Source organism: Lytechinus pictus, chromosome 11, assembly GCF_037042905.1.
Source record: "Lytechinus pictus isolate F3 Inbred chromosome 11, Lp3.0, whole genome shotgun sequence".
Classification (NCBI taxonomy): Eukaryota; Metazoa; Echinodermata; class Echinoidea; order Temnopleuroida; family Toxopneustidae; genus Lytechinus; species Lytechinus pictus.
The window spans coordinates 25,108,580-25,180,668 of NC_087255.1; the positions used below are offsets into that span (position 1 = coordinate 25,108,580).

Sequence of the window (72,089 nt, forward strand, 5' to 3'; positions counted from 1 at the left end):
GTCGGTATGTAAATGAGGAGACTGATGACGCGTCCTGACATCATCCACTCACTATTTCCTCTTTTTGTATTTTATTACGGTACACATGAAATATTCGAATTTTCTCCTCATTGTCAAGTGAAACATTTATTAATTCCTCCCTAAAAATGTAGAATTATCATTTTTCAATACTCTATGGTTCAGTCAAGTTGGTCCTCATTGTAAAACCTGAACAAAATGAAATATTGTATAATTCAAACAACAAAAGAAATAGTGCCGAGTGAGGGATCGGCATCGTCTGTCTCATTTGGATGTGTGCATATCACTGTTTTGTGAAAAAAAATAAGCGAAACTTTAAAATGTCATAATTTTCTTATTTTACATCCGATTTTTATGAAATTTTAAGGTTTATGCTAGTTTGATTTTTCTCTTTTTTCAAATAAGCATTTTTCTGGGGTGGACTTGACCTTTATATCGCTTTAAATACATAGTTGACTGCGCGTAAATCCTCATTACTGTAAAAACACTGTTTAATAAAATTTTAAGCACGCGTATATAAGCACGTCACTCTAACATGTCTTTTTACTTTTAGAGAATTCAGAACTCAACAAGTTGAGTGGCTGGCTTTGAAACGTACTTACAATACTTTAAACAGAATTAATTTTTGCAATGCAAAAATCTGTCCCTCAAAACTTTTGCTTGGTTGAGCCCGGGGTTAATTGCGCCACTGAATCATTTTTCGACTAAGAAAAGGAAGAGATCATGCATGGCATTGTTGTGTAACTTGTAGTACCTCTGTGTATCAGTGGTGTAGCTAGGATTTTTTTTCCTGGGGGGCATGGGGGGTCCTTGCTTTTTCAGGGGGCACTTTTTTCTGTGTGTGTGTGTGTGTGTGTGTATGTGTCACATGGGCGGATCCGACTTTCGCCAATATAGGGGATAGGGCCCAAAATTATCTTCACCTATATTTTTCCCGATGAATCACTTCTTAGCTTTATTCTTATAAAACAACATAAATATGAAATAATCTCATAAGCCCAATATAAAATAAAGTGCGAGCGCGAAGCGCAAGCGATTTTTTTTTTATGTTTCATGTATTTTGTCCTGAAAATTTAACAGTCTGGGCAATGTTTGTGACCCTGAACAAGATGCGTATGTAACTAGATAATAACTGCGAACGCCAAGCGCGAGCAGAAATTTTTAATAAATGTTCTAGCATGATCGGAAAGGGACCTGTTAAGGACTGTTTACAGCTACCCACAAATACGGTACATATTTCAATAATGGGAGCGCGAAGCGCGAGCTAAAACTTGTTGACATTCCAACCTAAAAAATTGACATTCTAAGCACTTTTTGTAATCATAAATTGGATAGGTATGTAACTAAACAATTGATGCGAGCGCGAAGCGCGAGCGGAAGAAAATTGAGATATTAGACCTAAAAGCGGTTTACTCTATTCATATTTTGTAAATCATGAATAGGATATGGTTAATTGGGTATCATTAATAATGCGAGCGTGAAGCGCGAGCAGACAATTATTGATATTCTGATCTCAAACTGGATAATTTAAGCATATATTAAATAAAGAACATGCAGGCTGTCTCAATAAACATGCGTGCGCGCGTTTTAGTTTTAGAGTTAGACCTAGAATCTGGGCATTCTGAATACATTTTCTTAGTAGTATAGTAGTAGTGGTATAGTATTAGTATTTATTTTTCCGATCCAGAATACATTAAAAAAAGACAAATACATACATATATAAGAGTGAGAGAAACAACAAAATGGAATCGGCTGGATAACCCATATTCAGCTGTGCCAGGCACGACACTGCTGGTCTTCCATGGGGTCCAGAAAAGAAACTAATTAGAACTGTTATATTTACAAGCAAACAAAAAAATAATAAATAAAAGGATATGAGAGTACACGAGTAATCTATATAATCTAAACATGAAAATCTTAATCATGAAGATCAATAATGCAAGCGCGAGCTGAAAACATTTGATATTACAATCTGAAAAAGGTCAATTTAAACACTATTTCAAGTACTGTGTAGGAAAATTGAGAAGTGGATGTGGATCACACTTAATGAATGATGCGAGCGCGAAGCGCAAGCTGATATTTTTTGTTATTGTTTTAACAAAGGACCGGGACATTCTAAGGACATTTTGTCATATGAAAATGATGACTATCTTCCTATTATTCCTAAGCTTGTGGATATTTCACTCTGAAAAGACCCAAATTAGTTAATAGGAATTCATGAAAATTATATTTCTTATTTGTTAATCTTATATGCGTAGTGACAGTGTAGAAGTTGATGGTTTTAAGGCTTGAAAACTAGAAATTTTAAACATTTTTAAATTATGAATATGCATTACAATGGTTAATACAGTTTTAACAATTAATGCGAGCGCAAATCGCAAACTGAATTTTTATAAATAAAATGTAATGAAAAGGCCTGGTTTTTTTTCGCTCATATAGAATTGATATAGAGTACTCACCAATCAAAATGCGAGCGCGCAGCGCTAAATAGGCCTACGTTTTGACAGTCACATCTGAAAATTGATATTTTGAGAACTTTATGAAATACACAAAGACAATAGGAACTTGTGGAAAAAATATAATGAAAGCTCGATGTCCGAGCTGAAATATGTTTTGTACATTGACTTCAAAACTTGATATTTTTAAGCTCCATATCAGCTTATTGAGCACGATATGAATCTTATCGAGCGCGAAGCGCGAGAGAAAAGGTTTATATAGTAACATGAAAGATTTTTTTTTACAAGTCTTCCCCAAAAATTATTTAATTCATTCGTCTTCCTCCTCTTATTTTCCTCTTCTTTTTTCCTACTGTCTTTCCCCTTCTTTTTCTTTTCTTCTTTCTCCCTTTTTTTGGCTCTGCCAATTTTTTTCTGGGGGGCACCTGGGGGGGGGGGCACATCAAATCTCAGGGGGGCACATGCCCCCATGCCCCCCGTAGCTACGCCACTGCTGTGTATAGGCCCTCATTAGTCGACTTTTTAAAAAGTCAGATGTTTTTTTTTTGTGACAAACGTGTCTGTTTTCGAACATAAATACACGTTCTATGACCATTATAAGGTGAGATATATAAGTTTCCCAAAATAAATTCCATACTGTTGGTGTCAGCTGAACTCTAGAGCGGAATTATGCCATGATATATATATATACATATATATATATTCCTACATTCATAAAAAAAATACACAATGAGAACAAATTATACATAAAGAAAATATACAAAGCAAAGGTATCAACAGAACACAACTGAAACAAATAATGGTAATGATAAAATAATGGTTGGCACATAGTTATGAAAATATAAATGAACAAAATAAATGGGGCTTCCACAAAAAGCCATTAAAAGGCTTGTTAAAACGCACATACCTAAGATTATCGTTAAAATAAAATTCAGCGTATGGTATGGATACGACAAGTAACAAATAATAAATAAAGCTAAGTATAATCATTTCTTTAAAACCAAAAAAACTAAATCAAACAAACAAAGTTCAAGGTAAAACAAAACAGAACAAAGATAATAAACAAAACCAAACAAAAATATAAACAAACAGGTGAACAATCAATTAAGCAAATAGTACAAAACCACATTAAGAGAAATGAATAATTGCTCAGTAATTTATTTTTATATTGTCTTTTAAAAGTATCATCAAATTGTATATTTTTTTTTACAGGTCTAAACTATAGTGTGGGGCCAGTGTGTCGTATTGAATATTTAGATCTTTCATTTGAAAAAGGTTCATCTGGTAAATATCTTCATCTTTGGTATATATATATATATACATATATATTTACATCAATTAATGGAATTGGATAAAATTTTCACACTATTATCAATCTGGTGTGAGATTATTAATAGTTTTAAAGATATACCCGGATTTCTGCAATATTACGTTCATGAAAACCACCGTTCCCTGTGTTGAAGCTGTGTGTGTGTGGACTTTCGGACACTCAAATGCACGTGACTAACCATTATGCTATTCGGGGAGCTCCCCGAATTCTCCCGAATAAATTCGGACCGATTTTGCCCGAATACGGCCTGATTCGGATGGTTTCGGGGGATTTGAATGTTCCCGAATCCCTTCCGAATTTTCTCACATTCGGGGAGGGAGAACAGAATACTCCCGAAAAGACCCGAATACGTGTATTCGACGGATGGATTCGCAGTTGAGTCGGTTCCGGTGTAACCCAGGCTTGAAGCTCTGGTTACATCAAAACCAAATTCTTCGGAGTAAAGTCTGCCGAATATGGCCTGATTCGGATGGGTTCTGTGATTTCGGACCCTATTCATCTCATTCGGGGAGCTCCACGAATAGAGACAAATGGGTCCTGAAAAGGTCCCGAATCAGCGCAGAATCGCCAGAATTTACCCGAATCAATTTTGGCCATCCCGAATAGCCGAATGTCACCCAAATTGTGGCAAGAATCAAGCCAAAGGTGCCCAGAATCGAGCGAATGTGACCCAATTGCTCCGATTAGAGCCGAATGATGACCCGAACAGGTCCGAATCTGCCCAGAATACTCCGAATGGCCACCCCTAATCTAACCAAAGTTTTGGGGTAATTTCGGATGATCTGTAAAAATAAATATAAAAAAACCTCCCAAAGGCCACTCTGACATGTACCCCAGCCCCGTTAGGTCTACACCGGCCCGTCCAGAAATATATATCCTGTTCAAATAGATTCTTGCAGGCTTCGAAATTGTCATATTTTACTAAATAAGCATGCATAATAAAGTGATCGAAGTTTAAGGCTGATCTACGCATTCGCATTATTTGTTTTAAAAGGGATATATCTGTTCATAATATCATGTCCGTTTCGTTTTGATGTCAGGAGTGTAGAGCAAAGTTCCACCTGGCACTTCGCGCTCACATTATTGTTTGGTTTAATATGAGTACAATCTTGGTTTTTAAAATAAAGTTAAAAAGAACTTAAGCTTCAGATATTAAGAGTTACCCCATTCTGTAACCCCTAGTTTAAATTTTGAGCTATTCGAGCAGCCGATTGGAGAAAATGTGGATCTAAATCACCCCCCCCCCCACATTGTATTTCAATGTCTACGATCTGACTTTTAGCATTGTTATTTCTTATTGAAAAACGTAACGTAGAGTGCAAATATTACTTTTTTCCGTTGCTAGCTCGATCGAGCCTTTTCATGCCTTTTTTCACTTGGTTCGTATACGCCCACCCCCACAAAAACACATCCTCCTGTGGAACGGTTTTCAAAGTGGGGGAGCTGACCATGCAAAAAATCACAATCGTATTTTAATTTTTACGTTTTTGTGCATGGTTTTGGAAAAAAAGTGGGGGCTGAAGCACCCCCCCCCCACACCTTGGCCCTGGAGCGTTCATTGTAAATAACTCGCAGTGCATCGACGAGCCGTGCGTGCGAAATTTAAAAAGAAACATGTCGTGCCACCTTCGCACGCAACGACCGATCGAGTACTGTTCATTCGCTTGAGACGATTAAAAAGAGGATTATACAGAATTCACGATTCGATATTTTTGTCCCGTTCAGATGATATGCCCTCGCGGAGCCTTGACTCCACACATCTCTCAGTCCTAGCATGGACCTATACTCATATTCTAGTTATATGCTTTCACATGCGACGGTGGTGTATGTAGCTCATGCTCACTGATGAACATCGCCAATTTGCAATGGTATCGGGGATTTCTACTTCCTGGTTATCGTGTACTCTTGAACAGTCACCACGGAGGACAAAGTTATCATGGACGACGACGCAAAGGCAGCGGTCTCCGTAGGGCGACCTCGATCTCGAAAAGCGAATTCCTGTTGCGGTGGATGCTCCAGCTGTAGCTCGTCGTGGTTGCTCGTCGTGTACGGTTTCTTCGCCATCGCTTTCACCAATGGATGTTTTCGGGCAATCACTATCTTCATGCCCGAGTTCATTGTGGAGTTCGAAAGCAGTGCTACCCTAATGGGCTGGATATTTTCCATCGACCCTTTCATGCTTGGCGTCATGAGTAATGATTCATTGTTATTTATTTATATTTTTCACAATTATTAAAGGACAAGTCCACCCCAACAAAAACTTGATTCGAATAAAAAGAGAAAAATTCAACAAGCATAACACTGAAAAATTCATCAAAATCGGATGTAAAATAAGAAAGTTATGACATTTTAAAGTTTCGCTTCATTTCACAAAACAGTTATATGCACATATCGGTCAGTATGCAAATGAGGGAACTGAGGACATCACTCACTCACTATTTCTTTTGTATTTTATTATATGAAATATGAAATATTTTGATTTTCTCGTCATTGTCATGTGAAATGAAGTTTTCATTCCCCGAACACGTGGAATTCCATTATTTTAACATTTTGTGGTTCAGGCAAGGAGGTCCTAATTGTCAAAATCGTAAAAATTGAAATATTGTGTAATTCAAACAATAAAAAACAAAAGAAATAGTGAGTGAGTGACATCATCGACTCTCTCATTTGGATGTAACTGGCTCGTTCATATAACTATTTTGTTAAAAATAAGCGAAACTTTGAGATGTCATAACTTTCTTATTTTACATCCGATTTTGATGAAATTTTCAGCATTGTGCTTGTCTGATTTTTCTCTATTGATTAAAATCAACATTTTTCTGAGGTGGACTTGACCTTTAAATAACCACAATCTATAGCACTTATAGCTATATAGGACGATCAACCATTGCTCGATCATATATCATTTCCTTCGCCTATGCCTATAAATAGGCCTACTTGTATACGCCTTTAAGTTCACAAGCTTTAATAAATTATTATAAAACAGGATGATTTTCTGGCATAATGATAACGTATGTGCATATTGTCAGCATAATTATTTGAAGGACATGCACTCTCTGTAATTCTTTAATGACAATTAATGAGGTAGTAGAGTATGATACACGAGGTGTATAATGTATGATATCCACAGCTGTTATGATTGTATTCGTAGTGCCGTGCATACTGTCTCGTTCGATACCTTGAAATATGAATATCATATTTCCTCGTTTATTGTTATTGTGGCGATGCATATGAGACAGCCACACACAATACTGTACGTGGGGGAGAGTAGGCATGAATTCACTTCTGTTCGACTCAAGCTCTCCCCATTGATTTCCTGTTATTTCGATCAAGCTCGAGAACTAAGGTGGATATGATGCTTCTCTTATCTTCTCTTCATGTCTTGCGCTTCCCTTGTCGATTGTGACCCTTCTGTGATCGTTCCTAGATTAACTGTGACATCACATTCCATGAAGGTCAAGTTCACCCCAATATAAGTTGATTTAAATAAAATAAAACGAGAAATATCCTGAAATAAAACCAGAGACAGGTCCTATGTAAAATCATAATTATTGACATTTTAAGGCTTCGCTTATGCACAATGGTGATGTAGGCCTATTACTATATGAGAGAGCCATGCAGTGATATCACTCACTCATTGCTATTGAATATTTTCAATTCAATTTCATGCATTGCTACTGTATCTAGAGTCGGTAGTAAAGAGACTCATGAATTAATAAAAAAATGCAATGATGGTCAATCAAGTTGTTAAAAGTTACCATAATTATAGGAGAAAAGGCATGAAGAATAAAGTACTTATATCCACAATATGGGCGCTTTGTTTTCCAATTTTTATAAATAATGTTTTACTTATTTTTGTGGTATCTGATGTATACACAATTATATTGCCCGGTATCCACAGTCACTATTTTCCCCATTTTAAAAATCTTCTAGTTTTATCTTGCCTCTGATCATTATGAGATTTACTTGGACATAACCATTTTTCTGAAGTGTCATTATATTTTCAGTAAAATTGCCCCTTTTCGTATTCTTTAATTATAGTAACCCTGATTATAAACAACTAACAACTTAAATATTCTTTCCTGCAATAACATTAGATGAAATAATACAAAAAGACCGTATCTATCTCCCATGCTTACCCGCGCAAACATGTTTTATTTACGAAACGTGCAAGTTTCTCTTTCTCCCCCCTCGCTCACTCGCGCCTCAATACACACGGGTGATCAAGCCCCGGTGTGAGGTTTGATACGTTGGATCAATTGAGAAACACAAAAGCCCAAACTGAGCTGTATTAAAAGAGGAGAGATGGTGCACCTACCCGATATCTATTTTTAGAAATAGTGCATAATAGGCGTATTTAAATATACAAAAATAATATAATGTAGTATTCATATAGCTCAGTATCCAGCTTGTTAGGTGCTGAAGACGCTCCTATATTACCCCGCTAAGCTAGTCTATACCGATTCCGGTGGTCACAGGTCTTTGAGGAATTACTTCCTGTCGGTATCCATTTACCTCACCTGGGTTGAGAGCAGCACAACATGAGTAAATTTCTTGCTAAAGGAAAACACGCCATGGCTGGGAATCGAACCCACGGCCCTCAGATTGAGAGACTGGAGTCTTAATCTCTAGACCGCGACGCCATGGACACATAAATATAATTTTTGCGTAATTTTAGCGGGCCTTAAATCTTAATAATTTTCAGCTCAACATATTGTTATCATCCTCCTCTGCCTTGATCGGATACACGCCACTGCAAATATTTTACACTTTGAATTCCTTTCAGGAATATCAGAATGAGAACACGACCATGACATAATATAAGTATTATACTTTTCAGAATCTGTGCAACAATATTATTTTCATATATTATTTAAACCTACAGTTCTATTAAGGTCTGCAAACTCCGATATTTGTATAGGTCCAATACACCAACTTGGTCATGTCGAATAACGAAAAAGCCGATAAACGTCCCTGTTTTTAAATTGCTCCATTTTGTATTATCATTGAGAATCCTTCAAATTTCACTATTCTTACATGTTTCTCAAATTATAATTTAGTTTTATGTTTCTGTGATCTTTAACCCCACCCCCCCCCCCCCCCCACCGACCGGAAACTATACATGTATGAAAGTAAGCTCCAAAACATTATAAACGAATTAAGTGTCTCTGTAATTTATGGAACTTGATTTCCTAATACCAGTTATGTGCATATTACTTTTTTGTGCAAATAAAGCAAAATGTAAAAATACATTAATTTTCTTATTTTACATCCGATGTTGATGACAAGTCATGTTCAGTGTTAAGCTTGTGTCATTTGCCTCTATATGCATTTCAAATTGAACATTTGTATTGGGATCAGCTTCAACGTTGAATGATGCAGACACTAAAGAATATTTGACAAAGAAAGGAGACCTTTCAAAAAGTTGATAGTTCCGGTGTTTCCGTCTAGTTCCTTGTAAAATTCATTTTCTCGCCACAAACAATGAGCCATTTAACATGTTTAATGCATAATAAAAAATAATGGTTACAGGGAAGTGGTTATTACTACTTTATGGGTATGATTCCCGGCGAGAAAAATGTCTTCTAATTGCATGAATTGTACAGAACCCGTAGCTATATCATGTGGGTGCATGTCTGTGTGGATGGGTCATGGGTGTATGTGTGTGTGTGTGTCTGTGTGTGGGTTACCACGTTATCGACATAGAATAACGCTTTTTAAGATTCTTAAACAACGCTGTTTACTGTATGAACCTTACAGTAGTTATTTAAACAATTAAAAAAAGTATATACACTTAAATAACAAAGTTTAATTGTTAATACTTTATAGTTCACTAGGGAAAGGGCAATTCCCCCTTCACCCTACCAACGCTGGATGTACCAATGGAAATGACCCAACGCTATGTCTTGTGTAACATTTGCATAAATCAAGGTCTAGTCACACATGGATGCCCATTTTATTTCATGATATAGCATCATATAATGCATGACCCTGCCCTCCTTCAATTACAATACACGTTTTCGTTCGTGGGGCAACTGTCCCTCACATCATGGACCTATATAGGCCCATGCTCACACTTTTTCACAAATATATCCCTATTTCCTTCAGAATGCTACACCACAGGTAATGCAGGATATCGAATACCAAGTGAGAAAATCTATTTGCTTGCAATGCGCTTGACGAAAACAAAGTGGATAAAATGTACAGTATGAAATATTTCTCTTCCAAAATTTGCTTCTTCGTGTTCCATTTTTTTTCCTAGGGGAGCCTCTGCGGGGAAGTTATTCAATGATTTGCAGGTCATTTGGAGCGTTAACAGTTTAGCAGAAATTCATAATTAATTGCAAGCTTAAAGTTTTGCAGGTTTTTACAAATTATTTCGAGCCCAAAAGTTATCAACAATTAATTTATTGACATCAAGAAGTTATTTTGTGTTGTTAACAAATGGTAAACAATTCTTATAAAAAGAGTAATTTTGTGTTGTTAATAAAAGGCAATAATTGATAAAGAAATTAGATTCTTATCAAGAATTCGATTTAATGATAAAACCAATCGCCATTGATTTCTTTGTTTATATTTTCAGCTCCTTTCGCTGCCTATTTCACCTCCAAGTTCGGGACACGCCCCGTTGTCATGGTAGCCGGAACATTCGCTGCATCCGGGGTTCTGCTCCTCTCCCAGGCACGCCACATAGCACTGGTGGGGTTCGCGATAGGTGCAGTGACATGTAAGTATAGCAGCAAAAGATAATTTCTTCTTAGGAATTATTCAAGATGAACACAGAATAGAATGCAACGTCCACCCTCTGCCCCTCTCCATCCCTAAATTACCTGCTGAACCCTATGACTGACCCCCCCCCCCTGGTATATATACAATAGCTGATATTAACAATGAGCAAGTGAATCGACCGATCCTATTCCAATTCAATTCAATTCAATTGAAGTATTTATTTCCAAATTCATTAAAAAGAACACGATGAGAACAAAATTATATATACACAAAGAAAATGTAAATCACAGCAAAAACAAAAGTATCAACAGAACATAACCATAACAAATAGTGGTAATGATAAAATAATGGTTGGCAGATAATTATACAAAATATAGATGAACAAAATAATGAATGGAAATGGGATATGCACATTCCGACGGCGATTGTTTCTGGGTTTTTTTTTCTTTTTTACTGAAGTGTATATTAAAAGCGACGGATCTGGAGCATGCTTCAGATGAAAATTGTGAATACATGTATTTACAATTAAAAAGGTCGCTTTAATAATAATGACAATACTAATAATGATAATAATATTAATGATAGTGATAATAATAGTAATAATAATGATAGTGATAACATAGGTATTTAGATAGCGCCATCTATCCATTCCGAGGCGCAAGCTGTTTTTACCCCGGCCTTAGCTCGAGGTGCCTTCCAGCGCTCAGTGCATTCAAGGAATCATACCTACCGGGAACCCATTCACAAAACCTGGGTCGAGTGCAGCACAATGTCGGTAAATTTCTTGCTAAAGGAAAACACAGTATGTCTGGGATTCGAACACACGTCCCTCTAAATGAATGACGAGATTCATAACCTAAACCACACAACGCCCCACTTTGGGATTTTTTTTTATTCAATGGGGGCACTTTCATGATTACCTCAATCAATACGTATTTTTTAAACGAGACTGATCACCCATCACCCTAAACAACTTTAAAAAAATATATACATTGATAATATTTAATTTGGAAAACATGTCAAATAGTTTCTATTGATCATCTGAGTCTTATATATAGTCTTTCTGAAATGCTTAAGCAAAAGCAAACCATGAAGTATATATTTTCGTAGAATGTTTATGATATCACTATTCCTTCCGAATGTTTAATTCCAGGAAGAGTTCATTCACGTCAAAAATTGTTTGTATAGGCTTGCTTTAGAGAAGTTTGCATTATCTTATTTAGTGATATATGTGCAAATAATTATGTGATATAAGTACGTGCTTATCTCTTTCTCAGTAAATATTATTCTTATGCGGGTTAGTATGCATGCAAACAATGTATACAATAGCATCAAAAGTCATGTCATAAGCAACAAATTATAGAATAATGCACTATCAGTTCTTTATAAGTTCTGGAAAAGGTGACATTAGATTAATTTCATGCTTCTCCTCAACCAATTCTTTAGAATACATATAATCCTAATAATGTTTCGGGCCCTTTGTGATCTCTGTGTGTATTGTCGTGTGGCGGTGGTAATAATTAAAGACCCCCTATGTATCAACCTTTGAATGAAAAGATCAAGTGTTTTAACAGTATGCTTTTCATGATAAGTATGACAATGTGCTGATTGCGATTTAAAAAAAAATATTTTAATGTCAGTGACCGATTGGGGTTCGTTATCTAACATGCATGAATAATGTCTCTTAAAGGGATGGTCCGGGCTGAAAATGTTTATATCGCAATCCTTAGAGTAGAATTCACTGAGCAAAATGCAGAAAATTTCATCAAAATCGGATCACAAATAATAAAGTTATTGCAGTTTAAAGTTTAGCAATATTTTGTGAACACAGTCGTCATGAATATTCATGAGGTGGGGTGATGATGTCACATCCCCACTTTCCGTTTTCCTATGTTATTACATAAAATCAAATTTTTTTCATTATTTCATACTTTTGTGAATAATATGTCTCCCTTATAATGAAATAGGTTGCAGCAATAAATATCTAATGCACTTAATCAGTTGTCAATCCAATTTTTCTAGTTCTTGGAGGAAAAAAAATATTGAATAAACCTAATTTCATATAATAAAATACAAAAGAACAAGTGGGGATGTAACATCATCAGCCCACCTAATGAATATTAATGACGACTGTTTTCACAAAATATTGCTAAACTTTAAAATTCAATAACTTTGTTATTTGATATCCGATTTTGATGAAAATTTCGGCATTTTGCTCAGTGAATTCTACTCTATTTATTAAGCCATAAACACTTTCAGCCCGGACCATCCCTTTAATGTAATGATTACAATCGGATACCCTACAGTCGATGACTCGAAATAACTTTGACATGATTGAACATTATTTTCATTGTTCCTACTAGTTTTGATGCACTCTTAGTTTAGAATTTTATGTGACAGTAATCCAAAGGAAAACATAACATTTTAGACTAATCAAAGATACCATGAGTTAGTTTGTTGTTGGATTCACTGTTGTGAAGGTGGCATTGCATAAACAAAAAAGGGATAAATTAATTAATCCATCATATTAAGCGATAAGCCATCTTTGGATCCGAATAGTTTAAGAACATACTGAACGTAAATCAATAAAATTTTACTTATCCAAAAAAGACTAATGAGAATGAATAATAATATATACAAGTCTCATTCTGAACCACTCTTTAATTCACGTAATGTTCTACCTTGGAATATCTATGTTTTCAACTTTGAAGAAAAGAATTGTCCACCACTGTGTCTTCCTTATTTAGAAGGAATGACAAGATTTATAGTTATCCTACTCGTCAAAGTCATTATTATCATCTTCCACATTATTGTCACAGGTTTATTATTTTAGTATGATCTACAAATCGACTTAAAAAATTCCAGTTCCTTATACTTTTTAGAATTTGATATGAAATCTTATTTTTATCAAATAAGCTCCTCAAAAAAGTTTGGAAATCTGAGTTTGGCCATTATTTTCTCCCAACTACCAATTTTAGGCAATGCATATTTGATATCATTTAAAAGATTATGTAATTGTATTTAAAATGGTACCCTACATAATATGATTATGGTTCACATGGAGGTGCAGGGCCTTGAAATGTGGGGCAAGGTCAAAATTAAAAAGTTGCATAATGAAACAATATTGAAAGTCACTGTTCTTTTTTTTCCGTGGTGATGAGTGAGTCCCGACCTTTCGTTGGAGAACGCGAACGCTTATTTACGACGTTAGTTGATTTTGGAAGAGACTTTTGGGCCCGTCGTCATGGTCGTAAAACTCTGTCCTGCAATGCAAATTGTGTGACATGAGATTTTTGTTCGTTTCGCATCTGCAACGGAAACATTCAATATGCGTACTTTCGTGTGCAAAATTTTGGTTGCTACTATGGTAACAGCGATATATCCGATTTAGGATGACTTTCCAAAGTCACATTTGGTTCCTCCCAGAGCTCGAGAGGCCGCCTGGGGGGCCCACTTCCATTGAAGAGTGGATACCAGGCGCGACCACGCGTAAAAAAGGAAAGAGTGGGCAAGTACGTTAACGTATAGGCCTGAGTAACGTTATAAGGGTGTCAAAACGATGTTTGAAATACTGAAAGAGGCCTATGTAACGTTATAAGGGTGTCAAAAACGATGTTTGAAATACTGAAAGAGGCCTATGTAACGTTATAAGGGTGTCAAAAACAATGTTTAAAATACTGAAAGAGGAGGATATGTTTTCAATACTTGTAGGGTTTCACAAGCTAAATACTTGTTAAGAGATGCATTTTCATAATCTGGAAAAGCCTTACTTCCCTTGTTAAGGGTGCTTTTCGAAACCGCATGGTCGTGCCTGGTATCCACTCATCAATGGAAGTGGTCCCCCTCCCCTAAAATTCGAATCTAATCCCCCATTTCTGAGGAGAATAAAGCATAATGCCCATTACATTGTGTGCTAGAGGCATATCGTTTGTGTAGGAGAAAACAAAAGAAAAAAAAACCCGCACGTATACATGCTGTGTACATAATCAACGCATGCGAAATGGTTTCGGCTGGAGAGGCGATTTGACCCATGGAATCAATTGCCAGAGATCCATCAATAATCCACATTAAATGCAATATCGATTCGATGGACTGTAATGATTTATATCTAAGCCTCAATTCAGTAACTTTTCCTCACTCAATATGTACTCGATTTGTTTGAAAAACCACTTTCTTATCCATGTCATAAACTATTATAGGTCCTGCATTTCGAATATCTCCAGCCATCAGTCGTGATGTACATGCATGTATGGTGAGGGTGTCGCGGGAAAGAATTTTGCACACGAAAAGCAGATCTGGAGGGCCTGTAACCCCCCTGTAACACAAAGCTTAGCATTGATTGTAGAGCAGTTTTCTACGTTTGATTCTATTGACTATAATGTACAATCAATCTGAAAAATCAAGTGTATGATTAAGCGTTAACTTTTGTGATAGGGGACCCTAATATTACACTCTTAAAATACCTGGTCAATTGACAAAAAATAATTCGTCAAAACATGGTCTTATTTGACAAACTTTGAATTTGTCAAATAAATTTGTCATGCAAGCATATTTCCTTGACAAATTGAATTCGTCAAGTATTTATGGGAAAAGATTTGTCATTATACAAATTTTAATTCGTAATGAAAAGTGGTCTTATTTGACGAATTTTTATTTTGATTCGTCATGCTAAGAAATCAGTTTGTCATGCATGGAAATTAATTCGTAATGTATGACAAATATTTTGTCATGCATGAAAATTAATTTGTCATGTAGCACTGCACAGAAACCCACTGCATGACGAATCGTTCATGTCGCTGACAACAAAGTTGTCATGGCATGCACAACTTTAAAATTGTCACACAAATATTGACAAGTTACACTACAGCTGTATAAACCTAACTGTTGCACATGTAAAGTTAGAACTCTAGATCTATAGATTCTAGATAACTTTATAATGTGTGTGATCCGAAATGCAAGACTAGATCTAGATTCTAACTTATCTAGATCTAACCTAGGATTCTAGACTAGGACCTAGCCTAACTCTATGGGTCTAGACCTCTAGTTACAAATACGAGTGGGTATAACTAATGAAGTAGATCTACGTTAGATTCTAAGTTAGATAGGAGTCTAACGACAACGTTAAATCTAGATAAAGATGAAGCTAGACTAGGCCTAACTGTTGTTAGTCCAACGGCATCAGACCACGCTAGAAAGGGGTCAGACTCAGAACATCAAACTTCTTTGCATGGATCTAACGTTAGATCTAGAGATCTATTCACAATTCGCAAAAAACCCTGTGTGTATTGCTATTGCATACAGTGGTTAGAGCCTAACGTTAGTGCTACCGCGCCGGTACCGGTAGGCCTATGCCTGCCTGGCTACAGACCGTAACGTAAGCGGCCAGGCGATAGAGAACTTACAGCCTACTGCCTAGTACAGTCTACATGTGCAACAGTTAGGTTTATACAACACATGGATAAATCTTTGACAGCTGATTGGATGAAAGTGTGTCACATGACATTCAGAGGAATCAGCTATAGCACGCTAAGATATGCTAGCCGTGCTATAGTCGACTATTGCACGCTCGTGCTATAGTCGACTATAGCACGCTGAAGTAAATGAGCCAGCACTGCAAGATCCCTGGGCACACTGAACCCATGGACATGCCCAGTACACGTTAAGTAAATTAGCGGTATACGCGCATAATCACGCTTTCGTATCTCTGACCGATGTACGTAGCACTGCGCATACACGTTGCTAAGCTGAACACAATGCGCGTACGTACGTTGCTAAGCTAATTATTCCCAGGGTACGCTGCTTACCTTTTGGATTTCCTTCTGGATTTTATGGAATTCGTTCACAAATTGGACTTCATGGATCTATGACTTTATGGATCTATGTTGAAAGTACTTGATTCTCCTGGGATTACTAGAGTAAATCTACTCGACGATCAAAATACAACATTGTAAGCAAAATAAGACCTAACGCGCGTTAGTCATAGACTAGACCTATAGATCTAGCCTATCTAGATCTAGTCTAAACTGTAAGCTATCGGTGTTGTATAAAACAAATATTCAATGTTGTATTCGTGCGACGTCCCGAATATTACATTCGTTGCAAGTTGAAACAGTCTATTCAACTCCGCTTCGCGTCGTTGAATAGACAGTTTCAACTTGCACACTCATGCAATATTCGGAACGATCGCACTCATCAACATTGAATATTTGTATACTATACAGCTCTGTAACTGTCAATATTTGTGTGACAATTAAAAATTAAGTTGTGCATACCCGATGTTCTACGTCGATTGTCACTGCAGGTAGGATCTGAAGTGCCGGGCGTGGAGACAGTCAGCCAGTCAGCTCAGGGAAGCGAGAGTTTGCGATCGAATGGCGATACCAAAAAAATTTGCTCTCGATCTCCAGGGCGCATGCGCACGATGTGAAAAAACTAAGATAAGGAAACCCGTTTTAAATTTGTCAAAAACTTTCATTCCAAAATTCGTATTGTATGTCTAAATTCGTCCCTCAATTTGTCAAGTCTGATAAGATTCGTCGTCTGCAATCGGACTGACAATATCCATTTGTCAATTCGTGCTTGTTGGATTCGTCAGTTAAAGTAGTTTGTCAAAACAGGATTAACATTCGTAACGTAGAGACGTGAATTTGTATTTCCCGATTTTTAATTTGTCAAACTATAAAATGATTTGTCAATCGACACAAAGTGATCGTCATAATGGCGTGACGAATTTTTACTGCCAGTTTGACAAATCTTTGCCCCCGCTTGACTAATAAAAACTAATAGCGTCCGTGAGGATTGCGAAAGGTGGCAAGTTTCTCAGCGGTTTCTTTTGTTTTCATGCACGTTAAAGCCCCCTCACACCTGACCTAATGTTGTAGGCGGATCGGACGAAGGGTGACGAATGGGAAAAATGAACGAAATGCACGCGAATTCAACGAATTCAAATAAAATTTCCGTCAAATCATGCGATCAGTAACTATTGTCAAATTTTATCAACGAACTGTAAGCGAAGGATAAATATGACTTTCAAAGGATATCAATTTTTCGGTTCACCTCTTGGAGAAATTGCAGCCGAAGGCGAGCGAAGGGTTGATATAACCCAATAGGACGAATGAACAGTGAGCAATGGTTGATATGGCGTGCGATTAGAAACGAAGACGAGGGAATAGATCAGGCAGTCTTGTTCGTTGTGTAATCGTGTTGCTTCGTAACGGGTTCTTTCAAGATCGGTCCACTTTGGCAAAAGCGCGAAGAGGGACTATGCGCGACAAAAACACACAAACGATAAACGAACGATTACCGCAGACTAAATAATAAGAGATGCGAATTCAAACAGATGACCAACGATTTTTCAATTCGTCGGGAAATTTAAACATGTTCAAAATTTCCGCGCGAATTCGAATAATCGCAGCTGTTAGTTCAGAAGATGTACGAATCCAAACATGAAGGGTAAATATGATTTACTATCAGTTACCATTGAAAACGATTTAAAAAAAACGCCTTTCGCCAGCCATCGCAAGGCATATTTCAGGCAATTCGGTTAGGTGTGAGGGGGCCTTTATGATCGACATTAACATAGAATCAAACACACCTCTGCACGAGCAAACACATAACAGACCAACAAACATGCATGGGTATTTCAAACCACGACTCAAATCATGTACTCACAGATCTCCGTGTTACGAAAACAAAGGAAACCGCTGAGAAACTCACTTATCAACACAGATAAAAGAACAGTGACTTTCAATATTGTTTCATTTTGCAACTTTTTCGGCATTTCAAGGCGCTACACCTCCATCTGAACCGTAATCATATCATGTATGATACCATTTTTAGGAGAATTAAATGATCTATTTATTGGTATCAATCACACATTAATATTCACTAAAACCGAGGAGGGATCATCGATCAAAATCAGATTTCCAAACTTTTTTAGGGGTTTATCTGAATGATACTGCCTCGGATCCCTAATGTTCCACCTAACTATTGTCAGTCTACACTCTAAAAAGGTAAATTATGAACATGCATGTTTGCTGGGTGAACTGATACCTATACGTTGTACATTTCACGCAATATTGCGTTGAAATTCACCCTTAAAACTTGCATTTTGTCCAATTTGGGGGGGGGGGGGAATTACCCAGCAAACGTGCATTTTCCTTTTCTACCAAATATTGGGTGAATTTTTACTCTATCTTTTTTAGAGTGTACCCTCATCTCTTTCCCCCCTGTTTCTTTCTTTTAGGTATTTTTTCTCTCTCTTTCTTTCTTTTTTTTAATAAAAATTGACAATACTTATTTATAGATAATACTTATTTTTAGTTATTTATGAGGAAACAATAAATTACAAGCTCTGCTTTTTAATAATTTACCCTTCATATCCACGTTTTATTGTTAATCTGGAACGTTCAAATGTTAGAACCACTGTCTTAGTTATATATTGAATTATTACCATGTGTTGTAGTTTTATTTTATCATTAATAATTCATTGATTTTTTGATGGACGTTAAGTTGTATTTAATATTTTGTGAGATATGAAAATGAACCAAACTGAAGCTGAACTGAAACTAAATGGGGTTTTCATTCCCCATAAATATGATGAAATGCCCATTCCAATAGTTTAAAACTTTAAAAATGTCAAGATAAAAGTGTACAAAATTTTATTTTGTTTCTTTATAATATACATCATAATGGGGGAGGTCAAGGTCCAGGGGAGGAACCTAGGTCGATTTGTCTTTGGGTCGGAAAAGATGGATGAAAGTACGTGGCCATGGTAGTCATGTGCGATCAGCAAGGCATTTCATCCACACTGCTCTTCACGCATGTCTTTCGAGTGGTGGAGCATGACGTCGAGGGCGGCGTTAACATATATCGTAATAATACTGATAATAATAATAATAATAATAATAATAATGATGATGATAAAAAGAAGAAGAAGAATAACAATAATAATAATAATTATATTTACAGTGAAATTGTTAAAGAAATTTCCAAAATTTTATTTCTCGCCAGCTACTACGCAGGCAACTGTCTACGCATCTTCAGTACTACTGATACGTCGAAACTTTCACCGTCACTACGCACTGGCCCACGGTGTTGTAATCTCCGGCTACAGCTGCGGACTCTTCGTTTTTCCACCCATCCTGGAGGCCTTAAGCACCACCTACAGCTGGCGTGGTACGTGCCTTATCGCATCGGGAATCATGTTCAATACGGTCCTGATGGGTGCCTTGATGAAGCCACTCAGGACTCGAGACTGCTATGTGCAGATAGAGATGGACAACAAAGCAATACGTCGACCCGTGGGCGAGCAGGATGTTAAAACAGGAAGTAGTATTTCATTGAATTGTCAAAACCCAACGGTCAGCGCTGACCATGAGTGCAATAACGATCAGTATGACAAAGTTGAAGTCGAAGAAGATTCAGCAGAAAACTATTCCACAGACATTATAGAGTGCAAGAATAAAAATCCCGACCTTTTAAAGAACGGGGTAGTCTCTACCTCACTTTCAAATGGAAATGAAATGTTTGACAGGGTAAAGGAGGTCAATACAATCGCAGCTGTTGACCAAGAACTTAATGATCATTCGCAAAAGAGCCTCGACCTTGATCATCAACCATCGGCGGCACCGGAATGCAACGCAGACCGAATTATGGTGTCAGGAGTGGGATCAAGTCCAAAATCCAGATGCCGTCAGAGTGTGATTGCTTGGAACTACCACACCTTTGTCATCTACACCCTATCCATGTTCTCCACAACGGTCGGATATAGTATATTCTTGCTCCACGTCTCAACTTCATTTAAGGAGTTCGGAGTAGATCTGAAGGATATCGCAACAGGTCTCTCTGTCTTTGCTGCGTTCAATCTCATAGGCCGGGTGTCCAATGGCTTGTGTGTCTCCAGAGGGATTCCTCCTGCCCATCTCATCACTCTGGCCGAAATCCTGGCTGTCGTTTCCATCATGGGTAAACTTCACTCTTAAAATAGTTGGGCAAAAAATTGCTCAACTGTTTTACCAACCCTGGGCAACATACTGTCCACACAACTATTGGTTAAAATCTGCCCAAATTGGGTAATAAAAACTTATAATTGGGTCAAAGATTTGCTCAATTGGACAATAATTGCCCAGAATATATATATACACTGCAAAAACTCTGGTGTTGATTTAACACCAGCCCGGAATCTATATATATCCACACCAGAGAAATGTTAACCAACACCAGTTTCGTTTTGGTCTAACACCAGATAGGTGTTTATACAACACCAATTAGTATTAAAACAGCATCTGTTTGATTCCAAACTGGTGTTGTTTCAATACTTCTCTGCCGTGGACATATATATATTCCGGGCTGGTGTTAAATCAACACCGGAGTTTTTGCAGTGTATATATATATACATATTACCAACATATACTACCGACACAGTGTACAGTATGTTGCCCAACATTTTAAGTGTGTATTCTTTAAAGGTCTTCAAAACGAAATTTATCACTACTTGTCTAACAGTGTCTGATAGGCCTACCTTTGCGACTTTAGCAAAACGATTAGGGCCTATGACATACAGACTTGATTCCATGTATTTAAGTAATTACGTGGGAATAGAATACAGAAGAATACAGAGAAACAAGGTACTTTGAAATTATTTATGATTTACGTTTGGGTAATACCGTATACTGAAACCAGCCAATTGAAATTTGAAATAATTTTAACTGATAAAACTTGATAACAATCTGTATAATGTTCCACACCCCGTTTGATTTAATTTTGTGATTAAAATTAATGTTTCCCATCCTGCCATACATAATTACAGAGGATTCTATTCCAGAAGAGAACAATTTTTTTTCATCAAACCATCATGATATCAATTTGGATTTCTTTCTTGTATGGTAGATATTCCAATAAAACCAACTCGAATTAACCTTCTTGTACTCGCAAGTGGCGTTATGTCCAGATCATGAATATTAGGAATCGCATTCACGTCCATTAACATTGATAGCCCTTATAACTTAGAGTCACCATTTCGAATGCACTTTTTTAAAGTTAATCTTTGTGAATCTCGTCTGTAAGTCTAATAAATCTTTGTTCTTTCTAGGGGTGTTTCTTTGCAAACAATTCCCTATACGAGCGACTGCCGTCGCACTGTACGGGATGGGGACAGGAGTATACACCACCTTATTTTACGTCTTTCATCGGGAGATAGTAGACCCTAAAGTGGACGTCAAGACCCTCTCCATCTTCATATTTATAGAAGGTTTGGCCGGACCAGCAGGAGGTGCATTAGGAGGTGAGACATGGTCCAAGAATTTGTTAAATAATTACAATTCAAGAAATGTATATTTCATTACCATCACAAATATTAATCAAATTCAATTCGAAACACTTCACTCTCTATCTACAAGCCAATATAACACGAAATTACAAGCCGAAATAACACGAAATACTAACCGAATAACACAAAATACAAGCCGAAATACTACGACTGCAAGTCGAGCCATATAACCTGATCAATATCCCTTGCAAAGAATTTCAATTTTTGCACCTTTTGATTAGTTCACTAGAGTTGATTTTTTTTTCTACAACTTATTTTACGATTAATCTGCAAGTCAGATTGAATTTTCGGACTAATATAAATTTAGAATCTTATATGATCCCACGATTGAATTGGATCACTTTCTAATAGTTGCAAATAGATCGGGATCTGTTTTGCCTTGATTATTTGTTATAAGTGTTGAACAAATTGACAGTTGCATTTAGACTCCGCCTCTAGACATGCTAGAGCTTGTTTTGATTACACTTGTTTTGATTTTCACTAATCTCTTACTGATTGTTTAGGGTCTCCTCTTATAAAAGTGCCAGGGACTCTATTTTTTCACCAAACACGCATCCGCTCGCCACCGACCCCCCCCCTCCCCCTCCTCCTACCCCGAGAATAACTCGAACCGTCGCTCTTGAAATATGTTATACTTATTTATAAAAATAGTGGTGATTTATTGAATACGAAGTTTCAAATTCTAATACAAATTTTTGAATCATGAAAATGTATTGTTTTTTAAAGTAAAGCGTTTGCATTTCTCAATCAATCTGACAGGTCTTCTTCGGGATGTAACTGGCGATTATCGACTCACATACTTCACTTCAGCAGGGCTATCCCTCTTCGCTGCGGTGCTCATGATCGTGGTAATAGTACTAGAAAGGCGTCGAAAGAGGAGCAGCGAAATCGTGATGGATGTCTGATTATCCCATCCCCTTGAATCTTGTACAGGAGACCTGGGCGATGGTCGAGGATCTCATACATTTCCAAGGCATACCGCTACCATGGAAGACCTCTCTTTAAACATTTCAGCGTCGTGGATTTGTGAAGTTAATTAAATTAAGTTCAGAAACAAACTCCTACGAGACAAAATGTGGAGAATAATGTACAAATAATGCAGATAGCCGAGGGCATTACCACTACACACAAGCTACCTTTTGATCAGATCTAGCACGCCCAATGCATAGGCCTACCTCATGGCGTTTGGACTGTTTCAAAATGTAACTAGGTTAGTGTGGGTAATGTCCGAGCAAAATGACATTCAATATATATTTTAGAAGATAGTGATGTTTAACCTTGTTATTCGACAAATAATCCTCATTTCAAAATCATAACCGGTAATAGAACTAATCAAACTCAGTACAAGTCATTGGCAGATTTGAGACTGGCGCGCTGCCTACTGCGCTAACGAGGCCACTCCATTGCCTATATTGGCTAAAATAAATGACATGCCACGTGTAGATTTCAGCAAATCGTTTGATTGGGTTCAACATCACCATTTTATGATTAATAGAAGTTATGTGTTATCTAATATAAATGCCTGGTAATTTGTTTGATTTTAGTAAATCATTTGATTTGGATCTATTACTATTTTATGACGTACAACATGTACAAATAATGCACGCTATTTCGAGTATTAAACATATTCCAAATAATGAATGCGTTATCCATTTCATTTCATCATGAGTGCAGTGAACGCACTATTATGCTACAAACCATCGCTACAAACGACCCCTACAGTGCAATCCATTAATATCATGTGACCAGATTTGAACCAATCGGATTGCAGAACGCTCTTTGTACAGCTGAAGTTGTCTACGGTTGTACAGTGTTTATTTTGCTGAGACGGTATATTGCCAGCTCCATTGACAGTGGCAAATGTCGCTTGGTTTCCGGTATCTTCTCTTTATAAGGTGTTAGCAAGTTATAACCCCTCTCCATGACAACTGAATATAATGATATCATTTTAAAACGATGTAATGTTTTTACATAGAGAGCAGCTCATCGGCAGCTCATACAAGATTTATTTTTATATTCATTTCAGCAATGAATATTACACCTTGGACGAAAATACCTATAGATTTTAAACGCAATTAGAGCATCCTGCTTATGTGTGACTCATAGTTATTTTCAGAGATGTGTATGTACATTTCAATACAAGATGTTTGAATTCAACAAATTCTTAATGAAATACAATATTTATCTTTATATTTCTACCAGTACTGAATATACATTAAACCCTAGACGAACATACCTATTCAAACGCAATTACAGCAATTACTTGTCAGAGATATATATCTCAATACGAAGCGTTTAGTGACTTTAAAGAAGAAATAATTAAATAAATGAATGTAATTGCTCCTACAATTCTTCTTATATATAACAGCAGTAATACTGGATTACTCTTATGTCCAAGTTTCATGAATTATGTTCATATACTTCCTAAGTTATGATGACATTTCAAAAACTGTTGACGACGCCGCCGTCGCCGCCGTCTGGAAAGCGGCGCCTATATAGACTATATAGACTATAGAAAAGAAGTTAAATATAGTTTGTCCAGCTTCGCGATCAACATTGTAGTCATATTTGGTTTATTTGAATTAATTATAGACTATAGAAAAAGTTAGAGTTTGTCCAGCTTCGCGATCAACATTGGAGACATATTTGGTTTATTTGGATTAACTGATTTAAATGTTTCAAGATTGAGACTTACCAAGCGAAATTTTCATTGTAAATCCTGCTTTTAAAAGTAAATAAAACAATAAGGAAGACATGGATATTAAGCTTTTCACTATCTATATTCTTTAGGACGATGTTCACATCGGTTATGGTTGAAAATGGTAGGTGTGGGGCCAGTGTATATTTATGGAGGGGGCATGACGATCCAAAGGTCATGTCGTTATTTTCGTTAAAGTAGAAATATATTGAAAATCGTAAAAAATGGAGAATCATATACCAAATTAAAGGAGAAAATAAGGAGAACAAGATGGTGTACATCATTTATCATGGAGACCGATGGAACCCAGTTAATTGATAGTTTAAAGTTCTCTCTCTGAATGCTTCAAACACGCAGAATTACATCCGCGAAATTGGGGATTTTTTTATGACGTCACTTTCTGTACGAGAGGCGTGATTGGCTCTCCAACGTGAAGCTCCACTTGCATGCAAAACCTGTTGCGAGGGTACGTTTTCTCCACATTGTCACTGAATACTTCGATCCCGAAATAAAAGAAAACCCATAATTTTATCTAGATTTGGATTTTCAAATTGATGATTTTGAAGATGAAGAGAATGATGATGAAGTGAACAACAAAGTGACGTAGTTGGGGGTAAATTGGGGAAATAACGCCGATGATGATGAGTCGGACAATTCAACTTGTAACACGATCACATGCCGATTCGCTACCAACTCATGCAGCTGCTAAGTGCTAGCTACGCCGCGCGGGCCAAATTGAATTCATGAAAATGAATTACCACACTGTCCAGACAGAGTCTCTTACCTCTGTGACTATGAAGAAGGAAAATAATGATAAAACTACTTACAAACAAGACTTAGTGAATGTAATCCGAACCTTAAGGCAAATCAACTCAACGAATAGCAGCAGACGATATGCACCGACGATAAACTTCATGTGGCTGGGATAGATTGTCACTCGTTCTGTCAGATGTAATTTTTATCTCATTAATTTGACAAAATTACGAAACTCGGGGAATTATTTATCTATATAAAAATATAGTAACATCTCGTATTATTTTTTAAATTACGATAAAACCTTTTTTGAAGGAAAACGTTGAGGTAAATTAGAATTAGATGTAAAAGATCATATCACCAACATGCGTAGCTTGTATGCATGTTTGTTTGTCATTGCAAACCATCTCAAACACATGTACTGGTATTCCTTCCTTGCTCGCCTTGCTGATTTAGAGCTGTGCAACACGTGTATATATAGATCTACTCTCTCAGCCAGGGCGAGCAAGCAATACGGCATGTTTGTGATTTTGTTTACGATGTCATATACGAGCTGCGCATTTGGGGATGATCTTTTACATCTAATTTTAATTTACCTCAACGTTTTCCTTCAAAAAAGGTTTTATCGTAATTTAAAAAACAATACGAGATGTTACTATATTTTTATATAGATAAATAATTCCCCGAGTTTCGTAATTTTGTCAAATTAATGAGATAAAAATTACATCTAACAGAACGAGTGACAATCTATCCCAGCCACATGAATTTTATCGTCGGTGCATATCGTCTGCTGCTATTCGTTGAGTTGATTTGCCTTCAGGTTCGGATTACATTCACTAAGTCTTGTTTGTAAGTACAGTTTTATCGTTATTTTCCTTCTTCATAGTCACAGAGGTAAGAGACTTTGTCTGGACATTCATATATAATAAGACCACATTCATAATCAATATATTTCTCCTTTAATGGAGAATATCATAGCCTAACGTTTGTCTTCTATTCTTAATTCGAAAATATTCTTCTTTTTGACGTTTCATGATGTCAACAGCCTTCTCGTAAATCAAGATATCTTCATATAACGCTTCTCTTACTTCAGCACTATTAAGTAAATCTTGTTTCATCTGTTTGATAGACGTGTTATTTATGGTTTCTTTTACTTTTCCAGTATTTTTCGGGACTGAATATGCAGCCGTAAAATTCCTTTTGAAAGTTTCTCCGAAAAGTTCGAGGGATAACTGATATTCCTCTAAAAGTCCGATTACCCCGAACCAGTTCTCTAGGTTTTCAAGAATGTGGTGTAGAAGTGCACGACGTTGGTCTTTCGTTAGGGTTTCTTTGTGTAGGGCCTTTTGTTGGAACCAGCATGCGTCTTCGCGATCTTTTATGTACGGGATAATATCTCTGGTATGGTTTTGATAGCGCTTGACGTACTCATCAGATCTGGAATTATTCTTACAAGTGTCCGGGAGCATGAGAAGTTGATTAAAGAAATGACTTCCTTGATGGATCGCCCAAGTAGTGATGGAAACGTCTTTGGGTGACACCGGTCCACACAGGGTAGGATGTTTTAAATGACAGAAATAGTACGCTGATATAATCCTGTCATACGGATTACGAAGAACCGCCATGTATGTACATGGTCTACCTTTCAGAAAATCACATATGCCGAAGCTATAACCTCCCGTGAAAACTGTAGGTTTGGATGTCTGCCCCTTTTTTATGTAATGGGCAAAGACTTCAGTATTAGAGGTCCAATTCAGTTTTACTACAGGCATTTCTGCTTTATTACGAACATTCCTTAATACAGACTTAGTAGTGGTTCCTCCTGCCTTATGCAGGTGTACGAAGGCTATGTTGCATTTCGAATAATCTTCTCCCAGTCCAAGTCTGGTCCCATGAATGTAATAATTGGGCAAACCTTTTCTATGCTGCGTGGCATTGGCTAGAAGAGAAAAAGTTAGACTGGCACTTTTGTCGTCCATGAGTTGGTTCAGTGTCCTGGTATTTTCCAATATTCTGTCTTGGAAGGCATAAAGGCCCCAAGCTTCTGCACTTTTCCAAGCATTCGTTCTTGAGTAAAATGAAATAAAAAGAGAAAATGATGACTTCGCTAACATTAAATTTTAAGAAATGTTATTTCGAAAGGTCTAAACTCACGTAGGTATACATGTATATATACCTATATGATAAATATATGTTATTTAGCAAAATCAATTATATATATATCTCTCTCTTTCTCTTTCATTTTTGCTGTCTTGAGTTTATGGCGCACGTTGATCGAATAAATTCATCATTTACTAATGAATCATAGGAAAAATCGATTATTTTAGTCCCATTAGAGTCCCTTGGTAGTGTCTTTAATCCCTTATTTTATTTTTATTTCAAATGCAAACCAAGGTGGGCTCAGTACTTTGAAAAGACGAAGTAAATAAAACAACCGTAAGAAAGGCAACATAAATGAAATTTTCGAACACAGTGCTTCATCAGGGAATGATTAAAATATCATATCAATAAGCATCATAAATACGTAGTGCGCACAAAAGGCAAGGCACTAAAAGTTAAAGCGCGAAGCGCAGTGGGTCGTAAAGGATATAGAGAAAAAATGAGAAGAGAGAAAAGGAGAGGGGGCCTAAGCAAACGCGCAAAAGACAATGCATAGGGAAGAGAAAGAAAACAGAGAAAAGAGGGGAAGAGATAGGAAGAGAAAGGAAAAGAGAGGCAAGTAAGAACAAGAGAGCAAGGGGAAATGAAAGAAAGAAAGAAAAAAGTACGCCAGACAAAATAAAAATAAATTGAGAATAAAGAGAAAGGAGTAAGAGATAAAGCAAATATACAGGGGAAGGAAACTTGAAAAGGGAAGTACAAGAGAAAGTAAATGCAGATGAAGAGAAAGGGAACTGCTGCTCTTCGCGCTTAAACGTTTACGCTTTGTACTTTGCGCACTTCGTAACTATATATATGATACTGACAGTTGATTACATAAAGTTTTCATTTCATAATGAAGCCCCATGGTCAAAATTCTGAATTGATTCGGTCTCTCTTAGGCTTGTTTTTATTTACTTCGTCTTTTCATTTATACAACCATATATGCATGAAATATTATTGTATAAGTATCTGGTCCCGTATCGAGTTTGGTTGTATAAATTGGTTAATGTATAAACATATGTTTGTTGCGCATGTGCATAAGAGTGCTTTTGGCAGGTAAAGTACTTTCGTCAAAAAAAAATGCATTGCAAATTTAACGCACCTTACCCAATATGTAACCCATACGCATAATGCACACCCACTACCTCTATCAGTCTCTCACGTGACATAAACACACACACCCATACTCTTGACTTACCCTCTTTTGTTTTCATTGTTATACCAGGTAGCTGCAGGGTCAGAAGAAGACATCTCGTTCCTGCTCTGCATCCAAGTACCTGAAAATAGTATTATTATTATTATCATTACTTATCATTTGTACTGCGCTTTTCCCATTAGGCCCAAAGCGCTTACAATGAATTAATAAGATGTAATATTTTAAAAACTACAAAGTGTGAAAGAGGTGAGTTTTAATGACTTTTTGAAGATTGCTAATGATGAAGACTGTCTAATTATTAGTGGCAGGTCGTTCCAGGATTTTGAAGCCGACACCGTAAAAGTTCTGTCACCAGCTAATGTACGAGTTAATGAATATGTGAGGCGAAGGTGATCACTGGCCGATCTAAGAGCTCTAGTTGGTGTATACAGATTCAAGCAGTTACTTAAATAATGTGGAGCCTGTTTATTCAGTGTTTTGTAGACAATCAAGAGTAATTTGAACGTAATTCTCTGTTTAAAAGGAAGCCAGTGAAGAGATTTAAAGAGTGGTTGGGAAGGATGATCCCGGGAAACCTGTAAAATTAATCGTGATGCCCAATTTTGTAGTCGTTGAACACGGACTAATTGATTAGAGGGGATTGTAGAAAGGAGCCCATTGCAATATTCAATACGGGACAGAACCAATGAACGAACAGCATTGTGACAGGCAGACTGGTCAATAAACCTTCTGATTCTAGAAATGTTCCTTAAATAAAAAGTGACTGTGCTACAGATATGAGAGATATGGTACGACATTGACATGCAGGACTCAAATATGACACCAAGATTTCGTATTTTTTCTGATGGTCTAATGAGTGTACCATCAACATCAAGATGAACATTTGGAAGATTGCGCAAGTTGTAAGTGGAGGCCGCAACAAAAAATTCAGTTTTATTATCATTAAGTTTTAGTTTATTCACTATCATCCACTGCCTTATATCTTATATACAATTCTGGAGTTTAACCAGTGCATTATTGAGAGCTCCAGGAGTCTTCGGATCAAAAGAAACATATAATTGTATGTCATCAGCGTAAAAATGATAATTGATACAGTGATTTCGGATGATATCACCAACTGGAAGAGTATATATTGAGTAGCCTATGGGTCCGACTATTGACCCCTGAGGGAGTCCAAATTCTAGAGTAATGGGATTTGACAATGTGCCATCAATATCAACTTGCGAAGTCCATCCAGACAGGTATGATTGGAACCAGGATAAGACTGTGGACCTAATGCCTATTCTATTGAATAACCGGAATATGAAAATGTATTAGCATAAGGGGCAGTAGTCAAAGTTAATAGCAAGTATGTTCGTAAAGAGCGAACATAATATATTAGCGTTGTTGTATATTTTGTCTGTTTTGAAGGCCCCTGCAACCCACAGTCAAGTTTATTTCAATTGATGCACAATGCTGGCATGAATTTTTTTCCCACGTGCTATATGTTTCACTCCTTGAATAGAGCTCACATCATTTTCAGCAGTGACATACATGTATGTCACTTAGGGTCAGGCTCACGAATATTTTAAATCAGACTACAATATGTACCCAGGACCAAAATCCAGTTAAAACCAATTAGAGCAAAACCAATTGAAACCAGTTGGCCAACTGGTTTCCAATAGGGAAATTGGAACAACTGGTTCCAGTATAACTTCTCACAGCTCGGCAAATACTTATAACAATATTAATAATAATAATGATAATAATAATCGGTATGCAGTTTGGATTGGATAAATATGCAATGATTACTCTCAAGAGAGGTAAGCCAGCCAATGACAACAGCTTCCAAATGCCGAACGGAGAAGAGATCAGATCAATGGAAGACGGTGGTAGCTATAAATATCTCGGAATACTAGAGGCAGATCAGTTGAATTGTCAAGAAATGAAGAAGAAGATTGAGGCAGAGTATATCAAGAGAATTCGGAAGGTGCTCAAATCCAAGCTAAATGTTGGAAACATTGGGCAGTAGCCCTAGTGAGATATGTTGCTGGCATAGTTGAATGGAACAAGCTTGAACTCGAATACTTGGACAGGAAGACAAGGAAGTTGCTAACTATGCATGGGATGTTACACCCAAAGTCTGATGTAGATAGACTTTATGTGTCAAGAGAGAAGGGAGGACATGGTCTGGTTGGAATAGAGGAGACTGTAAGATATGAGGAACAAAGCCTATACTGCTATATTGAAGGCCAGATGGATACTATCATGACGGCAGTCAAAGAGTCGATGAGGAAAGGAAAGGATATTGTATTGTATTGTATTGAAAATGAGATTGGAAGGATGGAAAGAGAAGGTGATGCACGGACAGCATTTAAGACAGACAGATGAGTTTGCTGGACCAGAGAGTTGGCAGTGGCTGAAACGAGGAAGTTTTAAGAAGGTGACGGAAAGTATGCTAGTTGCTGCTCAGGACCAAGCAATTAGAACAAATTACCGAAGAGCCAAAGTTGAAAATGAGCATACCTCTCCCTCATGTAGAACGTGTCATGATAAAGACGAAACGGTATCTCATCTAGTGAGTGAATGCAGCAAAATGGCACAGACTGAGTACAAAGGAAGGCACGACAGAGTAGCAGCTGCAGTTCATTGGGGTCTGGCCAAGAAGTACCATTTACCACATGCATAAAAATGGTACGAACATCGGGCAGAGCCTGTTGTAGAGAACGATGATGTAAAACTTATGGGATTTTAATATCCAGACAGACAAGGTCATTGAAGCTAGACGACCAGATATCGTTCTCTTAAAGAAAAGGGATAAGGAATGTCTCATCATAGATATTGCGATTCTAGGAACGCAGAGCTTGGCGTAAAGAGGAGGAAAAGATACAGAAGTATAACGGTCTGGCATAGGAGCTGAGAAGGATATGGAAGGTGAAGACGAAGGTGGTACCAGTAGTCATCGGAGCCTTAGGAACTCGGACAACAAGACACAGAAGCTTTCTGGCTGTTCTATAGGAGTCGAGGTGTCCTTTGAAACGATACAGAAGGCAAGATTGCTAATACAATAATGATATGTTCTAGCGTAGCTACAATATGCATATACTCTACTGCATTTGATTCTTGGTATCATAATTACCCCGGCTGTATAGCTGAGCAGCCATATGTGTTAAAGCGTTCAAGGAATAAATTATTGAGTTCATCAGCTGCCTCACCCTTGTAGCACCGCCCGGGTGGTGCTCCAAGGTTAGGGTGCTACAAGGGTAGGGTACTACAAGGGTGGGGTGCTACAAGGGTAGGGTGCTCCAACGTGAGGGTGCTTCAAGGGTAGGGTGCTACAAGGGGAGGGTGCTAAAAGGGCAGGGTGCTACAAGGGAAGGGTGCTACAAGGGCAGGGTGCTACAAGGGTAGAGTGCTTCAAGGGTATGGTGCTACAAGGGTAGGGTGCTACAAGGGTGGGGTAGGGAGGGTGATACAAGGGTAGGGTGCTACAAGGGGAGGGTGGGGAGCACCCCTGAACGATACCGTAACATACATTAATCAAAATATGCCCCAATTCATGATAGGGCAGTCAAGGATCTCCTTGCAAGCGACGGAATCCCAACTACGAACAAATTCTAGAAATCATTACCTGATTCAGCACAAATAATTATCCGAACAAAATATCAAGGGCCCAGATGTACAAATTACAATGGCAACTACTCTCATAAGTTTGTGACTATAGTAACAGAGCTCAGCAACAGAGCTCAGCAGGCAATCGTAATCATGATTTACGTGCTAGTTACCACAAAATTACCATAGCTGTTAGTCTTTCCGTAATGAGCTCCAGTAATATCACCCTTATCATCTGGACGAAAAAGTTTAAAAAGTGAGCTTTGAATTACCGGCAATAGAATAGATGATGATTATTGAAGCAACCGAAAGAATGACCAGTATCTTTCTTTGGGATACGTGACCTCTTATCAATCGGTAATTATCGGCAGCATGAGATTGATCCATTGTGCTTCGTGCCGTGTAGGAGTCTGTCGAAGGAAGATTTTATTCTGTCAAATGGAATGATAATGAAATATTACATATTCATATATTCACAGAGGACCTTGCTGTTCGAGTAAGCATTGACATGATTTTTTATTGAGGTTTTTGTTTTCTTGTATCTTTGGGTTGTCAATGAGGTTATTTATTTATTGATTGATTTATTCATTCATTTCACATATTTAAAAAGGGTAGCCCAATCAGTACAAACTCTGGTTTTCACTGGGGCCCTTTAAAATACAAACCAATGAACGTAGAGGGCAGCAACACTTTGCAGTCGGAGTTATCAAACTCTGTTTGCAGTACTGCTTTTAGGAAGGTCCACTCGATACGCGCATACAATTGAAGTGCGCGCGCAATTTGGTAGGCATGCCGACGAAACTACGAACCGACGCAATACACTCAGAGATTACTGGCAAAATGGAGGTAAACTAACAGATTATGACAACACTAGATTCAAATAATAGAAAAATAAAACTATACCAACAATGAAATGATATTGTATCTTATTTTAAAAATAAAATTATCACTAAATCATTGTCTGAATCTTTTTTAATATTCAGTAAACAGGATAAATTCTGTCATTAAAAAAAAAAAAATCTGCTAACACCCTGAATTTGCCAAGCTCATTTTGTGACCACATTTAGGCTCCGCCCCTTGTAGATTGTAGGGTTGATTTCCTCACTTTCAACATTTTTGCTAGAAAGGTTTTTCCATCAAATATCATGCTTAAATATATGAAATATTTATATCTGTATTTTTCCTAAAATATTACGTGGTGATGATTATGATTTTATGACTTTTCATATCACTTATGATAACAAAGATATGTGGGGCTGATACATTCTTCATCTAAATTTCGCTGCACATCAATGTGCCTGTTACAACCGATAATGTCGCAGCAACGCATAATGTCGCAGATTGCGACATTATGCCAAGAGCGTCCGACGCATAATGTCGTAACTTTTCTAACGCATAACGTCACATGTCGCAACGCATAATGTCGCAGCAAATTTCTTACGCATAACGTCACATGTCACAACGCAACGATTTACAAAACATTAAAAGAGTGTCCTGTTCTTAGATCCGAAATATATTTTTTCGGTTTCTCGCTGCCGTCAATTGTTTAGTTATGTAACTCGAGTCCTGAAGAAAACACCGGCGATTGGACCTATTGGTGATTTGACCCATGGCAACGATAACACATGATTGTTGATTTTTTTAACCCTTCCACAGGGTTCCTTTTTGAAATCACTATAATATATATTTTTCAACAATACATAACTAAATGATTAACACAGTACATGACACACAAGTTGAATATGTACAACACAATATTCCATGAAATTGTCGTAATATTTGTATAAAAAAAGACAAATCAAAGTGCAAATGAAAGAAAAGAATCCATAAAAGATATGTATGTATATATGTATGTATGTATTTTGGAATGATAAATGATTGTTAGCCGAAATGGGTTTAGACAAAGTGATAGTGAACCAACTGAAGTTAGACCAAATGGAACATGGACGAAATGAAAGTAGACCAAGTGGTTATTAGACCAACTGGCTATTAGGCCAAAAGTTAATAGACGTAATGATATTGGACAAAGTGGATATTGGACCAATTGAAAAAACACGATTAGACTGAATGAAAATGAACAAAATGGCTATTAGACCAACTGGCTCTTAGACGAGATGGTTAGACGAAATGGCTATTAGACTATGTTGATAGTTGACTAACTAATGGTAGACGAAATGATATTAGACCATGCGATAGTGGGAAAAAGGGCAGTAGACTAAATGGCAATAAACCGATAAATATCCATCAAAAGAGTAATCCTGATTTCCAAATCACTTAATTCTCTTTATTATTCTGTAACTCGAGTCCTGAAGAAAATACCGCTGTGACAATATGCGTTGCGACATGTGACGTTATGCGTTAGAAAAGTTACGACATTATGCATTGACTGCGACACTTTATAACAAGCCCCTTTCACAATTGGTGGTGCGACATCTTACAACCGTTGCGATTGTGTGTAACATGTCACCAAATGGTCGTAAACGATCGCACGAGCAATTGTGAAAGCCCCTTTAGGGAAAAAAATCCTCCATGTATTTTAATTTACCCTTTCTTGTACTTCTCTTAGTTCTCTATACTTTCATGTTTTGCTCTCTTATAAGCGCCTTGAGCATTTAATCAAAATGGAAAAGACGCTATATAAATCATATGTATTATTATTATTATTATCATTAAATAGCTGAATTTGAAAATGGCTGTAATTTTTTTTCGAAAAGTTTAAGTCGCTTCAATCATATTTGATTTGTTTCAGTTTATAGTTTCAGGCTACACTTGGTGAAGTACAATAAAACTAGATGCGGTTGAACTTACCATTAACTTCCTGCATAAGAGACCATAGAATGATTTAAACAATGCACAGAATTATTCGACCTTCGAGACACTCAGAATAGAATCGCAACATGCCCAAAGTACGAAACCGATTTTAGATGAAACGAGTAGAAGGTAGACTGGAGAAATACGGGTTGAAATGACTTATTTCTCTCCTAGCTGCTCAAGTGTACATAATTATAAAAAATGAAATATACGAAGAACAAGAGTCATACTGCATTACTCTCTACACGCGCTGTTACATTAGGACAATTCTCATTTAAGCTACCAACACCTATGACACCCCAATTTCGATTTCCTAACCAGATCACAAACCCCTCCCCCATCAGCAATTCTTTGCAAGAATGGTAATCCTTAAGCAAACACACACTCGCCCCCGGGCACTCGCCCTGGGGGCCGTTTCATAAAGCTGTTCGTAAGTTAAGAGCGACTTGAAGAACGACTTGTGACCCTTTCTTACGCGCAAAACTATCGCTAATGAATATACCATTTATCACAAATCGGATGTAAAATAAGAAAGTTATGACATTTTAAATTTTCGCTTATTTTTCACAAAACCATGAAAACGGTGATATGCACAACTAGGTGAGTCAGTCAATGATGTCCATCACTCACTATTTCTATTGTTTTTTTTATTGTTTGAAATATACAATATTTCATTTTTTATAGATTTGACAATAAGGACCAATTTGACTGAACCATATAGTATTAGACAATGCTAATTCCACATGTTCAGGGTGGAATTAAAACATCCCTTGTTAGTGAGGAGAAATTTAGAATATTTCATATTTCATATAATAAAATACAAAAGAAACAGTGTGTGGATGACATCATAGTCTCCTCATTTGCATACCAGCCAGGATGTGCATATAACTGTTTTGTGAAATTAAGCGAAACTTTAAACTGTCATAACTTTCTTATTTTACATCCGATTTTGATAAAATTTTCAGTGTTATGCTTGTTGGATTTTTCTCTTTTTATTCAAATCAACCTTATATTGGGGTGGACTTGTCCTTTAAAATAAAAGAAGTTCCTGCAGCAGAGTCTAGAGAGCAGTTACCAGATGGTGTAATCTTACAGGAAATTGGTATTTGGTGTAGGTAACCTTACAAATTCCTTAAAGAAAACACACTCCTCCCCTTTTTAAACAGACCTGGGGCCCGTTTCATGAAGCTGTTCGTAAGTTACGAATGACTTTACGCACGACTGGTGATCCTTTTCTGCATTACATGATATGCATCCCTATATAACTGATTTAGCGCCTAAGAACATCTTCCAGTCGTTCGTAAAGCTGTGCGTAAAGCTGTGCGTAATTTTACGAACAGCTTTATGAAACACCATCCTGTTCTGTTAAATTGCAGAAAATTTCTGTTTTATGAATTTACAGAATGATTCTGTTATTGCTTTCTGCAAAATCTTATGTTTTTCTGTAAAGGGTTTTTTAACAGTGCTGGCTATACCAAAGAGCAGGGACTCTTCACTATCGATCTATACATCGCAACATACTCTTCTCTTTTACGCTTACGCTGGAACCCTTTATTATAGGGGAGGAGGCACATTTTGACCACCGCTTAACGTCTATTGGAACCACTCTCTATATAATCAATATTGTATTGTATCTGGACACTGACGGGCAAACGCACTGATCATTAATATTGTACCTTATTCAAACCATATTTATTTAGATTCACTTTTCGATTTATTATTTCTTGTTTTACAAGAATACACAAATACCTGAACATAAAAAAATAGCAGAAAAAAATCCCAGCGTATTCCTCCAAATTATTAAAGACAAAAAAAAGTTTGAATCGGACTTCCCCTCTGGTAGCAATTTTAATGTCTAATTTATTCGTTGAAATAAAATAAGAACGTAGGCTGGGTGCAGTATTTAGACGTGCATCCCACGAACATGACGAATGCCACATAACTTCCACCCAAATGGCCCCAGCCCCCCCCCCCCCCCAAAAAAAAAAAACAGCCCTTCAAATGTCCCCTTTTTCAGACCAGTAAATGAAATATTTTTTAGCTCGCGCTGTGAATTCGCAGTAATTGTTTAGTTCGATAACAAAATTTAGAATGTCCCGTATTTAGGTCTATTACAGCGTGTCAAACATTCTCCTCGTGCTCTGGTCAGTATATTGAAAATTTGTTTATTAAGATACACAGCTTGGTCTTTATTTTAAAACGTGCTTGATGTGTCCAGTTTTCAGATAGGAATGTCACCAACTTTCATCTTGCGTTTTATGCTCGCATCATTTATTTCGGGAAATAACCATCCTTTTCATGATTACAAAAATTGAATAGAATGTCCTACTATATGTTCTATCTATACAAATTTGGATTCGCGCTTCGTGTTCACACATAATTTTTAATTGAGATAGATGTGTTGTTCCTAATTGAAAACCTGTCCATTTTTTCAGGTGAAAATCTAAAAAGATAATCGATACCAATTTCATCGATGATTAGAAAAGGTGCTTAGAAAGCCCCGTTTTTAGGTATAAAACGCCAACAAAAATTCAGCTCGCGCTTTGCAGTTATATAATTTTTTTTATTATAAAAAACGTGTTGAAATAGTCCACATTTCAGGCTAATATATTTGAGTTCAAATGATTAAACTTGATGACAGAAATGTCCGGTCCGAAGTACACGTTTATTGGTTAATCAGATTGGAACTATATACGCCCTCAGTCTGCATGACATGTATATTTGATTTTCAAACATAACGGAGGTCGTAATATTGAAAATGTTCAGGTCGCACATCATTTGCTTAGTTAGATATCTAGCCTAGCTCTAATGAGGAAACTATGCACAGACTTGCTTTCAAAAATTATCCAGTGATAATGGTACCCCTTGAAAAAGAAGGCCCAATGATAGATCCCCGATCATTGTCCAATACAAAGTTCGTTTACAAGATTGAAGGGAATGGGGTAATCAAACGTCAACTTTCATCACGACTTCGCTGTTCTTCTTTCGACGCCTTTCTATTACGATTACCACGATCATGAGCACCGCAGCGAAAAGGGATAACCCTGCTGAAGTGAAGTATGCGAGTCGATAACTGCCAGTAAAATCCCGAAGGAGACCTGCCAAGTTGATTACAAAATATGAAATGTACATGAAAAATTATTATTTTAGATCAACAATATCTAGAGCACATTTCATAACAGTGCTGTCAGTGACTGTGTAATGACAGTGCAATAGTAATTGACGAAATAAGATAAAATATAATTTTATTTGAAATTAATATCCGGCGGATACCGGATTTTATAAGGGCGAAAATGCTACTACTGCTGCTACTGCTGCTGATATAACATTGTAACCTATGCAGCTTATGAGATACTCGATAAACCAACGTGACCCTGCCTAAACTGGCTTACAGCTTGTGTAAGATGTACGATATCAAAACGTGGTTTTTCATAACTTTTTCTCGACAGTTAAACGTGTGCAGTTTGCGAAACAGGTGGCTGCTGCTGATTATGATGATGATGATGATGATGATGATGATGATGATGATGATGATAATGATAATGATAAATATTTATCCCGGGTACCGGGTGCGCGTTTCCGTTTTACACCCTGGCGAAGGCAATCTCCGCAAAAATAGCTACAAAGCGACTAGTGAAGAGTCTAAAGTTTGTTTACATTATCAGCTGGGCGCGCGATGCAAAAGTCCGCACCGAAGATATCGATCTGCAGAACATGTGCAAATGCAGCTGAGCTTATTACTATTGTAAAGATTGGAAAGGGATAACGATCATGACGATGGTAGATATCTTACATTCTACTTAGAATGATAATAGGAAATGTTTATTTTCTAACTAGGAACAAGGCAAATGAGCAAATAGAAGAGTCCTGAAAAAAAATCAATATCATTATAAATAAAATGTTTTCTCTCATGCAGTCATGCATGTTATTATATTAGGTGGTGATTTTAATATGATATTAGATAATAAATTAGATCATAAGGGGGTCAACCAAACAGGTGAAATCTAGATTTAATACAGAATTTTTGGAGTTCATGGACAAATTTCAAGGAAATAGGCTAGATTATTGGATAATATCAAAAGAAGTTGAAACATTGGTGCTGGAATGTGACATTTTACCGTCTTTAACTCCAGACCATTCTGGAATCTTGCTTACCTGTAGTAGTGGGAAAAAAGAAGTGAAGCGAGGTCCTTCATATTGGAAATTCAATTACAGTCTATGTTATGATAAAGAATATGTTCTGCTATGAAAAATGAGATTCTTAGTTCAGTGGAAAAAGCAACACAGAAATGTCTTTTCTAATTACTCATTGCTTTGGGGCTTTATTAGATTAAATATTAGAGAGTGTACTCGAAAATATTCTAAAGAAAAGGCACGAGAAAGAAATAAGCAAAAGCTGATTTTAGAGTCCAAAGTGAAAGACTTAAAACAGCAAATTGCTGTGAATAACTCTAATGTTTTCCGGAAGAATTTGGAGGAAAAAGAGAACTCCTTAAGAAGTTATCTGACTTTGGCATTGATGGTCTCAAAGTAAGGTCACGCGCGGCCTGGAGTGAAAAAGGGGAAAAGAATATTGCATTTTTTTGAACAACTTGTGTTATCAAACAAACGTAAATCTGAGATTCATAAATTAATAGGTAAAGATAATCAGATACATATAGCGACAAAGATGAAATTCTAAAAATCATCAAATTATTCTACAGTTCCTTATATTTTTGTAGGAGTTTACAATGATGTTGAACATTTACTGAAAAAATCCCTTTCCTCCAAGATATTACTAAATTATAAGAAGACAATAAAAATAGCCATGAAGGTAAATTAAGCAAAAGTGAATGTTTTGAGGCTTTGAAAAGCATGCAATTTAATGAAGCCCCAAACAGAATTCTTCTCCACGTTTTGGTGTGTAAATGATGACCTATTGGTTGATTGTTTAAATGAAACTTTTGAAAAAGGTGAATTGTCTGCATCACAGAAACAAGGAGTAATCACTCCTTAAAAAAGTAGGTAAAAACCCTTTATACATTAAAAACTATAGTTCTTGCCAAAAGAATTGAAGAGATTCTCCTCGAAATTATACAGGTTGACCAGGTTTATGGATACATTAATAATCGAAATACAGGCAAAGCAGTTCGTCTTATTGATGATATTTTGTTTCAGGCTTTGAATAACAATATAAAAAGCTCTTTATTAGCGGTGGATTTTGAAAAAGCATTTGACTCTGTATCGCATGAGTTTATACAAAATGTATTAGAAATGTTTGGATTTGGTGTATCTTTTAGACAGTGGATCAAAATTTGTATAGTGGAGCATGTAGTTGTGTTATGAATGGTGGCTTCACAACTGGTTATTTTGATATACAGAGGGAAGTAAGACAGGGAGATCCCCTCTCGCCTTACATGTTTATATTATATATTGATTGCTTGCAAATGTTATAACAAATTATACAGGGGTTAGGGGTATTGGCTAAGAATGAAGTTAAACAAGTGCTGTATGCTGATGATGTATCGATTTTTGTACGAGATAAATGGTCCTTAGAAAGACTTGAATTACTTTTTTCGATGTTTTTGGTAAATTAAGTGGTCTCATATCAAACAAGGATAAAAGAAATTTTAATGAGATTAGGAACCAGTACAAACCAGGACTCTGTCCCAAAAGGATGGAATATGGGTAAAGAAGTGAAGATTTTGGGAATATATTTTACCATGGATGTGAATGTCAAAGAAGAAATGAACTACAAAGAAATATTAAGCAAAATAAAAAAGTTATTGAGTTTGTGGAAGCAAAGAGATTTGACCATATTAGGGAAAGTTCATCTTCTAAAAACGTATGCACTTTCAAAACTGATTTATGTCTCATCTTTGATCGTGGTCCCGAAGTGGGTTTATGTGGAAATAGAAAGAATCACATTCGAATTTATTTGGAATGGACAAGATAAAATAAAAAGAAGCACAATGTATCAATACTATAAAAATGGAGGTTTACGAGTAACACATTTTGAAGTTTTTATTAAAGTATATATACAACGTGTTATGTGGATGAAAAGATTAATATATTGTAACAATCAGATAAAATGGAAAACGCTGTTCAATAGTTTATGTAAATCAATTGGTGGTGTGTTCATTTTTCAATGTAATTATAATACCGCCAAGATCAAAGCAAAGTTACCAACATACTATGATGTTGAAATGTTAAGAGTTTGGCAAGGAGTGAAAGAATTTAGGACAAAGGAGAAGGATTGTGTTTCAAACGCTATAAAATTTAATAAAAAACATGTATGTATTGATAGCAAAATGGTATTTGATATAAAACTCTATATTCATAACATATTTAAACTTCGATTCATTTGATTGATGGAAACGGCCAATTATAAGGCCAGCATCTTACTTTTCAAACCGCGGTTTGGACTCTAACGATATTTTAAAAATATATGGTATGATGATGCTCTGCCAATTGGATGGAAACGTTCATTCAGGCTTAATCCATTACAAAGTAATCAGTCCCATGACGACCATATCTCTTTACAACTATTGGGAAGAAATGTAACTCTAGACAAGATCAGTTCAAAGCAATTGTATATATATTTTACTGACGGTTTAAAAAAAGACGGATGACATGCATAAAATCAATCTTATTTTTTCAGGTTTAACAGTAAATCAAATTCGGCATATTTTCATGAGACCGCGTTTTTCTACAGTGCATTGTAAACTTTGGAAATTTCAGTTTAAACAGCTGCATGGGGTTATTTACACAAATGATAAACTTCATACAATAGATTATATTTCATCTAACAAAATAATGTTCGTTTTGTTACCAAGAAGTTGAAGCACTTGATCACTTATTTAAAAGTTGCCCGAATGTTCAAGCACTTTGGAAAAATATTGGAAATAAATTAAGGTTAAAAGAATTGGAGAATCTCTCCATGAAAGACACTTTGTTAGGGATTGATGGAAGTTCAAATAGGATAAAATGTTTAAATACAGTCATTTTAATAGCTAAAAAAAGAGATTTATTCTTCGAGGCAGGAAGCTGTTTTGCCACCTGTTGGATCATAATAAAACATTGTAGAAAATATAGGGAAGAGGAATATAAGATTGCACAAGAGAGGAATACCTTGGCAATTCATCTCCAGAAATGGGAACAGGTTGATTTTAGAGTAACGAATGGATGCGTATATTTCATTTTTATCATTACTTTTTTTCTTTTCCGAGTATGTAAATGTATTAAACAATGTTTTGTAATATTAGTCTTATGTTATTATGTAATTTTCAGTAAGTGTGATCAAATGTTACCTTTAATAATTATTTGCAATATTTGTTTCGGCTTGTAATGTTTTGTGATACATGATATGTTTGATTATATATTGAAATTTAAAAAAAATGTTAAAAAAAAAACAACTATACAGGTTCAACACGAATGTTTGCCTTGATCATTTGCTTTTGCCGAATTGCTGGTAATTTGCCCTCTCACTATCATGGAAGAAGAGGATGACATTCCGTCACCGTTGTTGGTCGCCGTCGTCGTCGTAGTAGTAGTCGTCATAGCCATGTAGTAGTTAATGTAGTTATACATTTATCATTGTTATTGCTACTATTATTATTATTATTATTATCATATGTTTATCATGATTAGTAGTAGCAGTAGTATACTTTATTATCATTAGCATCATTTTGAAACTGTTATAAGATTGTTAATCATAAATTGCATAGTTTGTTATCAATATTATTATCATTACTTTTATCATTATCACTATTATTATTATCAGCATCATTATTATTATTGTTAGCGTCATTGTTATGAACAGTATTAGTAGTATAGTAGTAGTAGTTATAGTATTATTAATCATTTAAGTATTGTATTTTTTGTTCTTCGGTCTTCTTCTTCATCTTTATCTTCTTCTTCATCTTTATCTTCTTCTTCATCACTAGTATCAATATTACATTATTATTATTAGTGAGTAGTATAGTAGTAGTAGTAGTTGTTGTTGTTGTTGTAGAAGCTAGAAGCAGTAGTAGTATCGGTGGTAGTAGGAGTAGTAGCTAGAACTAGTATTGGAATCATTTTGAAACAATTATGAGTGGAAACAACTGGATGATGTAGATTCTCCTTCGTTTTGTACTATTTTTTTGTCTTATAATTAGTATTACCGCTTACTAAATTAATTTTGGCTATTGCCCGAATTCTAGGTTTTTTTTACCTCCTTGTGTATACAAACGCCACTGTAAAACATGTTCGGATATAATTCGTATGACTGCTCTCTAGCTCTGTACATGCAGGGCCGTGTATACGTAGCCACTACCTGAACAGTGGCCGTAGTTTGCATGCGGTGGTAGGAGCTGAGACTCGCTAACCAGCGACGTGTGTAGACTCTTCACTAGTCGCTTTGTAGCTATTTTTGCGGAGATTGCCTTCGCCAGGGTGTAAAACGGAAACGCGCATCCGGCGCGCGAGCTGTTTTTTTTAATCACTTTTAATTCACAATATGAAACATACCTTAATATGATTACATTGTGTATCCTTGAAACCGTAATAAATGTAATGGCAGTCAAGTTGACTTTTAAACAAAGTTAGCGCGGCGCTACATTGAAAAAGGTAGTTTCACGTCAAACGTCGGATAACACGTTGCATTTGAAAACAAGTCATGTGCGCATTCATTCCAACACGCGATCAATTTGGTTTGGGTACATCAGGGGCCGCGGGGGGGGGGGGGGAGCTGGGAGGGGGGCTGAAGCCCCCCCCCCCCCCCCCCCACTTTTTTTCCAAAACCGTGTACAAAAACGTAAAAATGACCATATGATTGTGGTTTTTTTTGCATAGTCAGCCCCCCCCCCTTTTGAAAACCGTTCCGCGACCCCTGTACATTAGTCATCATTAATTGTTAGCCAGGTCAAGATGGCATAGGTGGTGTTTTCCATGAAGAATGGACAGACAAGACAGTATGCATTCATTTTGCCCCCATCGAGCACAAGGCCAATGTGTTGACCTATCTACTTTGACTACAAAAAATATTGATAGGCCTACTACAAAACATTATCTGTCTCTTAAATTCCAGGTATGTGTTAAAATTGACACAGGTACAATCTACATTCCTTTTAACAAAGTACAACAATTTTGTTGTCTATACTATATTGACTCTCGATGTATTTTGAATTTTTTTCTAATTTTGCCTGTGTTCCATCTGAAACTGCGATAATTTTTTTTATTAAATTCTCCCAAAATAAGGGCCAGATTGCACCAGGAAGCATCTAGGACCCCGACCGCAAAGGTCTTCGCGCTTCGCGCACAATTTTTTGTTCTAAGTATCCACTTCACCCTAGCCCTTTCAGGTTTATTTCGAGTCTCATCTGGCCCTGTAAAGAAAAAGTTTGAGAACCCCTGCAATAGGGTATCGAACAATCCTCATTCATTGGGAGATGGATCGTGTTATGACTCACTCGTCATCGAGACCGCAAAGTGTTGGCTTTTTTAGCTTGTACAAATTGTTTCTTTTTGGCTGGGTCGGTTTTGGAGTAAACACAAATCTTACCTCCTAATGCACCTACTGCTGGTCCAGCCAAACCTTCTACAAATATGAATATGGAGAGGGTCTTGACGTCCACTTTAGGGTCTACTATCTCCCGATGAAAGACATAAAATAAGGTGGTGGAAACGCCAGTTCCTATCCCGAAGAGCGCGCTGGCAGTAGCTCGTAGAGGAAACAGTTGCAATAGATACATCCCTTCAAAGAGCAAGAAAAAAAAACTGTTTGTAGCTCATTTTCTCCAGATAAACTGTGTAAATTGGGGCTCTCGTTAATATTTAAAGATTTTGTATTAAATCATAAGATTTGGAACCACGGTTGAGCACCAAGCTAGGCCGGAAATCCGAGGTAAAGGCAAGGCCATGGCCAGACTGTGCGAGCCAAAGACAAAGCCAATGACCTCAGACGTCCGAGACAAATACCATAGCCAATATCAAGACAGCCGTGACCAAGGACAAGCCCGAGGTCCCAAATTGTCCTCGAGGCCAAGGTCGGGCTCAAGGGCCCGATTTCTCAAAGGTTGGCTAAGACTTAACTAGGGCTAAATTAGGCCCATGGGCTCACTATCCCCTTTGTACTAATTTAGTCCACCGAGCATTTTGCAAAGCGTAGGCTAAGTAGCTTCATGTGGTTTGGCCCACCTTCGAGAAATGCAAAATTTAGCCTCCGTAGGGCAATGCAATCAAATGACGCGTTTTAGGCCATGGACCAAGTAAGTCCACCTTCGGGAATTCGGGCCAAGGAGCACAATGCTGCGTAGAACATTGAAAATTAATCACGATACCTGGAATTCATCGTAACACCGTTCACAAAACATCTACCCAGAGGCAGTACCTCTCCGTAATTATTCTATCTCAAAATATTTACCCATGATGGACACGAACGCCAGGATCGCAGCCAGAATGATCAGTTGTGCAGGAGAGATCCCCCTCGAGACAAACAAGCTATAAGACACCCGGCCTATGAGACTGAACGCAGCGAAGACAGAGAGAGCTGCTGCAATATTCTTTAAATCTACTCCGAATTCCTTGAACGAAGTGGAGACATGGACTAAGAATATACTGTACCCTACCGTTGTGGAGAACATGGAAAGTGTGTAGATGACAAAGGTGTGGTAGTTCCCAGCAATCGCACTCTGTAAGCATCTACAGTTTTGATTTGATTCCACTCCTGACACCATTATTCTATCCGTGTTGCATACGTGTATTGTCGATGGTTGGTCGAGGTTGAGGCTCTTTTGATCGGGATTACCATCAAGTGGATCTTCGACAGCGGTGAATGCATTGTTCTTACATGTATATCCCCCTTCAGGTACTTCAACATGTCTTGTTTCCGGGGTAGAGAGTGCATTATTCTCTACAAGATCGGACCTACTGATCGTATGATCTTCAGCATTATTTTCTGCTGAAGCATGCAAATCATAATCGATTCTATCGACACTACCTTCCTCGACCTCAACATTGCGCTGTGCATCGCCATTACACCCAGGGTCAGCACTGCCCGACGGATCGTTACAATCCAACAACATTCCATTCCTCGTTCTGATATCCTGCTGGCTATCTCTAACCGGTCGGTTACTTGCTTTGTCGCCAACCTCTGTTTCCACATCGCCCTCTCGAGTCCTAGGTGACTTCGTCAGTGCACCCATGAGGACCGTATGAAACATGATCCCTGATGCAATAAAGCACGTACCACGCCAGCTGTAGGTGAGGCTTAGGGCCTCCAGGATAGGTGGAAAGACGAAGAGTCCTCAGCTGTAACCGGAAGTGACCATACCGTGGGCCAGGGCGTAGTGACGGTGAAAGTTCCGACGTATTAGCAGCACAGTTGATGCATAGACAGTTGCTTGCATAGTAGCTACATGGCAAAAGAGAGAAAAAAGTGAAAATATGTCATTCTCCCTAAATGTGATTATAAATATATTTTCAAAACTCCGAAACGTCAGTCTGTCGCCTCATTCGTAAGTATTTATAGGCTCGGAACTTTAATTTAACTAACAATGTTAGTCAGTTAAGCCCAATGAACGCGTTGACCCACCACAAAATAGTCCAAGCCGAAGTTATTGGCAACCATGCCAATATTATAGCACAAACGAATAATCTATATAGCTTGTGGAAATACAAGCTGTCCAATTTTTTTTTTACCATTGTCTTCTGCAAAGTTCTGTGTAGGAGTCATCTATTTCCTGTATGCAAGCGGATGATAGTAACCCTCATCATGTTTGAATTTTTGTTTTCGTTGGATATTTGTAACGTTTTCTTTTTGTGAAACCTTGAGCAACTTTGTGTATGTGCGTTACGTATGCAAACTTGCAAAATCACTGAAATTGAGCATTCGTTACACAGTGAGCTACTGTACTACTAGTATTAGATAAGTTACATGTGAAATGAACGAGAGTATTAATGGTACCCATTAAGAAACAAATATTTGCTGCTACTTACATGTTACTGCTCCGATTCCAATCCCCACCAGTGATATGTGGTTTGCCTGGGAGAGAAGCAGAACTCCGGAAGCAGCAAAAGCCCCGGATGCCATCAAAATTGGTCGTGTTCCGAACTTGGATGTGAAATAGGCAGCGACAGGAGCTGATGGAATATAAAACAGATAAACTATTCTGAAACTTTTCGCAGGGTTCTAAAGCTCTTAGGGGATGTGGTGCTGCATGACTCTTTTGCCTTAATATTAGGCTTCATGCCCATCCCTCGAAACATGCAAAGCAACTTGGACACCAATATTTTTTCTCAAATTTTTACTGCTTTCGCTGTTGCTCACCTCTTGTGGGCAATATGTAACCAAAGTGCATCGCCAATTCTGGATTTCATCAACTGTGTAGATTTTCACATGCTTACCTACGCAGAAGTCCCACTTGCGTAATAAAGGAGTAAAAACAAAGAATTTGATTATCTGTGTAATGAAATGACAACCATTCTTTTCTTCCGATACCTTGAATAAACATAGGAAGTTTCAGTCATGTCTACATAACCACTTCTCGGCTTTGTGGGATTTTGCCCAACTTTGGAAATAAAGACTCGTATACCAGAAAGCAAACCCTGTGTCATATCTGCTATTCTCAATTATAATGCTGCAGGTTTAAAAGAGGACAGCTTTCCATTGTCTATTCTTTCAACTTCTGACACACTTTTCATGCTGAAGTCTAAGTAGCAATTATCTCTTTAAATCTAGTTCCTGTCTGTTACTTATCTTTACAACTTTATCGGAGGGAAGGTATGAAAACTATATTTGCTGACTGCTTCTTTGTTACAAAAGAGCTTTAAGGCAATCTAAAGTGGCGATTCTAGTGTTTGTTTTATTTTTATTGTCCACTTTCTTTAAATATATATTCTGTTCCTAAGGCATGATTTCAGAAACCAATGGATATATTCAAATTGCATGCTTGAAAGCATATGGTGTATGGATGTACCATTGGCCCTACTAAGAAGGAGTCGTATGTCCATATATATCCCCCACGAATCCAATGTACAGATATACGAGTGTAGGCCCTATAGAGGCTACACACACCTAAAGATTGGTCGAGATCTGATTTTTTTCAATAAAACATTAAACAAATTTGATGCGAATATTGAGACATAGAACACCTTAGTGTGTAAGATTTTTTAAATCATCGTACGAATACTTATGTTCAGATATGTGACTATGCATATGCATGCTATACTTTCATTAGAATAACAGCGATTGAATATTTTGTCGAAACTACGTCATAACAATCGTAAGGATGGAAACCAACTGTGTCCCTTAAGCCCCTTTCACAATTGACGTACGACCATTTGCGACCTTTTGGTCGTGCGTCAGGCTGCAACAGGCATCAATCGCTAGTCATCTCATAAGATCACACAGAGGCTTTCACAGTTGCAACAGCTGTCGTACAACAAAAACAACCAGTAAACCCCGTTGCACGAGTAAGTCGCATATGCTCTTATTGTGCTCGTGCGATCACATGCGAGTGTTGCACGAGGGATTGCGAGTGGAACGGTCGCATACATGCGAATGAAACGGTAGTGCAATGTTGTAAGCCGTTGCGATCGGTCTTGCAACAGTCTTATGGCCCATAGTATTATCGCAACCAGTCGCAAGACAGGTCTCTGTAAATGTAGGTCGCTTTCACATGTGCAAGTGTTGTACGACCTCCAGTCAAGTAAATGCGACTACTTAGTCGTACCACCTCTCGCACCAAGTCGTACAACGTTGAACAACACTCGCACGATGATCGCCCGAGCGATGGTACGACCCCGGGTACGGCCTGATGCGAGTGAATCGATCGTATTTGATCGCGTTCGGATTTTGAACATGTTCAAAGTTCAGATGTGACCAGTCACGACCACCTCGAGTTCGTGCGACCGTCTACAACGACTGCGAGTGCTCGCAAGACACCAAGAGATCGATCGTGCAACAACAAGAAAAAACTGTTGCAGGCGGTCGTAAACTGGTCGGACGTCAATTGTGAAAGGGGCTGAACGGTCGCATACAAGCGAATGCAACGGTAGTGGAATGTTGTAAGCCGTAATTTCGATCGATCTTGCAACAGTCTTATATTATCGCACCCAGTCGCAAGACTGGTCTCTGTAGGTCTCCAGCACATTGGAAGTGTTGTACGACCTCCAGTCGACTAAATGCGACTATACTTAGTTGTGCCACCTCTCGCACCAAGTCGTACAACGTTGAACAACACTAACACGATGGTCGCCCGACCGATGGTACGACCTGTTGCGAGTGAATCAATCGTATTTGATCGCGTTTGGATTTTGAACATGTTCAAAGTTCAGATGCGACCAGTCACGATCACATCCGACCACCTCGAGTTTGTACGATCGTCTACAACGACTGCGAGTGCTCGCAAGACACCAAGGGATCGATCGTGCAACAACAAGAAAAAATTGTTGCAGGTGGTCGTAAACAGGTCGTACGTCAATTGTGAAAGGGGCTTAAAGCCCCTTTCACAATTGACGTACGACCATTTGCGACCTTTTGGTCGTGCGACAGGCTGCAACAGGCATCAATCGCTAGTCATCTCATATAATCGCACAGAGGCTTTCACAGTTGCAACAGCTGTCGTACAACAAAAACAACCAGTAAACCCCGTTGCAAGAGTAAGTCGCATATGCTCTTATTGTGCTCGTGCGATCACATGCGAGTGTTGCACGAGGGATTGCGAGTGGAACGGTCGCATACATGCGAATGAAATGGTAGGGCAATGTTGTAAGCCGTTGCGATCGGTCTTGCAACAGTCTTATGGCCAATATTATTATCGCAACCAGTCGCAAGACAGGTCTCTGTATATGTAGGTCGCTTGCACATGTGCAAGTGTTGCACGACCTCCAGTCAAGTAAATGCGACTACTTAGTTGTGCCACCTCTCGCACCAAGTCGTACAACGTTGAACAACACTCGCACGATGATCGCCCGACCGATGGTACGACCCCGGGTACGGCCTGATGCGAGTGAATCGATCGTATTTGATCGCGTTCGGATTTTGAACATGTTCAAAGTTCAGATGTGACCAGCCACGACCACCTCGAGTTCGTGCGACCGTCTACAACGACTGCGAGTGCTCGCAAGACACCAAGAGATCGATCGTGCAACAACAAGAAAAAACTGTTGCAGGCGGTCGTAAACTGGTCGGACGTCAATTGTGAAAGGGGCTGAACGGTCGCATACATGCGAATGCAACGGTAGTGGAATGTAGTAAGCCGTAATTTCGATCGGTCTTGCAACAGTCTCATATTATCGCACCCAGTCGCAAGACTGGTCTCTGTAGGTCTCCAGCACATGTGCAAGTGTTGTACGACCTCCAGTCGACTAAATGCGACTATACTTAGTTGTGCCACCTCTCGCACCAAGTCGTACAACGTTGAACAACACTCACACGATGATCGCCCGACCGATGGTACGGCCTGTTGCGAGTGAATCAATCGTATTTGATCGCGTTTGGATTTTGAACATGTTCAAAGTTCAGATGCGACCAGTCACGATCACCTCCGACCACCTCGAGTTTGTGCGATCGTCTACAACGACTGCGAGTGCTCGCAAGACACCAAGGGATCGATCGTGCAACAACAAGAAAAAACTGTTGCAGGTGGTCGTAAACAGGTCGTACGTCAATTGTGAAAGGGGCTTTACTCCAAAAGGCTTTCAATAAGCCAAACCTATTTTATATTCTTACAGTCAAATTGAACCTGAAATAAAAAGATTCTTTTCATTCATCATGTTCACATTTTCAGAAAATAATCAAAATGCGATTTGATCCAAATCGAATCGTGGAACAGGTGGGCGGAGGCCTTTAGGGGATGAATAAGCACCGGCATGCTACACTCACACCATTGTAACCGACCCCAGACCGATAAAAGTTATTACGTTATTTTGAATGGTGTATCTTCGGTTTGTTTGGAGTCGGTTTCATAGGTGTGACTGTAGCACTAATCAGGAATGTGATACTCTGTAGGATATAGGCCAGGGGACGATCCCCAAAATCCCGGTCAAACATTGGGTGACAAATCGCAATAACAAATATTTTGTTACAAAGTAAAATTTCTTTGGCAAGGCAACAAAAGCGTCCAATTGTTTATTAATACTAGATTGCATGCATAATACGTACTGAAAAAATGACCAAATTGAAGGTGAACATGTTCCAATCGACATTAAATAGTAAAAATACAAATTTTGGCTGAGCCTCTCCTTGAATTTTAGTTTATATTTTCCGATATATTCACTAATGAAATTGTCACTTCGACCAACCCTTTAAAATTTTTGTGTGTAAGTGTGTGCCTTTTACTGGTGCAGTGTTTTTCCTTCGATATGTAAGACCTTCATTTTTTTATTTACAGTCACTTGATGATAATGATGACGATGGTGTAATGAGAATGACGATGGTGATAATTATGATGATTATAACGATGATGGTGATGAATCCTATATTACTTAGTTTAACACAAAGAAGCAACAAACATCTCATTTCAGGAAAAAAATATTTATCCAATTAACAATACCAAACCAATCATTTGAATATATACGATTAAAAGATGATTACATATTTTTGAAGAAAAAAAAGTATACATGTAATCGATAATTACTCATGGCACCAAGCATGAAAGGGTCGATGGAAAATATCCATCCCATCAAGGTAGCGCTACTTTCGAACTCGAATATGAAGTCGGGCATGAAGATGGTGATTGCCCGAAAGCATCCATTGGTGAAAGCAATGGCGAAGAATCCGCAAACCACAAGCAGCCACGACGAACTACATTTGGGGAATGCGCTGCAGGATAACCATCTCCGACGTCTTCGGCGTTGAGATCGCCGTTTAAAGCCCCTTTCACAATTGACGTACGACCTGTTCACGACCACCTGCAACAATTTTTTCTTGTTGTTGCACGATCGATCCCTTGGTGTCTTGCGAGCACTCGCAGTTGTTGTAGACGATCGCACAAACTCGAGGTGGTCGGAGGTGATCGTGACTGGTCGCATCTGAACTTTGAACATGTTCAAAATCCAAACGCGATCAAATACGATTGATTCACTCGCAACAGGTCGTACCATCGGTCGGGCGACCATCGTGTTAGTGTTGTTCAACGTTGTACGACTTGGTGCGAGAGGTGACACAACTAAGTATAGTCGCATTTAGTCGACTGGAGGTCGTACAACACTTGCACAGGTGCTGGAGACCTACAGAGACCAGTCTTGCGACTGGGTGCGATAATATAAGACTGTTGCAAGATCGATCGAAATTACGGCTTACAACATTCCACTACCGTTGCATTCGCTTGTATGCGACCGTTCAGCCCCTTTCACAATTGACGTCCGACCAGTTTACGACCGCCTGCAACAGTTTTTTCTTGTTGTTGCACGATCGATCTCTTGGTGTCTTGCGAGCACTCGCAGTCGTTGTAGACGGTCGCACGAACTCGAGGTGGTCGTGACTGGTCACATCTGAACTTTGAACATGTTCAAAATCCGAACGCGATCAAATACGATCGATTCACTCGCACCAGGCCGTACCCGGGGTCGTACCATCGCTCGGGCGATCATCGTGCGAGTGTTGTTCAACGTTGTACGACTTGGTGCGAGAGGTGGCACAACTAAGTAGTCGCATTTACTTGACTGGAGGTCGTACAACACTTGCATATGTGCAAGCGACCTACATGTACAGAGACCTGTCTTGCGACTGGTTGCGATAATAATATGGGCCATAAGACTGTTGCAAGACCGATCACAACGGCTTACAACATTGCACTACCGTTTCATTCGCATGTATGCGACCGTTCCACTCGCAATCCCTCGTGCAACACTCGTATGTGATCGCACGAGCACAATAAGAGCATATGCAACTTACTCGTGCAACGGGGTTTACTGGTTGTTTTTGTTGTACGACAGCTGTTGCAACTGTGAAAGCCTCTGTGCGATCTTATGAGATGACTAGCGATTGATGCCTGTTGCAGACTGTCGCACGACCAAAAGGTCGCAAATCGTCGTACGTCAATTGTGAAAGGGGCTTTAAGGATTTTCCCGTTGCGTCTGCCATATCGATTACACCTGCGATTACCCCATCTCACTAGGAAGGCGATCGTGGCGACCATGGCGATCTGTGTAAATCCCGCAAATCGTAGCAGAATGTTCCTCGAATTCTATTTTTAGCCTGCGAGACGATTGCACTGCAACTTCTATGCGACCGACCTGCGCTGAAGGCGATGGTAATACGCTGAAAGTACGACGATGCCACTTTCTTGCGACGATTCGAGGCAGATGTGATGCGCTGCTTCTGCGATCAAAGCGATCGTACAACGAGGCTCATACGCTAATTAGGACCTCGGTACGGTGGTGCTACGAATGAAGCGATTATGTTACGTTCATGATGGGCTCTTGAAACGATTTCAAGCAATCGGCATACTAATCGCGGCACATGACACATTTTTCAGTCGATTGCCAACCTCCGACCAACATGGATGTCCAGAACTTGGTTGGACTTATACATCTTGGCATTCTAAAAGAACATCAGTTAAAAGTTGAATGCGAGGACAGGAGAAGGAGGAGGCCAAAAAGATACAGGGTCCGATCCTGGCTGTCACCTAAGTCATAATATACAATATTTTTAAAATTTCATTCAAAAGATGTCGATGAGCCTAATAGTTAATATGAGGGATGCATCCAGAATTTCATAAAAGAGCATAAAAATCTTTGATATTCTGTTTATTTTTTCCACAAAGTTTGTCACTCAAAAATATTTGGTAAATTCCTTTCAAATTTGCTGACAAGAAGTAGTCTACTGATGTGAGAGCACTCATAAAAAGAGAGGGGGAGGGGGGCACAATGCCAGAATCTCCCTAAAGATTGCCTTTCCCAATCAATACATTAGTGATCGAATCATTAACAAAATTTGATGTTGTATACTGTCACTGTGGTTAGAATTCAATTTATTTTCAAAACATAATCAATTTATTTATTTCTGCAGAGGTAACCCATTTCGTCATCAAGACATATGAGCGTCTTTTTTCTCTTTCCAGCTGGCTCAGAAGTAAGATTTTCATCCTCCTCCTGTACCCCCTCCTCTTCCTCCTCTACCTCCTCCTCCTCTACCACCACCATAACCCCTTGATCTTCCTCTTCAACCGCCGGCCTAAGAGGGGTAGCTTGGGCAGCTTTCCCTTTTCTGGTCCTTTTTATGGGAGGTATGTTTGAAAACGCCGTGGTATCGCCTCGTAATCTGTTGCAAATATGATAATCCGCCACCATCGGCACGGCGTTTTATAGCAGCGCGGACGGTTGTTGCGCAATCGCTGCCCAGTCATCAGCGGCGCAGCAAAAGCGCAACGCGAACGCCTGTAGCGGGCTGAGAACGTGTGCCACATACCCCACATGCCACCCAAAGAAGGAAGCGTCGTGGTGGAAGCTGTGTGAAGCGTGTCGAGCGCAAGGCAGTCGCCTTGTAAACGGAAGCAGCTTAGCAGAATTGTCTTGGGAACGGGCCTGAAAACCACGGGCGATCGGTGCCGCTTTTAATGCGCTTACACTACGCTTTATGCGTTGGAGCTCCGTTACAGCTACGAATATGTCGTTTGTAATACGCTCATGACTCGATTGTGATGCGCTTTAGCACCTCCGCGATCTCGCTACGTAAGTTTTGAACATGTTCAAAATTTTGTGGCGAGCATAAAGATGGTGGCGATCCTTGCCGCTTCAGAAAAGATCAAGGTACGACGGAGAAGATTGAAAAGATCGAGGCACGATCAAGCTACGTTATACCACGCTTTGTCGATTTTTGACGATCGCAGTGGAATCGCCATCTAGTGAGATGGGGGTATAAGGGCAGTCAGCTCCACAGAAGATTGTAAATACATGTATACTTTAAATTCATAATGCGCATTATGTCCTATAATGTCAGACATGATCACCACTAGCGGATAAACAAAGTAGGCCCCTATGAGGGTTTTTTTTTATTTGTACAAAACTATAATATAAAGCAGTGCATTTGACAAAGATGAGATATTAAAATCTCGGTTGCATGGTGCCACGCCTGAGCAAATTTTATGAAAATAAAATTCCAAAACTATAATTATGTATGGCTCAAAGTTCTTGCCTTGCAGCGTCTATTGTGGCCTATATTGTCAAAGGTCTAGTTTCGCTTCCATTTCTTTTGGATCTATATTGTAAGGCGCCGTTTTCAAGGGGCCCGCGAAAGGTTTGACATAGCAGTTGTGGTGGTCTAAGAAGCTTAGAAGGAGGAAAACAAGACATCTCAATTAATAAAGTGTAGAGCATTGGTTAGCTATTTAAGCACCGAAAATTTCCAAAGACATTTCTCTTTGCAAATCGTCTAATAACATTTTATTTTTTGAACCGGTAAACACGAAAATAACGGGACTTTTCTACATGCAAACGCATGCAATCACAACTAGAGAAAAGTCTACTCTTTCGTATCCAAGTGATTTCAAGAAAATCAAAGTGTTTTTTTCATAGCCGTAATACCATCTTGCCACATTGGGGGCTCCAAAAACACGATTTTTAATAGTCAAGCTACGGATATGGGTGGGGGTACCTTCGACAGGCTCTTGTGGGACTGTGCTTTTGAGTGCCCAAACTTAATTGCATGCAACATGCAGAGCAATGCATCCTCTAACTTTTCCTAAAGGTTTCATTAACAAAGTAGTTGCTTTACCGGTGACCCGACAATTGCTACGCAAAATGCGACAACTGCTCCGCCGATAGTTGCTCCGGACAATTGCCCCGCCGATATTTGCTCCGCCGACAATCGCTCCACCGAGATTTGCTCCGCCAACAACTGCTCCACCGACAACTGCTCCGCCAACAAGTGGGCTTGTGTGGAAACAGAAAAATTAAAAGAATATTTGTTATACACTACTCAAAAAAAGTTAAGGACCACTTTTTAATGTGTGTATACAATTTTCAAACCGGGTGTTGTATTTCTAGAAATACCCGAATATGGCTGTCTTGAATCTCCTCAAACACCCTGTAACAATTTCACACATGGGTGGTTTCAGTTGTTGCATGATGTCTCTCGCATTATTGCATATCCTGAAAAGTGGGCCCATTGTGAAGTGGTACAAATGTGGATTCAAATGCATTTTCTGTCTTTAGTCTCTACAATCAACAAATTGCTGACAACAGCAATGCCAAGATACAGCTGTCCAGGATGCCATCAAACACAATGAAATCAATTTCACACATGCAGTTCTTTCATGTCTCTTGCATCATTGCAATGTGCCCGTACAAAAGTGGCTTCCAAAGCATTTTCTGTCTTTAGTCTCTACAATCAACAACTTGCTGACAATAGCAATGCCAAGATACAGCTGTCCAGAATGCCATCAAACACAATGACATCAATTTCACACATGCAGTTCTTTCATGATGTCTCTGGCATCATTGCAGTGGGCCATAAGACAAGTGTCTTCCAAAGCATTTTCCGTCTTTAGTCTGTACAATCAACAACTTGCCTACAACAGCAATGCCAAGACACCACCTAAGTGAAACAGATGTAGCCAGAGCCCTAGGGATGCTGAAAGCTGGCCTCAGTCAGCGAAGAGTAGCCAGAATGATGGGCGTGTCACACAGTGTCATTAGCAGAGCAAATCAAAGACACCGAGAGACAGGGCTATACTCCGAGAGACCCCGCAGTGGCCGACCAGTTTCGACAACCCCTAGAGATGATCGCTACTTGACGAATCTCAGCCTCCGCAACCGCTTTCACAGTGCACGCCGCCTCAACAATGACTTCGCTGCAGCAACTGGAGTGATTGTTTGCACTCAAACAATCCGTAACCGACTTCACAGAGCCAATATGCATGCCAGACGGCCAGCTCAGTGTGTCCCACTCACCCCTGCTCACAGAAGAATTCGTCTCAACTGGGCCCGGGAGCATGTCAGATGGACCAGACAGCAATGGCGTAGAGTTCTGTTCACAGATGAGAGCAGATTTTCCCTTGACCACAATGATGGACGTTCGAGAGTCTGGAGGCGACCAGGAGAGAGATTTGCAGACCCCTGTATTGCAGAACATGACCGTTATGGGGGAGGCAGCGTCATGGTGTGGGGAGGCATCACCTACGCCAACCGTACTCGTCTCTACGTGGTCCCAGGGGGAGCAATGACAGGAGTGAGGTACAGGGATGAGGTCCTTGAACCTATAGTGGTGCCATTTGCAGAAAATGTGGGACAAAACATCATTTTCATGGATGACAATGCCTGTGCCCACCGAGCTAGGGTGGTGACCGAGTTCCTTGAGGGCCAGGGGATTGAGCGTATGGAGTGGCCAGCGAGGTCCCCGGACTTAAACCCGATAGAGCACGTCTGGGACATGATGGGGAGGAGTCTCGAGCAGCTCGAAGCCCATCCACTTGGACTGCAGCAGCTGGGTGTGGCTCTGGAGGCTGCATGGGATGCACTGGACGTCAGAGACATCAATCGCCTCATCAGCTCCATGAGACAGCGCTGTGAAGCCGTTATTGCTGCAGGAGGTGGTCACACTCGTTACTGAACTGCCTGAAAGACACTCAGACATTCGTTTTTACCACTTCATGTCGGTAGCTGATACCCCTCGGGGCCCACTTTTCAGGATGTGCAGTGATGCGAGAGACATTGTGCAACAACTGAAACCACCCATGCGTGAAATTGATTACAGCGTGTTTAAGGACATTTAGGACAGTTGTACTGAGGTATTTCCAGAAATAAAACACCTTGTATAAAATCTTTATGTACGTTTTAAAAAGTGGTCCTTAACTTTTTTTGAGTAGTGTATATATACATCCCCTCTAATGAATATTTACTCGTTTAAGATGGGTGCCTTTTAAGAAAAGAGTAGAATATTTCAGGTGTATATTTATTTATAAATGTCTTCATGACTTATCAACAGATTGTTTTAAAAATGTTTTCAAAGAAATTTATAAAGTTCATAATGTAAATACTCGACAAAGTGCTCATTATAATTTAGTTATAGGTAAATGCCGTTCAGATTATTATAAAACTGCTTTATGTTATGATGGCTGCGTTCTATGGAATAGTCCCCCCCCCCCCCAAGTGTTAAAAATGTTAAAACTCTAAATAATTTCAAACTCTCTGTTAAAAGACATTTCCTCAATCTTGGCTAGGCCGATCAACTGGGAGGCAATACCGATTCCCCTTTCAGGACTGATGCTTTTATAACTATCATCTCCTGTTTGATATATTACTTTATATAATGCTGTTGTTACTTTATATTATGTTTTTTAACAATATAATATGAACTAATGACTGTATATGTATTATCATCATTGATTGTTTTAATTGTATATAGTTGTATTGTTTGTTATCCAGGGCTTCATGGAAGATCAATCTTTGTTGAATGAGCTACCCTGGAAAAATATGAATAAGTAAATAAAATAAAAATAAATAAGATTAAAGAAGTTTTTTTTTGAAATCTCGGACAAAAAATGAGAAAGTTATAAGCATTTGATTATTTCGATCACTGATGCTATTAAGATCCTCCCAATGGCAATGCAACAAAGATTTGTGATGTCATGTGTGAACAACTTTCTCTTTGATGGACTATAAAATGCCCTCAAAATGCCTCTTTTTGCTCTTTCTTATGGTGATACAAACTCTTTATCCATCATCAGGGATCATGTATTCTTTGAAAATCTGTATTACACGCCCTCCTGTAGAAAGAACACATGATCTACTGATAGATGTGATAAAAGAGGCAGTTTAAGTGAAATATACAAAAGTAATGGCAAAGTTGATCACATGTGACACCACACATCACATCTTTGTTTCATTGCCAATTGGAGGATCTACATTACAGTAATGATCTAAACTTTAAATGCTCATGACTTTCTTATTATTCATTCAAATTTTCTAAACTTCCATTAATCGTTTTCTTTGATTTGTCCGTTTTCGCACAGGCTATCTTGGTCCAAATGATTCATTTTTCTTTAAGATTTTAAACACTTCTTTAAACTGTACTAAATATATTAAGCAGTGTTGTATCAATATATTACAACTGAAAACAAAATCACATTCTAATTTTTTTACCAATTTATTTGGAATAACCATCTCATACATATACAGAGTATAGTCAAAGTGACACATTTCATAATCAAGTCTAGTATCAATATAGAATGAGAGTGTACAGTATGAATAAGTTACATTTTTAATCAAAATTACATAGCATAACAACAAAAGAAAAATAAAACAGAAAAGAAAAGAAACATAAGAAAGCAATACGGGTTTGTTTGTCTAAATTACCCGAAATCTAATAGATTCAATTTTTTAAACAAATCTGTGCATAGTGGTGTCACTATATTAACCCTTCACAAAGTTCCCGGGATGTCTCCGTCAATTTAGGTAGTCCTTGAAAAAAAATCAATCGAAAGAAGTTGTCCGAGCACACGCACTCTACTTTATCGTACAACCTACATGACCTATTGTAAGAATTCCCGATTTCTTCAGTTTTTTTTTTCATCACAACAGATATTTCTTTCTGAGGTTTTAATTTTCATAATTTTTGTTTTTATTTTGTTACTTTGCATCAAGTGGTTAAAATAACGCGAGTCCTTTTCGCCTCGGTCTTACCAGGAGCACGAGATCGAACCTTAACACCTTCATTGACATAGCTATACATTTCCCTTAATTTCTCTTTAGCATTTTCCAGTTTTTTTCTAAAGTATTTGCATGAGTTCCGCTTTTATTATTCTTCTTTTATCAGCCAATTTCTTTTCGAAATTTTTTGTGTAAAACTTTGAATTTTTATTTCTTAGAAAATCCCATAACAGCCTCTTTTCTTTTATGTCAGTTTGCAATTCATTTCCCAATTCACGATATTCTTTCTTTAATATTTTTCTTTATTTTCAGTTAAACTATTATCAAACTTCCAATATGACCTCTTCCTTCCATTTACTTTATTTTTTGTTTTGTCAAATAGGTGTAAAAATGTACTGAGTGATGATCAGGGGCCACAGATGGAATTATATCGCACTCTTTATATCCTCTAAACATTCTGAAATTATCCAGTAATCAAGTCTGCTTTGCATGAAGGGGTTATTTTGCATATATGTAAACTGTCTTTTCAGGGGATGTCTACATCTCCAAACGTCCGAAAATTGTGAGTCTTCCATAAGTTTTCCAAAGTCTCGATTAATCTTTTTTAAAATCCTATTCAGAGATCGTCCGTTATATTAATCTGAATTAGTATCCCTAGTCATACTAAAATCCCCACCTATTATGACAGGGTATCTATCTTTATTCAATTTGTCAAGATTACTTCGTATTTTTTAAAGAAATTGCACTTGCAATTTTCAAAATTTCTTGTACAAAAATACACATTTCCTAAAATCAACCAGGCCCATTGAAACTTACAATCTATAAATATAAATATACCGTCATTATATATTCATACTTGTTATATCTTAAATCTACCCTTGGCGAAATAAAAACTAATACACCCTTGCTATGAGCTGAACCATGACTAAAATAACTGGTGCCGTCCGACGACGAATCCCATTTATCCTCAAATTCCCTAGTACTTAAAGTTTCTTACAAAAAGACAATATTGGCCCCTTTATCTTTACACCAAAAAAGATACGATCCCTTTTATCACTATCTCAAATTCCTTTTAGGGAGATCAACTTACAACTTATCTGGAGACTCTACTCATTAAAAAAATCAGATACAAGCCAAGAGCCTTGCCGCCCTTTCACAAGGTAAAAAAAATCGTAATTTGAATGATGATTCCAGTGATAAATAAGGCTAATGATGAATATTTAGCACGTGTGAAACCAAACTAGAACATGATTAGAACGCTAATCACAGTCACGATAACAATCGCGATCATTATTACAATGATGATTCAAGATTCACGTGTGAAAAGGCCCTAACACACCGGAGCTTATCCCCATCCTAAGGGATCCCATATCTTTTTTTTACACACTTGCACACTTTATTATCAATAATACATGAAGCATTTTCATTATTTGATGCAAGATAAAAGGGCAAGGTTATTAAATTGCCTGGTGTCAATGGCAGAGCGTATAGCTCGATAGTGTGGAGTCCCTGTTCTTTGGTAGTCATGTCCAGAGCAATGCAGCGTGACTCGTGTTTTCCGATTTTTTTTTTCAATTTCGTTGAAACACGTCTACTTTGAGCTAGGAGAGAAAACAGTCATTTCAACACGTATTTCGCCAGTTTACCTTCTACTCGTTTCATCTAAAATCAGCTTCGGACTTCGGGCTTGCTGCGATTCCATTCTGTGTACAGTGTTAAAATCATTATATGGTCTCTTTTGCAGAAAGTCAATGGTAAGTTCAGTAGCAATTCTTTTTATTGTACTTCACCAAGTGTGACCTAAAGCTAAAACTAAAACAATGGAAAAATTATTTGACGCGATTTAAACTTTTCGAACATTTTTTACAATTTTATAGAAAATACATGCAGTATTTTTGTTCACAAACAGACACTAAATTTAAAAAAGTAAAATGGTTCGGAGATCCCAGAGAGAGCAAATAACTCCTTTTGTTTTCTCTCTCTTTCTTATTCTTCTTCGAATTCTTCTTACTCTTCTTCTGATTTTTCTTCTCCTTCTTGTTCTTCTTCTCCTTCTTCTTCCTTCTTTTTGTTTTATTTAAACTTATAGCTGCTCATGACGCATTCCGATATTTTACAAATTTTTACCAACTTTTTACACAATTTGACGCTCTTACTGTTCAACATTTCTTCCTATTCTGCAAACGGGAGCTTCAATACGGGTCATGACATTGATCTGAGAAGGATTTGAGAGTGATTTGCGTGATTTTTAAGAGGATCAATTGATTCGAGTCCTACTAGTTGATCAGCATCCGTGTACGCAAATATCAGGAACAGTCCTCTTGGATCGTGGTCATTATTGCACGCTTACTCTTCCTTGAATTCTATAGGATGTGACATTACAAGATCATGGTATGTAGTGTCTGATCCAGGTGTATTTTGTAGTTACTGTCTAATCGGAAGCTTTTTACCATCAGAAAATTTTTGCCAAAACATGTCTTCAATCAAAACAAACGAATAGACTATACTGGAGAGCCGGGAAGAGAAAACTTGCATTATAAACTTCCGGAATATGTTACCAAATCAAATTTACTATCTCCTGCAACTTATATCTATCTGTCTACTAAACATGATACTACAAAAGACAAGGCTTCTACTGTTGCAGATAATGTGTGTTCATATTTCCGTCTTTGAATAAAGACATATGCCGTCATTTTGCTATATGTGGGATGGGCGATGGCCATCTTGAAACGACCATGGATAATATTGAGCAGCAAGAATGTATAATCCCACTAATGATGTCCATTCGATAACAAAGACTTTGTAGCTTTGTCATTGTAGCTTACTAGCCTCTAATTTCTCCAAACTCCTAAGTCAATTAAAGGCGATATATGGCTGAGACTATTGATACGATGTTTAGACAAAAGACAAAGAAAAAACAAATTAACAGAAAAAAAAATGAAAACAAGAATGTGAAGGGAAAAAGTAAAATAGAAAAAAAAATGATGAAGGGAAAGAATTATCCATCCTCTCAAAGAAGGCTCCAAATCAAAAGCAGTGGCAAAAATAGTCATTTTGTGACTTGTTGCCAATCCAACACAAGACAGAAGAAGAAGAGGGAGTTTCACGGCTATGTCGACTCCCTAGAATGACGAACAAACAAAATCGATTAGTGGGGGTAATTTTAGTGGGGGCCATTTCACACGTGAATCTTGAATCATCATTGTAATGATGATTGCTATTGTAATCATTACTGTGATGAGGGTTCGTCATTCTAATCATGTTCTAATTTGGTTTCACAAGTGCTAAATACTCGTTATTAGCCTTATTTTTAACTGGAATCATCATTGAAATTACGATTTTTTTTTGCGTGTGAAAGGGCGGCCAGTGTTGTATTGATTAGGTAAACCAAAGTAACACTTTGAATTCCTATTGGTTTTTTTTTTATATTCAGTAGTATGAAAGATCATAATTCTTGAGAGTTTCATAGAAAGGAACATCTTGATTACTGCAATTCTGGAATTAGGAAAATGATAATTCTGACGAAGATTCAACAACCTTAGGATAGGAATGCGATAATAGTTTCTTTGACTACTTAGTGTATGTTACAAGTGTTTACTTGTTTAGATTTGAAAAGGGAATGACATAAAGACTTTCTTGTTAATGCAAGGTTGAATATGAAATAATCAAAAGGTGAATATCTTGAAATGTCTTACCAAGAAATGCAAGGTTTACTGTTTCGAAACATTGATTAGTAATTATAAAACATTGTTTTACTTGTACGTAGTTTTTTAGGTTAAACGTGCATTTCGTTCTTTATCCCTCACAAGGAATAGGCTTATAAAAAAGCAATACCATGAATATGCTACCAACGTGAAGATTGTTAATCGCCGATGTGCCACATGCCACCATGCAAACCTTCAAACAACATGTGTAGATTGTTGTTTGAATATGAAAAGAGGGACACGGTGTAGTAGTTGTTCAAACAGGGTGGAACTGGAAGTGATTGATTAGGGGTAAACAACAGTGCATGAAAGCGTTATTGGTGAGTTGAACATGAGTACGTCTCGTTTTCACTCTTGCATTGATTAAGTAAACCAAAGTGAATGTTTATAAACGGTGAATTTATGTCAACGAGCAACACTGAAAGTTTTTAAGGCTTTTTTCACATTCATTAAAATGAAAGGACGTAAGTTTTGGGTATCTTATAAAAAAACCATTTTGAATATCCGACATTTTGTATTGAGCATAAATTGTGCAATTAAAAGAAGGCAAAGTTAAAGAATGTGTAACAATCTTAAGATGTTGAACGGGCCTGTTTGTATAATAGGTTCTTTGGATATCTGGCGCATGTATGCTCGAAGAATGATCTATCTGCTTAGTTTTCAAGAAAGAATAACATGTGTTTCTTTTGTGCAAGATGGAACTTAAATATTCAAAAGGTGGATGTCCTCAATTGTCCAAAATGTAAGGTTTATTATTTTGAACCATTGATTAGGAACATAAGTGTATTACCAGCAGTGGTATTTGGTGTTACATATAAGCATTTTGTTCTTTATTCCTTGCATTAATTATGTAAACCAGAGTGATTTTGTTTTAAGAGTACACCTTTGCAAATATGGAGTCCAATATCATGATATATTGCTATATATAGACTAGGTGTTGGTTACCAAAAGGTGAATGTCAGGACTGTTTGAAGGGGTGGTGGGTTTTTTTTTTGGTGCTGGCGCAACCGGGGACGCAACGGCGGGTCTGGTTAAACGCTTCATGGACCGGTTCGTACACAGCAAAAACTGTGGTGTTAACCGGTGTACATAGAGGACCACATCAGTTATTTTACACCGGTGTTAAATTGGTGGTGTTATTTTTAAACCTACAGGTGTTATTACAACCCCTGTGGTTGTTACATTTACACTCTTTCGTGTTATGTTCAATCTCTAGGGTTATTTTAACACCTCAGGGTGTGGTCCTCTATTAACACCAATTGGTGTCAGTTTTAACACCACAGTTTTTACAGTGTATAGTCGTAGCAAGGTGGATAAGGAATGCTTTGGGACTTTGTTTGGCTATGTTACATTTATACATATACCATTATTTTACTTGTACTGTTTTTGTTAGGGATACAAGACAGTATCCGAAAAGGTACAGAAGAAGTAGTGGCTTAGTATATGTGTAAGTTTAAATTTTTCCTTGTTGATGGTGTATATTCTGATTGAAAATTTTATTGAGTTTATTTAAAACTGTAAAATTTAAAAAACAAAAACCGCAAGAAGGGTCAGATTAATATTATTGAAAATACTGCAGCAACCTGCAAAGAAGCTAGGGTGTGGGGGGTGCTGCTCGGGAGATGGTTGTATAGAAGAGTTTGCCTTCCCTTATTTTTGTATTTGCAGGAATTGCAAGCACATTATTTAGAATTTTTTGAAAAATTGTTCTACATGGAAGAGATACCAATGTTCGAATTGATCGACATTCATTTTTTTTAAACGGCGCAATAAATTAGAGTCTATTAACGGATTAAGCCCCTTTCACAATTGACGTACGACCATTTGCGACCTTTTGGTCGTGCGACAGGCTGCAACAGGCATCAATCGCCAGCCATCTCATAAGATCGCACAGAGGCTTTCACAGTTGCAACAGCTGTCGTACAACAAAAACAAGCAGTAAAACCCGTTGCACGAGTAAGTCGCTTATGATTCTATTGTGCTCGTGCGATCACGTGCGAGTGTTGCACGAGGGATTGCGAGGGGAACGGTCGCATGCATGCGAATGAAACGGTAGTGCAATGTTGTAAGCCGTTGCGATCGGTCTTGCAACAGTCTTATGGCCCATATATTATCGCACCCAGTCGCGATACTGGTCTCTCCAGGTCTCTAGCACATGGGCAAGTGTTGTACGACCTCCAGTCAACTAAATGCGACTATACGTAGTTTGTGCCACCTCTCGCACTAAGTTGTGCAACGTTGAACAACACTCTCACGATGATCGCCCGACCGATGGTACGACCTGATGCGAGTAAATCAATCGTATTTGATCGCGTTTGGATTTTGAACATGTTCAAATTCAGATGCGACCAGTCACGACCACCTCCGACCACTTCGAATTCGTGCGTTCGTCTACAACGACTGCGAGTGCTCGCAAGACACCAAGAGATCGATCGTGCAACAACAAGAAAAAACTGTTGCAGGCGGTCGTAAACAGGTCGTACGTCAATTGTGAAAGGGGCTTTATGTACTGCAATTACACTAGAAAATATGTTGGCATATCTAATCCTCGCTCTCCCTATAAATAACGTAGTGAAAATCTTAAAGTGTTTCTACAAAGTGGTGAAATTATCTTTTGAGATTTTCATTATGAATAGATGTTTATATTGTAATCTTGTTTCCTTATACTGTGTTTACACTTAATCGGCTTTTGGTTTACGTTTACACGTTGTTACAGCTCGCGGTTCAGAACCGCGAGCCGATGCAAAAACCTGAAATGATACGCACACCAACAATATACGTCATATTTGCCGTGTTTACACTTAATCGGCATTTGGTTCTGAACCAAATGCCGATGCAGAATGGGCATTTGGTTTGCGTTTACACGTTGTTACAGCTCGCGGTTCAGAACCGCGAGCCGATTCAAAAACTTGAAATGATACGCATACCTACAATATATGTCATAATAAAGACAACGCTGGATCAGTGCGCTTACAATTACGTCACGATGGTAAAGTAAATTATATGCGCACGAATTGCCGATGGAGAATCGGCTTTCTGTTTACACGTAGTAAAAAAGCCGATTCTGCATTGGCTCGCGGTTCAGAACCTACTACTTTGTGGTGCAAATTGCCGGTTCTGAACCGCGAGCCGATGCAAGTTAATCGCGTTTACACGCTATGAAAAAGCCGATGCTGCATCGGTTCGCAGTTCTGAACCGCGAGCCGATTCAGTGTAAACAAATAGAGGGCGCTCTGAGGTGTTACGACATCATTTTAGTACCCTCCTGGAAACCTAACTAAAATCGGAATAAATCTTCGTTAAGAGGTAAATATTTTTGTCTATACTGGAGCTTTGTTAAAGAACTAGATTTGAGCATTTATATTGTGACATTTGGTGTATCATTTGATTTATTCTGAACCTGATATTTGGAATTAACTTTTGAACGCTTACACTATGTATGATAGCAAGATAGAGCCACGCCCAGAATCATTCCTACCGAAGGGACCTAAACCCGTTTTCCTTCGTGCAGACGATGTGAGGAATGCAGAGGATAGGGCTCTCTCGTCGGAGGAACTATACATTTATCTGTCAAAAGTTGTTTCTACCGAAAACATTACAGGAATTCAACAGATACGCCGACTATGGAGAGTTTATCTCAACTCACACGACGATCGGGTGAAGGTCATTGCGGATGGTCTACCCATTCGAGGGGCGATAACCCCCATCTATGATGTAAATCCATTCACGAGACTGAGAGATGAAAACCTTACAATAATCATCATCAAGGACATCCCCCTATCAGTCGGCGATGACCTCATCAAAGCTGAGCTCCAGGCTATGAAATGCGACATACAAGGGGACATTCTGCGCCAAAAACTACGAGTTAATGGGCAGTTAACATCATGCCTGAATGGTGACAGAGTCCTGCACATCAGCCATCCAACAAAGCCCCTCCCCAGAAAGATGACCTTCGGGGGTAACTTCATGGGGCGAGTCTACCACAATGGGCAACCTGAGCAACCAAGAGAGAATGCGACATGTTCCAGGTGTCTCCAGGTGGGTCATCACTCGTCCAGGTGCATCGGAGAGCTGATATGCAGATACTGCAAGAAACCAGGGCACGTACAAAGTCAATGCCAGCAAAACGAGAAAGTGTCACGAAACGCCCGGGATACCGCAACAGTCATCCTAGATGTTGTCGATCAACCGAGATCAGCCGACATGGAGAAAGCGAAACATGTTGAAAAGAAACGCCAAGCAACACTCGCGGACTTCCTGCGTCAACAACCTTCGCTCCCCATGAATGATCATCGTGAGAAAGCGTCCGTCGATACCGTTGCTACGTATGCATCCGACTCCGCAATTCAATATGTTGGCTCGCAAGCGGCAAGAAAGATACCGAAGAATAAGAAAAGTGAAAACAATCAAAGGTGTTTTGATGGAAATAGCGCTGATGATGAAAGTGAAAGTGATCAATCCATCGTATCACCTGAAAGCCCACCAGTAGGGTCAACTGGCAACAAATCCACAGTAAAGCCTGTAAAGCGGAAGCAAAAAGCAAAGAAACCAAAACACAAGTAAAGCTTGTTAATGATCAGATTGAAAATCAATGGAGTAACAAATTTGCACAGTGGATTCACCTATGCACTTTGTCTCATTGAATGTTCGAGGAATAAGAAATAAACAAAAAAGAAATAAAATATGGTTATGGTTTAGACAACAAAAAAGTGATGTAATATTTCTTCAGGAAACTTTTTTGTCAAAGGATCTTGAAAAGACTATATATTCAGAATGGAATGGACCGTGTTATTTTGACCATGGCACCCATCATTCATGCGGAGTTGCTATACTTGTCCAAATAAATGTAAACATAAATATTGTAAATGTTCACCACAAACACGATGGAAGAATTATTGCAGTACGTTTTATTATTGATGAAGATAAATACTTATTCATGTTGATAACACCAGTGCAAGCTACGTAAGAACCTTCCTCAGTTCTCTGGACTCACTTGGATTTCAGCAGCATGTTCAGGAGCCAACTCACCGTGCTGGACATACCATAGACTTAATCATTTCAAGGAGAGTTGATGACATAGTCTCTGGTATCCATCTTCTGTCCAACCTGCCTTCTGATCATTCTGCTGTCATTGCAAGAATTAAGACCGAAAGTTCTGGGAATCCAAGGAAGCGGATCACGTACAGGAAGTTACAGAGTATAGATATCTGCTCCTTCAGACAAGACATTTTGAATTCATTAGTCATGTCTTTGTTATCATCTTGTCCTACAGCATCTGTAAACATGTATAATATGAAATTGTTGGATCTCCTCAATAAGCATGCTCCTGTTGAAAGCAAGGTCATCACAATCAAGCCCAAAGCTCCATGGTATAGTGAAGAAATCAAGGAAGCGAAGAGGTGCAGACGTCGTGCTGAGCGACTGATGCTGAAATCTGGACTTTGTATTCATAAACAGCTTTACAACCAGGAATGTGACTCTTACTACAGTAAACTCTTTGAGGCTAAGTCAAGCTACTTCAAAGGTGAGATCGCAGGATCAGATTCAAAGCAGCTGTTCCAGATCGTGAAGAAATTGTCTTCACCTCTACAGTGCACCTCATTTCCTGATCATGACTCTGATGAGGACCTAGCCAACAGATTTGGGGAGTTCTTCGAGAACAAGGTCGCGTCTATCATTTCTTCATTCAACGTCCCTTTTTCTGATGATCTATTACTGCCTTCTCAGACTGGGATTCCACATGACTCCAACCTTTCAGAATTTGACCTTGTTTCTGAAATGCAGGTTAAGCGTGTCATCAAGTCACTTCCTTCGAAATCTTGTAGCTTGGATCCCCTCCCAACTTGGCCAGTGAAGGCATGCCTCGACGAACTCCTGCCTGTTATAACTCTCATCATGAACCTTTCCTTATCATCTGGTGTTGTTCCTGAGTCTTTTAAAACAGCCTGTGTTTTGCCAATTTTGAAAAAACCCAGCCTGGAAACTAATGATTTCAAGAACTACAGACCTATTGCTAATTTGCCATTTCTTAGTAAAGTTCTTGAAAGAATTGTTGCTGCTCAGCTCCGAACTCACCCTGATGAAAAGGGGCTGTTTCCACCAAATCAGTCAGCTTATCGCCATTTTCATTCTACTGAAACGGCCCTGATAAAGGTTCATAATGATCTTCTGCTTGCTGTGGATAAAGGACAAGAGGCTGTTCTTATCCTTTTGGATTACTCAGCTGCGTTTGACACGCTGAACCATGGTGTACTTCTTCAACGTTTGGAACATGATTACGGCTTCAGCGGAACTGTTCTTCTTTGGTTGGAATCCTACCTTGCCGGACGAAGCCATAAGGTTGTCGTGAATGGTTCATTTTCTAAACCCTTTTCTCAGCCCTATGGTGTCCCGCAAGGCTCCGTTATCGGACCTCTCTTGTATATCCTGTATACTGGTCCTTTAGGAAGGATTATCAACTCTCATACAGGTATCCAGTATACTACCTATGCTGATGATACTCAGATATATATCACCATGAAGCCAGCTGATCGAGGAGTTGCTGTTCAAAGACTGTCTGCCTGCATTGCTGATATCAAGCGTTGGTCATCCGACAACAAGGTTCAGCTCAATGAACTAAAAACTGAGATGCTGCATATTTTCTCTAGGTTTAGGAGCTCAGGTCAATTACCTTGTTTAGATTTTCTCGCTGGAAATATCAGTGGTTCAGATACTGTGAGGGACCTTGGAGTTATTATTGATAACAACTTGACCCTTAACCAGCATATCAGAAATGTTTGTCGTTGTGCATCATGGGGTATTTGTAAGATAGGGAAGTTAAGAAAGTATCTTGATAAATCATCTACTGAACGTATAGTACATGCCTTTGTATCATCCCATTTGGATTATTGTAATGTTTTACTTGCTGGTTTACCTCAATCTAGTATATCCCCCCTTCAAAGAATTCAAAATACTGCAGCTAGACTGGTAACCCTCACAAAGAAATTTGAACATATCACCCCTATTCTCTTCTCCCTCCATTGGCTTCAGGTTCAAAATAGAATTATTTTCAAGCTCCTTCTCCTTGTCTATAAAATCATCCATGGTCTCGCCCCATCCTACCTTCAAAATCTTATCTCTCTTTGTCCCTCATCCTCTGCAACTCAACGTCTCCGATCTTCTTCTACTGCTCACCTTCGACTTTCTCTAGGACCCCGCACTTTTACCCGTTACGGCGATCGTGCCTTTTCTGCTCTTGCCCCTAAACTCTGGAACAATCTCCCCATCTCCATCCGTAATGCATCCACTGTCGAATCTTTCAAAACACTCCTCAAATCTTACCTCATTAAGCAGTCCTCTTAATTCCTTATCCTGTTCTCTCTCACTGTATTTTGTTACTTCTTTTTTTTCTCTCTCTTTCCAATGCGCTTAGAAACTGTTGTATTAAGCGCTATATAAATGTTAATTATTATTATTATTATTATTACTTATGTCTCAATGTATATGCACCAACAAAAAAGAACGAAAAGAACAAATTTTATAAAATGCTTAATGTTTGGTTAAAAGATGTAAAAGATGAAGATGATATAATTATTGCAGGTGGTGACTGGAATATACAGTGCGTCCCAAAAAAAACTATACACTTTTGAAATGGCTGCCAAATGAAATATATAGCACTTTGGGGAAAAACACTTACATGTATGGAAGTCAATTAAGTCAACTCTCAAATGACACCAAAAAGTTAGAAAACTATTCATGCTTGAGCGAGCACTGCCCACTGAAACAAAGGGTATGAAAATTAGGGTGGGCTGGAATTAGCCTTCCAATTTATGTCAGTTTTTGAGAGGCAAATCCTTTGCAACTTGCAAAGTTAAGGGCGTTGTGATAAATTAATGATCAACCGTGACCAGTTTTGGTTGTGTAAGCAAATTTCATAAATTATTAAATTGAACTTTAATGCATGAATGAACACAAATTACACTTTTTGGGCAGCATTTTAACTTTATCATTTGGATCTGTTTTGGGCAGCATTTCAACTTAATCATGTGGATCACAGCAATGTGTTCATGGGTGAGATAGGACTTAAGTGGGAGAAGTAGGTTGAAGGAATAAGGGTCAACATAACATTCAGCTCCCGCCCCCTTCCTCTTTACTGCCCTCCCCTCCTGTTGAGAGATTGATGGCTATTGTCATGTACGCGTGAAGTCCAGAGCAGAATGTTGATTTAATGATAAATTCTGAATTGGGGCATCAACTTTTTCCTATCAATCATTTAATAAAAAATTTATCAGTAAACCAACTCATTCAATGTGTAATGTGATCAATCAAACATTCAGGGTTTTTTTCAATAAATTATTTCATTAATCATCATAATCAGTAGATTTCTTGGTAATCATTCAATGAAAAAAACTCAGCCACTGGTCACTTGGCAGTTAAGCTTTGAATAGGCTACAATCCAGGAAGTGAGACAGAGAGAGAGGGGGACTGGGAAATGGAGGTGGACGGTACATATGACTTTAAATTTGTAAAAGGACAAAAAGAAGAGGAATGTCCTTTTAACCAAGTCTTAGCATATCTCGCCCTTTTGCTTGTAACAGGTACCATCACATTACTCTGACTCTCACGAACACACTTTTGAGGTCAACAAGATGAAAATGCTACACTAAATTTACAATTCCTGTTCACCTATGCATTAAATTTTGATTTAGTAACTCATAAAATTTGCCTAAGAAACCAAAGTTATCTCATTCATTAATTTAGCTTAACACCCTTAGCTTTGCAAGTTCCAAAGGACTAACCACAAAAAAAACTGTAAGGCTAATTCCTGCCCAGCCTAGT

At 38.3% G+C, this 72,089-nt stretch overlaps 3 protein-coding genes across 3 annotated transcripts; 1 reads left to right on the top strand and 2 right to left on the bottom strand.

Moving 5' to 3' along the window:
* The first annotated feature begins 5,393 nt into the window (after positions 1 to 5,393).
* LOC129271068 (monocarboxylate transporter 5-like) lies at positions 5,394 to 24,619 on the top strand. Its single transcript, XM_054908421.2, has 5 exons — positions 5,394 to 5,996; positions 10,388 to 10,531; positions 19,546 to 20,499; positions 21,626 to 21,817; positions 22,622 to 24,619. The coding sequence occupies exons 1-5, from the start codon at positions 5,741 to 5,743 to the stop codon at positions 22,765 to 22,767; spliced, it is 1,692 nt and encodes a 563-aa protein (XP_054764396.2). The 5' UTR covers positions 5,394 to 5,740; the 3' UTR covers positions 22,768 to 24,619.
* Positions 24,620 to 26,043: 1,424 nt separating this feature from the next.
* Positions 26,044 to 35,328, bottom strand: LOC129272017 (uncharacterized). The gene is made up of 4 exons (XM_054909259.2): positions 35,011 to 35,328; positions 32,475 to 32,633; positions 28,654 to 28,732; positions 26,044 to 27,380 (listed from the first exon to the last, which is right to left on the bottom strand). The coding sequence occupies exons 2-4, from the start codon at positions 32,587 to 32,589 to the stop codon at positions 26,273 to 26,275; spliced, it is 1,302 nt and encodes a 433-aa protein (XP_054765234.2). The 5' UTR covers positions 32,590 to 32,633; positions 35,011 to 35,328; the 3' UTR covers positions 26,044 to 26,272.
* A 6,888-nt stretch (positions 35,329 to 42,216) lies between these two features.
* Positions 42,217 to 47,115, bottom strand: LOC129272018 (uncharacterized). Its single transcript, XM_064106833.1, has 3 exons — positions 46,972 to 47,115; positions 45,398 to 46,387; positions 42,217 to 44,728 (listed from the first exon to the last, which is right to left on the bottom strand). Exons 2-3 carry the CDS (start codon positions 46,194 to 46,196, stop codon positions 44,448 to 44,450), a joined length of 1,080 nt encoding a protein of 359 aa, XP_063962903.1. The 5' UTR covers positions 46,197 to 46,387; positions 46,972 to 47,115; the 3' UTR covers positions 42,217 to 44,447.
* Positions 47,116 to 72,089: the final 24,974 nt, after the last annotated feature.

Coding starts and splice junctions, on each gene's coding strand:
- LOC129272018 (XM_064106833.1), bottom strand. CDS start 46,196: ATGTTTCATACGGTCCTCATGGGTGCACTGACGAAGTCACCTAGGACT. Junction 44,729..45,397: donor GGCGTTCGTGTCCATCATGG/GTAAATATTTTG, acceptor TGCTCTTTGAAG/GGATGTATCTATTGCAACTG.
- LOC129271068 (XM_054908421.2), top strand. CDS start 5,741: ATGGACGACGACGCAAAGGCAGCGGTCTCCGTAGGGCGACCTCGATCT. Junction 10,532..19,545: donor CGCGATAGGTGCAGTGACAT/GTAAGTATAGCA, acceptor ATTTCTCGCCAG/CTACTACGCAGGCAACTGTC. Junction 20,500..21,625: donor GGCTGTCGTTTCCATCATGG/GTAAACTTCACT, acceptor TGTTCTTTCTAG/GGGTGTTTCTTTGCAAACAA.
- LOC129272017 (XM_054909259.2), bottom strand. CDS start 32,589: ATGGATCAATCTCATGCTGCCGATAATTACCGATTGATAAGAGGTCAC. Junction 28,733..32,474: donor CATCATCTATTCTATTGCCG/GTAATTCAAAGC, acceptor TACTATTTTCAG/GTACTTGGATGCAGAGCAGG. Junction 27,381..28,653: donor AACAATGAAAACAAAAGAGG/GTAAGTCAAGAG, acceptor ATTTTACTCAAG/AACGAATGCTTGGAAAAGTG.